This window comes from Zingiber officinale, chromosome 2A (genome assembly GCF_018446385.1).
Source record: "Zingiber officinale cultivar Zhangliang chromosome 2A, Zo_v1.1, whole genome shotgun sequence".
NCBI classification, from domain to species: Eukaryota; Viridiplantae; Streptophyta; class Magnoliopsida; order Zingiberales; family Zingiberaceae; genus Zingiber; species Zingiber officinale.
Genome location: NC_055988.1, coordinates 24751111 through 24823199, shown reverse-complemented (window position 1 = coordinate 24823199; position 72089 = coordinate 24751111). Strand labels below are relative to the sequence as shown.

Below are 72089 nucleotides of genomic sequence, written 5' to 3'. Positions count from 1 at the left end.
AAGACTCTAAAGCAAGAGAGAGATTCTGTTATTTCTTTGACAAAATATGTCTAAGTTTTTATGGTGTAATCATCAACCAATAATAAGAAGTATAAGTTACCTCCAAAAGATGGTACACGCATGGGTTTACAAAGATCTGTGTGGGCAAGTTAATGGTGAATGTGATTCCCACCTAGATATAGATGGGAATGTCTCTTGATGTTACTTTCCAACCTGATATTCTTCACAGACTTCAATTATCCCATAACGTTTAGGAAGTCTTTGAACAATATTTTTTGCTTGCTAACTCCTTTAAGCTCTGAAAATTCAGGTGCCCAAATCTATGATGCCATAACTTGGAAATTTCTTCATTAGCAGTAAGATAACAAGTAGCATTTATAATAACAAGCTTGAGATGAAATAAATTGTTCGAGTCTAAATTGATCTTTGCCACATACTGATTTTCCTTCTTCATGTTGCAATACTTATTAGCAAAATGAATATCAAAACCTTTTCTTAATAAATGATCAACACTAAGTAGATTACTTTGTTAATTAGGAATCTAAAATACCTATTGGTGTGGGAAGCACCAGATGATCAAACTTGTGTTTTGATAATGACAAAGAGTTTAAAGTTAAGTTGTCTTGTTATCTAACAAGTGTGATTGAGCTTGCAAGAAAGTCCTAAGTGTTCTTAGGCAAAAGTCCTAGTGGATACAAGGCAGGTGGAAACCCTAAAGGGTGGTATCCCTAGGTTATGAAAAACCCTAGGGGGAAGTAACCTCAAGTCCTAGATGTGGTAACCCTAGGTGGAAAGTCTTTGCGGGTTAAGTATTTTGAGCAAAATCTTAGAGTCGGGGACTCTAGGTAAAAATCCTGGTGGTCGCGGACCAGGTGAAAGTTTGGATGAGTCGTGGAGTGGACGTCCAGTATGAAAACCTGAAGTTTCGGGTGCTGAGCAAAATTCCAGACGGTCTGGAGGACCGGTCTGACAAAAGGTAAACTCTCCTAAGAGGAGTAGGTGAGGACACACTCCTGAAGAGGGAATAGTAGGCGTCGGTTCGACCTAGGATTTCCAGAGGAAATCTGAAAGTCATAATCGGACAATCTAAAGGCTATCAAAAGTCATATATTGCTTTACTATTATTTGCTATTTGTCTAACTATGTTTTGTAGGAGACTAACACTTTCTACAGGGTTAGATTTGGCCATGATCGGTTGACCGAACACTCAAACAGAAAGATCAGATTTTCAGCGAGCTAATTAGGTTTGACTAAGGGATCGGTCAACCGAACCTAGAGTTCAATCGACCAAACAGTGGATAGGCATCGGTGTGGTCAAGACGAGATAATTGGACCAGATGAGCTGGGGATTGGTCTATCGAACGGTGAGATCGGTCGACTGAACGAAGACTCTTATCCGAGCAAAAGCATGTGGACGAGAAGTTGGGCAGGTTCAGAGGGTTCGGTCAACCGAACACCTGGATCGGTCGACCGTTCAGTTTCGTGTCAAAGACTGGTCCTGAGATCAATGGATCTAGATAAGGTCTGGCTCAACTATAAAAGGAGGGTTGACCGATAGTTTCAAACAACACTTAGAACACATTCAAAATGATCAATTGAGAACAAGTTGAGCCCTTTCACACACCCCTGACGACGACCAAGCCAGAAGATTGATTTCACCAAGTCATCGGTAATAAGTTGTATTTCAATATTTGTAAAGCTTCTTACTTGTACTTGTTTAATGTGAAGAATTTTTGGATCTATAGTGATTGCCCAACGTAAGTGATCAACGATCGCGGACTTTGGAGTAGGAGTCGCCACAAGCTTTGAACCAAGTAACCAAAAGTATTAGCGATCATTCTCTTGTTTCTTTCTATCTTCCACTGCATTTATTCTGTGTTTTCCGAAATGAGTGAAAAATCCACAAGTGTTATTCACCCCCCCCCCCCCCCCTCTAGCACATCATCGATTCTGCAATTGGTATCAGAGCTAGGTCACTTTGAATTGGTGAAACTACCAATCGAGCAGAGGGGATCCTTTTGAAAGTAAAATATATATAGTTTTTGTTTAAAAAATATTCTTATGCCTTTCATTTTTTCCCTAATTTATAATAATAATTTTTTATTATTATTATTTTTTCTCGAAATTAGTAAAATATTTTTTTATTTCTCTCCCGCACCACTAAGCCAAGACCTAGTATCAGGATAATTTTTTATTTTGTTGTGCAAGAGCTCTTTTAAATGTCTTACCAAGAAGACTACAGCACCACACGCACACCACTCTTATCTAGTGAGAACTTCATATACTGGAAAGATCAAATGAAGCACCAAATAAGGATCCAGGCGGAGATATGGACCATGATTTAGACCGAATTCATACTCCCCACCAAAGAAGGTTTGCACATTGCCTGTGACAAGTGGGATGCACAAACAAGGAGAAAGATCAAAGCCGATGCAAAAGCAACATGTACTCTCCTAAGCGAACTAACAAATAAAGAGCTTGGTCGAGTTGGAAAGTTCAACAACGCTAAGGAGCTTTGGGAAAAATTGATTGAGCTTCATGAGATTTTGTCAGAGTCAGAAGACCAAGTAAAACCTGAGTTTGAATATGAATATGAATCCCTATAGTCAACCTCTGAACCAGACTCAAAAGAATCGATCAGACTAATTTCATAGCACTAATGACTAAGGAAGAGATAGCTGAATCTGAGTCCGAATTTGAGATAGCAACAGTCAAGGGGGAGAATCCTATCATGGATCCAAAAGGTAAAATTGTAAATTTAGATTTTGAATATCACATAACTTGTTTTAAGTGTAGGGAGAGAGGTCACCACAGAAACCAGTGCCATACTCGTAAGATTCGGAAAGCACTTAGGAGGAAGAAGGTAACTCAATCGAACATGAAGGCCTTAAAAGCAACGTGGTCCGAATCCTCAGAAGATTCCGATGAAGAAGATGAGCAAACAAGCTCCCTGCCCTACCGATACAAGTTTACGTTGCCAAAACCAAGTCCGAGTCTAGAACTGGAGCCGAATCAGAAACATAGTCCGAAAGAAGCCGTGGATCTGTATCCGTTTCCAAAGAGCCTAACAACATTGTAAGTTCTCTGTTCGCTGGTACTCAAGTAGAAGAATTACATAACTTAATAAATTATCTAATGCGTAAACTAGCTAAATCCAATGTCCAGGTCAAATCACTTCAAAAGGAGGTAATAGCTCTTAAAGAGGTGACTAATACAACCTCCTTGACTGAATCAGTTCAGATTGGAACTTTAACTCAAGTCCAACAACTTGAGGAAGAAAATTCCAACTTGAAAAGTCAAGTCAAGGAACTTAAGGATATGTTGGAATGGTTCACCTTGAGTTCCAATAATCTTGATTTGATTCTTGGAAAACAAAGAGCTGTATACAATCGATCCAAACTTGGATATAAGGCTAAACATAAATTTAAGTCTTATCTATCACTTGTTAATCGAACACATAGAAGAACAGTTCAAGCATGGGTCTCCAAGTCTAACCTGATTAATCAAGTTGGACTTAATCAATATTGGATCCCCAAAAGTCAAATCCATTACCTTGATAGACCCTATCAAGGCTATGATCTAGGGGAAGCTAATAAAAAAACCATATTCATTAGATAAATTTGTGTGATGTTTGCTTTACTATTATTTATTATTCGTGCTTAGATTAGGATAGTAAGGACTTAGGCTTGCTTTATACTTGATTCATTAGACCTAAGATTTTCATAAAGAAAATTAAATATTTAATTTTTTAAAAGGTTTTGTCTAGAAGTGGAAAGCCTAGTGCCTCATCATAGCCTAGTGTCTCGCCACAGCCTAGAAGCCGATTATTGAAATGAATATTTAATTAACTAACTGTTAAACCTTAGTTTAACTCAAATGTAGATCAATCCTAGATTTTAATATGAAGTAAAGATTAAATTAACCATCTCACAAAACTATTAAGATTCCCTAATTGACAATCTAGAAAAGGGTGAGATGGACTTATGTAAAAAAAATTAGTTAAACTCAATTTAATAACTCAAACTAAAAATCAAATTAAAATTTTTAATCAATTAATCAAACTAATTCAAACTTAATCACTTAATCAATTAACTTAAACTCAATTCAATTAAGTTAACTAAAATTAATTCATTTTAATTATTTTCAAAATATTAATTATTTTCAAATCATAATTAATTTCAAAAATATTTTTAAATTATAATTAATTTTTAAAATATTAATTATTTTCAAATCATTGTCAAGTCTTAAAACTATAATTAATTTTAAATCATAATTAATTTCAAAAATCTTAATTAATTTCAAAATTATAATTATTTTAAAAAATAATTAATTTTTAAAATCTTAATTATTTTTAAATGTTAATTAAATCTTCAAAATTATCCTCAAATGTTTAAAAATAATTAATCTTCAAACTCTAATTAATTTTTAAATTGGAACTTAAAATTCAAAATTCAATATTTTAAACCTAAATTTAAATTCAAACTAAAAATTTAAAATTTGATATTTTTGAAATTCAAATTTAAACTCAAACTTAAATATTCTTCAATATCATAAATATTTCTCAAAGTGATAGATAAAATTAACTTCAAAACTAACATAACATCATCTCATACAAACTCATAAGTTGAATATGCTTGATAACATAGAATGAGTGAGATGGAAAATTAGGAAACTAAATAATTACTTTTACTTTAAACTTGTGTTTTAACTTTCAACTCTCATGTTTGGACTCTAGGACCCTAAAACTTAAAGCATTCAATTTTTTTACATTAATTAAGGGGGAGTAAAAGGAAGTTCAAGATTTCTTAACTATTTTTCTTAAAGGGAGAGTGACATTAATTTTTCTTAAATGTTTTCTTGCAATAGTATTCCTCTTCGAGATTTCAAATCAAAGTATTTTTCAAAAAGGAAAGTTCAATTTTTTTTGGGCTTAACTATTTTTGAAATGAATGTCTAACTATTTTTGAAAAACAACTTTAAAATTTTATTTGAAAAAGGAAGTTCAAATATTTCTAGTTGGAAAATTAAGTTGTTGAAAAAATATTTTTAAATAAGTTTTTATGTACTTAACTAAGTGTTTTAAAAATCTTTTCAAAAAGCAAAGTACTTGATATAGTGTTTTTAACTTAACTAAGTATTTTTCAAAGAAATCATTCTCTTAGCTAAGTATTATTACAAGAAATTCTTTTCAAAACTTAAATTTAGCTAAGTTTTTTGTTAACTAAGTTTTATCAAATTCTTTTAAAAACTAAGTATTGAGGAAATTTTTTTTTTTAAAGAAAATCTTTTAAAAACTAAGTATCGAGCTAAATTTTTTTAAAGAAAATCTTTTTAAAGCTAAGTATTGAGCTAAGTTTTTTTTTTTGAAGAAAATCTTTTAAAAGCTAAGTATTGAGCTAAGTTTTTTTAAGAAAATCTTTTCAAAGTTAAGTATTGAGTTAAGTATTTTTCAAATACATCCTTTTCAAAGCTAGGTATTTAGCTATTTTGTTTAAAAGATAAATGATTTTTAAACCAAGTAAGTGCTACCCTTCAGAGAAAATTTTAAAAGATTAAAAAATTTGTACTCTTTTTCATATTTAAAGATTTTTTTTCTCTCTAACTTAGTACCTTTTTTATATATATGATAAAGGAGGAGAGAAAAGTTAAAGTTAAGAGTTAAACATAAAACATGAGCATAAGGAGTAGTTTTTTTAAAAATATATATGTCAAAATTGTTCTACTTTACTTATGCACATGCTTAAATCCCTGTTTATTATATTACAGTAAATATTGTTATACTTAACTTTAAATTGTGTTGCCATAATCAAAATAGGGGAGATTGTTGGTGCGGGAAGCAGATTGAACTTGTGTTTTGATAATGGCAAAGGATTCAAAGTTAAATTGTCTTGTTATCTAACAAATGTGATTGAGTTTGCAAGAAAGTCCTAAGTATTCTTAGGCAAAAGTCATAGTGGATACTAGGCAAGTGGAAACTCTAGGAGGAGGTCATCCTAGGTCCTAGGGGGTGGTAACCCTAGGTTATGAAAAACCCTAGGGGGAGGTAATCCTGGGACCTAAGGGGTGGTAACCCTAGTGGAAAATCTTGGCGGGTCGAGCACTTTGGGCGAAATCCTAGAGTCGGGGACACTAGGTGAAAATTCTGATAGTCGCGGACCAGGTGAAAGTTTGGACGGATCGTAGAGCAGACGTCCAGCATGAAGACCTAAAGTCTCAAGCATCGAGCAAAAGTCTAGATGGTCTGGAGGACCGGTCTGTCAAAAGGTAAACTCTCCTGAGACGAGTAGGTGAGGACACGTTTCCTAAAGAGGGAAAAGTAGGTGTAACGACCCCGCCTTCTACTGACTAAGCTGTGAGGCCGGGGGTTACAATCATCCATGCTAAACTATTCTGTGCGAAAAACTGAACATTAAGGTGCGGGAAGCTGAACTAATTAAAACTCTCTGCTATTTGCTATAAAATCTGAAATTTATATTTAAAGTACACTTCTGAAGTTGTACATGTGCTGAGAAGGGAACCTAAACTCCCTACTTGATCAAAAACTGAAATCAGACACTTCTAGTTGAAATCAGACTTTCCAATCAATCGGCTGATTGATTGGAGTGGTTTGATCAATCCACTGGTCGATCCAGCGTGCTACTGTGCACGGAAGTCCCGTCTGGATCGATCCAGTCTGGCCAATCGATCCAGAGATCGATTCAGAAGCTCTCTGTTCGCGAGAATTAAATTCCCGATCGATCGGCTGATCGATCCATGGCCGATCGATCGGCTGATCGATCCATGGCCGATCGATCAGCTGATCGATTCATCAGCTTTTTGTACGCGGCAGATCCCTTCCCAATCGATCGGCTGATCGATTGGAGACCCTCCAATCGATCGTAGCTCTAATTTCTGCGATTTTTGCTGCATTTCACTACAAATCCACATACAACCCAATTGTATCAACTTAAAAGCTTTACTAACTTACTAGACATGTCATTACCTTCATCCTTCCTAGTTATTTAACTAACATCAAGACAACTAGTGGTCCAAGCATGATATAGTGCACACGTTCATGATTCATGACACTTAACATCCTAAAAGTGCAGAAAAGTAACAAGATCAGAAATTCTAAGTCTTCAAATGGGCTAATTCCCCAAGGACCTTTATTCCAAGTTCCTTTCACACACATTTCTATCGCATTTCCCTCCAGCCTCCGCTATTCCATCTTCCCTTTACCTTTATCTGCAGCATAAGGAAAAAGGGAAACTATAAGCTTGGGAGCTTAGTAAGAACCATCTACCTCACAAAACATGCATTCGAGGAAATCATGCATTTAAAAGATGCTATTTGGAATACATGCTGAAAATGCTAAAACATGGCATACGGACAATTAAATCATGCTAAACAATTACTGAACAAAAAGCTACTCATTGTATCAACAAGCTAACTAAATCGATACATAAGCTAGGCTATGTGTTATAACAATAAGAAAACTAAACTGAAGCTGAGCTGTATTCGCATATCTGGTTTGTGAAATTTGAAAACTATTTTCATAAATAGATAAAAATACTAAACATGCTGCTGATGGTCCCGGCAACTGTACTTACTGTGCGCGCATCCCTAACTAGGCCCGAGGTAGCAAGTCCCGAATCTAGTAGGGTTACTAGGTTATTAAACCTAGGGACGACTATGAGAGCCCAACCCAAGGACAACTGAGAGTCCAGTATAGTGCCTCTGATAAAAATAAAATACTGTTTATAAACTGATTTATATTATCTTGCTTTTACTAGGTTATCTGAACCTAGAGCTAGGTTATCTGAACCTAGAGGCGACTGTGGGAGCCCACCCATTGGACCGTAGTCTCATATAAACTGAGGCAAGATTAAGCATGCTATTTAAATGCATCTATAGCATTTAACTAAGCTATTAGAATGCCTACTGTGGCATGTAACTGCACTAGTAATTCTATCGAACACTTGGTGTGCTCTAAATCTCCTTAACTGAATGATCATGCATAGGGCTGAACTAAAAACATAAAAATACACGATTAGCTACTTATACTGCAGGTGAGGGGTTACTTACATCCTGCGCTAAATTTTCTTACAATCCGATCATTAGGTTTCCGGAGAAGAAGATCGTTTCGCCGATCCTCTTATGTCTATGCTTCCTTCTCGCGGAGGGGAGCGTCCTCGTATCGGAATTGTCGTTGGAAGGTGCTCCTACGACCCTAGGGTGGAACCCTAGGTTTTCCTTGGGCTTGTGCGCCGAGAGGGTGCGGGAGAAGAGAGGGCGGCGTGTGAGGGTGAGGGAGAGGTGTCGTTCAAAAATAATAACTCCTCTCTTAAATTCTCTATTTATATTAAGTGGTAAATACACCCCAACTAGATTATCAATATAATTTCTCTCCTCTTCTTTCAGTACACCCCTGCTGGGGCCCCCTGGTTACTAAGTCACCCTATATGTCATAGATTCCATAGGTCGCGGGTTCAATTCCCGCTTAGACTATTTTACGTTTTTATTTAATTTTGCTACTTCTGCTACTTCAAAAATTCCATAAAAATATTCTAAAGTTCCAGAAAAATAATAGAATATTTCTAAAATTAATTTGAGAATTTTTAAGCGTTACAATCCCCCATACCTTATAAAAAATTCATCCTCAAACTTAAAATAACTCTGGGTACTTCTGTCTCATACTAGCTTCTGTCTCCCAAGTTATCTCTTCTGTTGTGTGATTTTGCCAAATAACTTTTACTAATGGTACCTCCTTATTCCGCAATTTCTTAACTGCTCGGTCTATTATCTGAATAGGCCGACTGTCATAGCTGAGGTCTTCGCGGACTTGTACCGACTAAGGCTCAATCACCTGGGTGGCATCTGAGATATGCTTCTTCAGCATAAAGACATGAAATACGTTATGGATAGCTGACATCTCCTGGGGTAGCTCTAGCTCATATGCTACCTTGCCAACTCTTCTAGTGATAAGGTATGGTCCCACATATCTAGGACTTAATTTACCCTTCTTCTCGAAACGCATTACTCCCTTCATGGGAGCCACTCGGAGAAATACTGTGTCTCCAACTGAAAACTCTAAGGGTCGACGCCGTGTATCAGCATAGCTTTTCTAGCGGCTCTGAGCTGTCTCTATCCTCTGGCGGATCTGCTATATAGCTGCTGTGGTATCTGCCACTAGATCTGTCTGAAGTTCTAGTTCTTTCTGTTCACCACTCTCATACCAGCAGATTGGAGATCTACACCTCCACCCATAGAGAGCCTCGTAGGGTGCCATGCCGATAGTGGCCTGATAGCTATTGTTGTATGCAAATTCTGCTAAACACAGATATTTGCACCAACTTCCCTTGAAGTCTAGGGCACACGCTCGGAGCATATCTTCGAGTACCTGATTTACTCGCTCCGTCTGACCATCTGTCTGAGGATGGAAAGCTGTGCTAAACTTTAACCTGGTGCCCAACGCTGACTGTACACACTCCCAGAAGTGTGATGTGAATCTACTGTCTCTGTCTGAAATGATGGTATGTGGGACTCCATGCAGTCTGACAATCTTCTTGAGATACAACTGAGCTAATTGTTCCATGGAGTAGGATATCCTGATGGCTAAGAAGTGGGCTGACTTAGTCAATCTGTCGACTATTACCCAGATGACATCAAAACCATTCGTGGTTCTGGGTAGTCCCACTATGAAATCCATAGAAATATCCTCCCACTTCCATTCTGGGATCTGAATAGGCTGCAGAACTCCTCCTGGTCTATGGTGTTCTGCCTTGACCCTTTGACAGGTCAGACAGGTACTGACATATCTAGCAATGTCCCTTTTCATCCCAGGCCACCAAAAACATCTCTTTAGGTCTTGGTACATCTTAGTGGAACCAGGATGCATCGCATAAGGAGTCCTGTGAGCCTCGTCTAGGATTTTCCTCCGTAGTTCCTCCTGATCTGGAACACATAGTCTGTCACCAAAATACACTACCCCACTATCAGATACTCTGAACTCTACACTTTCTGATTCTACTAACCTTTGCTTGATTTTCTGAATTTCAGGGTCCTGACCCTAAGCTGTCTGAATGTCATCAAGCAGGGTAGATGCTAATATCATAGTAGAGAGTTGCCCAACTATAAGCTCGAGATCGAAATCTGTAATCTCCTTTTGTAGGGGCGGTGACATGGCTGCTAGGGATAGTAAGGTAGCACTGGATTTCCTGCTAAGTGCATCTGCCACCTTATTGACTTTTCCTGGGTGGTAGAGGATGTCTATGTCGTAGTCTTTGACCAACTCGAGTCATCTGCACTGTCGCATATTCAGATCCTTCTGAGTGAAGAAGTACTTTAGACTCTGATGATCTGTATACACTCTGCACTGAGCTCCATACAAGTAATGTCTCCAAATTTTGAGGGCGAAGACAACTGCTGCAAGCTCAAGGTCATAAATAGGGTAGTTCCTCTCATAATCCTTGAGTTGTCTGGAAGCATAGGCGATCATCTTGCCATTTTGCATAAGTACTGCTCCTAGTCCCAATTTAGAGGCATCGCTGTAAATATCAAATCTGTCTGTGTTTTTTGGCAGAGTCAGGATGGGTGCACTGGTCTGTAACGACCCACCTTTCTACACTACTACTATTCTCTAAAGGTGGACGCTACTTGACTACTAACTCTACTTAACCGGTATGATTAAAAATCACATAGAAACTCTACCGAAAAATTTCGGCAGAGTCTCCCCTGTACCGGTGACCCCAAACTGGGATACATAACATGTATACTCAGCCACAAGCGGCTGGAACATATAATTTCACAACCATGCAGTATAATAGCACAATAAAAATATGAAACTACTCTAGCAATGGCAAACAACCATATCACTCCAACAATAGGAGGTATCAAACTACAAATGCGGAAATAAACTCAATTTCAATATAACATTAAAAGAGAACTAAAAGAAAAGTCTTGACAATTTTGCCAGCTAATTCTGGATCTCTCCATAGTCCACACATCACACACCGTCACATCACCTCCTTGTCGCCTTCTTCCTTATACTTTAGCTTTTTCCTTTATCTGCAGTAGGAGGAAAATAGTATCTATAAGCTAAAAGCTTAGTGAGCGCTATCCTACTCACAAAAACTCGATATGCATGTATATAAATAAAAACATGCTAAAACTGAATGCTAACATGTAAAGCTACTCATGCTCATAAATAGCCAAGAAATCAACTAACTGGAAAACTAACATGTATAACTCATGCTCATGAATAACAAAGAAATCATATCATGCTAACTGAAATACTGAACATGTATAGCTAATCATGCTCATAAATAGCAATAAAGGAATCATACTAACTGAAATACTAAACATGTATAGCTAGTCATGCTCACAAACCAATAAAACTATAAAAGAAGCATACTAAACATGTAAAACTACTAAACATGTAAAGCCACTAAACATGTAAAACTATTAAACATGTAGAGCCACTAAACATGTAAAACTACTAAACATGTAAAACTAAACATGTAAAACTACTAAACATGTAAAGCTACTAAACATGTAAGACTACTAAACATGTAAAGCCACTAAACATGTAAAACTACTAAACATGTAAAGCTAATCATAGAACTATCCTGTGTATCAATAGGAAACTGAAGTGATACATAAGTTGAACTAATTAATGCTAAACTGAGTCTAACTTGTATTCACATAACTAATTTGTGAAGTTTTGAAAACTATTTACATAATAGATCAAAATAGTAATCATGCTGCTGATGGGCCCGGCTGTGCGCGCATCCCTAACTAAACCCGGGATTGCAAGTTCCGAGTCTAGTAGGGTTTACTAGGTTATCTAAACCTAGGGACGACTGTGGGAGCCCAACCCAATGGATATCTAATCCAGTACAGTGCCACTGCTGAAAATAAAATACTGATTTCATAGCTAATTTTCTTACCTTGCTTTAACTAGGTTATCTGAACCTAGAGGCGACTGTGGGAGCCCACCCATTGGACCGTAGTCCCATATAAGCTGAAGCAAGACTAAATAAGTTATTTTAAATGCTTCTACTGCATTAACTGAGCTATTAAAATGCCTACTGTAGCATTATATTGAGCTAAGCATTTTATCAAGCACTTGGTGTGCACTAGAACACACCCTACGTACTAAAAATCTGTATACAAAGCTTAACATAAATCTGCATGCAAAGCCTAACAAAAATCTGCATATTAAGCCTATCAAAATCTGCATACTTTACTTATAAAAATCTGCATGCTATAAAAAATAGAACTGCTCATGTTATTCCAATAGCAAATAGGAAACTAGAACAACTTAAGCATGCTGTGAAAGTAAAACCAATTCAACTACTAGGCATGCAATAGAATCTAGAAAATAAAGGAATCGTTGCTGCATGGAATTAACAGAATATCATGCTTCATCAGGAAATACTAAACAGTAATGAAAACTAAAACTGCTTATGTTAAACTGATACTTTAAAATGGCAGGGCTGCTCATGCTACTAAATCAACAATAAGTACTAAATCTGAAATGCTACAAGGTGCTGTTCGTACTTGTAAAATGCTCAAGAAATAGATATTGAATTGCTAAAAAAAAGAATTAACTATGCATACTTTAAGCTTAAGCTGTTCATGTTCGTTGAGCATAGGGATCCAAGACTAAAAATGCTAAACATACTAAGGATCCAAATATGATTACCCATTTCATGCTTACTGGAAATAGCAAGGAACAAAACTAAAATCTGCATTTGCTTAAAAAGGAAACAAAACAATTCTGTTTGTTAAAGCAAGGAAGTCTAAAACTAGAAACTTGAACTCCAAGGAACATCTAACTAAAATGTTAGTCATACCAACATAATAAGAGTCTATTCATGCTTGTTAAACTAACAAACTTCTAAAACCATCTACTCAAAATAAAGGGATGTTTAGTGCTTATTAATATGCAAGGAAACTAAATCCGCAAGGCTAATTTTAAGGCTGTTCATGCTTACTAAATGTTAGGTTGTTCATATTCTTTGAATAAGGAAGGTTCTACACATGCATGTTGTTAATAAGAAACTATTCAACACATAATTGCAATTGAACCTCCTTAACTAGACTTAATGGAATTCGATTTCCATAGAGCAACCAAAATCTCTATAGCAAACTACTACAGTAAAGAAGGAGAATCAAAATCTCAAAACTGCTCTTAAGCCTCAACAAGTTTTAACAGGATACCTAGGTTTCACATGCACAGATTTTAGGATTTACTTAGGGTAATAAAATCCTTTAAAGAAAACTTGCTACTATAGATGAAGACCACTTCATGCTCACAGCAGTAACCAAGAATCTAAGAATCGTATGCCTCAACAAAAAGGGTAAACATGACCTGGAATCAAAAGCTCCTTAAAACATGTTGTTCTAAGCTCTAAACACACTTCAACAGGTTAGCAACAAAGCAATCAAAAATCTTAAATCTATCCACTTCCCTTCAAGCTTCCAATTCCTAAAAACATGCTTCAGCCATCACTTCCCACATCTTGTGCCACGGCAAGAAAACAATAAAAGAATGCAAAGCCTCGGCAACAACATGAATGCCATAAAATACAATCCGAAAACACGGAATCAACTTAAAACTCGGAACAACTCCTACTGCAGGTAAGAAGCAACTCACCTTCGGTTCTTGGACTTACAACCGAGCAAGATAGCCTCTAGGGCTTCGGAGAAACTCACGATCTCGGCCTCTTCCTCGCGTCTTCGAGTTCTCCTTGTCGAGAGGATCGAGAGGGCGAAGAAATCTCTTGGAATCGAGCCTTGGTCGGCCGCCGGAGACGCCCTCAAGCTCGCTGCGTTTTTCGCCCGAGAGAAAACGCCGTCGCCGAGAGAAAGGGGAGGAAGAATTTAGGTTTTGTGATTAATCCCTAAGTTCTTCCTTTTAATACCCTAAAGTTTCTGTTAACTAGTACTACTTAAATATATTTTGTTCCTTTCTAAATTGACAAAGTCTGCTGGCGTAGTTGGTTCGTTGGAAAAGAAACATTCCCGAAGGTCTCGGGTTCGAATCCCTTAGCCGCGCACCTTTTTTTCCAATTTATTTTAAATATTCCAACTTATGCTTAAATATATTTGTTCTCCTATCTAGTTAACAAATCGAGCACAGCTCGGTTGGTCGGGCCGAGTTCTGCTCGGGCCGAGGAGCTCGGTTCGAAACCCAGCTTCTTCAACTTATTTTCCTTCTTATTATTCTCCATTACCATGTTCTACATCATATACATTTCATCTCATTTATTATTAACAAAACGTTTCTAGACCAGTTGGTTGGCTAAGTCCGGATTCGGGTCCGGGGTCTTGGGTTCAAAACCCGGCTTCAACATTTTTTTGTCACAACTTCTTTCTTTTGGTAAAAATACCAAACGACCTCCAAAAATTCCATAAAAATACTCTAAAAATTTCTAAAAATCTCTAGAATTTTTCTAAAGCATTTCTAAATTTTAATAAGGTCTTTTAGGACTCGAAATAGGGAAAATTGGGTCGTTACATGGTCAATCTTCTTTTGAGCTCGGTGAAGCTATTCTCACAGTCCTCTATCCACTGAAAATTTCTGTTCTTTCTGGTGAGAGCTGTCAATGGGGAGGCTATCCTGGAGAAATCCTCTACAAATTTTCTGTAATAACCTGCTAGTCCCAGAAAGCTTCTGATTTCATTGGCGTTCTTAGGTCTTTTCCAGTTACTCACAGCTTCTATCTTACTAGGGTCTACCATGATACCATCCTTGGAGATGATGTGACCCAGAAAGGATATCTGATCGAGCCAGAATTCACATTTCATGAACTTAGCGTATAGCTGGTTCTGTTGAAGGGTCTGCAGTACTATCTTCAAGTGCTCTGCGTGTTCTTCCTAAGTTTCAAAATAGATAAGAATATCATCGATGGACATGATAACAAACTTATCTAAGTATTCTCTGAATACTCTGTTCATGAGGTTCATGAAAGTAGCTGGAGCATTTGTCACGCCAAAGGGCATGACTACGAACTCATAATGTCTGTATCTGGTCCTGAAAGCTGTCTTGAGTATATCACCCTCTTTAACTCTCACTTGGTGATATCCCGATCTGAGGTCTATTTTAGAGAACACTGCTGCTCCCTTTAGTTGATCAAACAAGTCATTTATCCTGGGAAGAGGATACCTGTTCTTAATCGTGACTTGGTTTAGTGCTCGGTAATCTATACATAGGCGCATGCTCCCGTCCTTCTTCTTCACGAACAATACAGGCGCTCCCCATGGTGAGTGACTAGAGCGTATGAAGCCCTTGTCAAGCAGCTCCTGTAGTTGCTCCTGAAGTTCCTTCAGTTCTACTGGAGTCATGTGGTAGGGTGCTTTGGAGATGGGGTTCGTACCGGGGACGAATTCTATCTCAAATTCAATCTCCCTGTCTGGTGCTAGGCCTGGTAACTCCTCAGGGAAGACTACTGGGTAGTCACGTACAACTCTGACCTCCTCTAGCTTTTGGTCCTTGTCCTGACTGGTATTGACTACATGTGCTAAGAATTCCGTACATCCTGAATCAAGTAGTTTCTGTGTTTTCAGAGCTGAGAGAAACTTCTTGGCTTTTCTCTTTGGTTCTCCGATGTACCCAAACTGCACTCCTACTTTGGGTTGGAATACAACTCTCTGTTTACGGCACTCTATGGAGGCGTCGTACTTGATCAGAAAGTCCATTCCCAAGATGATATCGTAGTCAGTCATATCTAGCACTATCAGATCGCCAAAAAGTTCTCTGTCCGCTATAATAACTGGCACTGCTCGGAGCTAGTGCGTAGATGCCATGATTTCTCCTGAAGGTAGTGTCGTCAGAAACTGACCACTGAGTACCTCTGGAGATATTGCTAGCTTATCGGCGAATGTCCTGGATATATAAGAATGGGTTGCCCCAGTATCGAATAAGACAGTTGCACTTTGCTGTAAAATACTTTTCTGACCTGTAACAACTGTCGAGGCATTCACTACGTCCTCTCTGGTGAGTGAGTAGATCCTCACGTTCGTCGTGGCTGAGGGGGCTTCTAGTCTGCCTTGGATGATGTGTGGACCATCTAAAGCAGCCTGCATCTGGTGCAACTGGGCTGGTTTGTCTCCGTACTGAATCGGCTGTGGTGGGGGAAAACTGGTCTTGTTCGGGCATTGCTTAGCCATATGCCCTTCCTGGCCACATTCGAAACATCCTCGTGTGCCCTTGCGACAAAATCCGGGGTGGAATTTCCCACAAGTAGAACACTTGGGATAGCTAGGCTATTTACTAGCTGGTCCTCCTTTTGGGTAACTCCCTGGTTTACGTTTATTATTGGAGTTCTCTTTCCAGTTAGAGCTGTGGCCCTGGTGTTTCTGAGTACCTGAGCCTCCTTGGCCTTTGGACTCTGAAAAGGCTTGCTTCTGCTGCTTGATGCTGTTATGGTAATGCTCGGTGATCAGAGCACTACTTACCAGTTCTTCAGTAGTTTGCGGCCTATGAACGCCGCTAGCCACATTCATTGCTATTTCCGGCCTTAGCATTTTGAGCATCAACCGGACTCGTTCTCTTTCAGTGCTAACTAGTTCAGGGCATAGACGGGCCAGTCTGTTGAATTTCTTCACGACCTCCCCAACTGAAAGGTTGCCCTGGAGAAATTCAGTGAACTCGTCGTAGTGGCGGTTCATGACCCGCATGTGAAAGAACTCCTCAAAGAATTCTCTCTCGAAGTCTGTCCATGTCATCTGGTTCACTGGGCACTTCACTTTAATTTTCTCCCACCACATACGTGCGTCTCCTGCCAGGCAGAAAGAGGCGCATTTCACCTTCTCGTGTTCTGGCCAGTCCAGAAGCTCCATCGTACTCTCCAATGTTTTGAACCAGGCTTGGGCATCCCATGGTTCACTGGTGCTTGAGAAGTTCTCTGGCTTGATCTTCTGCCATTGGATCAGATAGGCTTCTCTTCTTGCCCCTGCTGCTGGGGCTACTGGTGCTGCAGGTTGGACTGGTGGAACCTCTATCACTACTAGGTTGCTAAGTTAGGTTCTGGAGTGACAGTGGGAGTGTTATACTGATTAGCCCTTAGGGTGGCTATCTCCTGTTGCTGTTCAGCTAGTTGCTGCTGTAACTGAGCCACTAACTCTGTAAGGTCTGGAGGAGGCACTGAGCTGGGGCTTAGTAGCTAGTGCCTTTCTAGCTGGACATCCTCGTACCATTTTCTAGAGAATAAAAGACATACATAACTAATACAATCATAGGTACATAACTACTATTATCATGTTAGATGTTATTATATATAAACAAGCTTTAGTCATCTATAAACATGAAAGCAAAGCATAAATAAAATGAGAGGTATTCTTACTTGGAAGCTGTAGGTTCAATACTGATGTGTGTGTGAGGAAGTATGAAACTTGCTCTGATACCACTCTGTAACAACCTCGCCTTCTACTGACTAAGCTGTGAGGCCGGGGGTTACAATCATCCATGCTAAACTATTCTGTGCGGAAAACTGAACATTAAGGTGCGGGAAGCTGAACTAATTAAAACTCTCTGCTATTTGCTATAAAATCTGAAATTTATATTTCGAGTACACTTCTGAAGTTGTACATGTGTTGAGAAGGGAACCTAAACTCCCTACTTGATCAAAAACTGAAATCAGACACTTCTAGTTGAAATCAGACTTTCCAACCGATCGGCTGATCGATTGGAGTGGTTTGATCTATCCACTGGTCGATCCAGTGTGCTACTCTCCACGGAAGTCCCGTCTGGATCGATCGGTTGATCGATCCAATTTGTCCAATCAATCCAGAGATCGATTCAGAAGCTCTCTGTTCGTGGGAATTAAATTCCCGATCGATCGACTGATCGATCCATGACCGATAGATCAGCTGATCGATTCATCAACTTTTTGTACGCGACAGATCCCTTCCCAATCGATCGGCTGATCGATCGGAGCTCTGATTTCTACGATTTCTGCTGCATTTCACTACAAATCCACATACAACCCAATTGTATCAACTTAAAAGCTTTTACTAACTTACTAGACATGTCATTACCTTCATCCTTCCTAGTTATTTAACTAACATCAAGACAACTAGTGGTCCAAGCATGATATAGTGCGCACGTGCCCCCGCGGGCTGGATCAACCAGTTAAGGCGTGGCATCCTTGCACAATGAGTTGTAGGGTCGAAGGTCCACGGACGCGCACTGGATGAATAATCTGGGCCGGCTGTGTTAAATTCCGGAGACACCACGCTTTAACCGGGCCAACATTCACTGCTGATTTACTTCCTCCTAGGATTCCTGTGGGGCCAGGCCTAGGGGGCCGCTGGGCGGAGAGACCCGCCTTTTTGCACAATGATATAGTGCACACGTTCATGATTCATGACACTTAACATCCTAAAAGTGCAGAAAAATAACAAGATCAGAAATTCTAAGTCTTCAAATGGGCTAATTCCCCAAGGACCTTTATTCCAAGTTCCTTACACACACATCTCTATCGCATTGCCCTCTAGCCTCCGCTATTCCATCTTCCCTTTACCTTTATCTGCAGCATAAGGAAAAAGGGAAACTATAAGCTTGGGAGCTTAGTAAGAACCATCTACCTCACAAAACATGCATTCGAGGAAATCATGCATTTAAAAGATGCTATTTCGAATACATGCTGAAAATGCTAAAACATGGCATACAGACAATTAAATCATGCTAAACAATTACTAAACAAAAAGCTACTCATTGTATCAACAAGCTAACTAAATCGATACATAAGCTAGGCTATGTGTTATAACAATAAGAAAACTAAATTGAATCTGAGCTGTATTCACATATCTGGTTTGTGAAGTTTGAAAATTATTTTCATAAATAGATAAAAATACTAAACATGCTGCTGATGGGCCCGGCAACTGTACTTGCTGTGCGCGCATCCCTAACTAGGCTCGATGTAGCAAGTCCCGAATCTAGTAGGGTTACTAGGTTATCTAAACCTAGGGACGACTATGAGAGACCAACCCAAGGACAATTGAGAGTCCAGTACAGTGCCTCTGATAAAAGTAAAATACTGTTTATAAACTGATTTATCTTATCTTACTTTTACTAGGTTATCTGAACCTAGAGCTAGGTTATTTGAACCTAGAGGCGACTGTGGGAATCCACCCATTGGACCGTAGTCTCATATAAACTGAGGCAAGATTAAGCATGCTATTTAAATGCGTCAATGGCATTTAACTAAGCTATTAGAATGCCTACTGTGGCATTTAACTGCACTAGTAATTCTATCGAACACTTGGTGTGCTCTAAATCTCCTTAATTGAATGATCATGCATAGGGCTGAACTAAAAACATAAAAATACACGATTAGCTACTTATACTGCAGGTGAGGGGCTACTTACATCCTGCGCTAAATTTTCTTACAATCCGATCGCTAGGTTTCCGGAGAAGAAGATCGTTTCGGCGATCCTCTTATGTCTACGCTTCCTTCTCGCGGAGGGGAGCGTCCTCGTATCGGAGTTGTCGCCGGAAGGTGCTCCTACGACCCTAGGGTGGAACCCTAGGTTTTCCTTGGGCTTGTGCACCGAGAGGGTGCGGGAGAAGAGAGGGCGGCGTGTGAGGGTGAGGGAGAGGTGTCGTTCAAAAATAATAACTCCTCTCTTAAATTCCCTATTTATATTAAGTGTTAAATATGCCCCAACTAGATTATAAATATAATTTCTCTCCTCTTCTTTCAGCACACCCCTGCTGGGGCCCCCTGGTTACTAAGTCACCCTATATGTCATAGAGTCCATAGGTCGCGGGTTCAATCCCCGCTTAGGCTATTTGTTTTTATTTAATTTTGCTATTTCAAAAATTCCATAAAAATATTCTAAAAATCCTGAAAAATAATAGAATATTTCTAAAATTAATTTGAAAATTTTTGGGTGTTACAGTAGGTGTCGGTTCAACCTAGGATTTCCATAGAAAATTCGAAAGTTAGAACCGGACAGTCCGAATGTTGTCAAAAGTCATATATTACTTTACTATTATTGGAGACTAACACTTTTTGCAGGGTTAGATTTGGCCATGATCGGTCGACTGAACGTCCGGATCGGTCGACCGAACACTCAAACAGAAGGATCAGATTTCTAGCGAGCTGATCAGGTTCGACCAAGGGATTAATAGACCGAACCTGGGGTTCAGTCGACCGAACAGTGGATAGGCATCGGCATGGTCAAGCCGAGTTGATCAGATCAGATGAGCTAGGGATTGGTCGATCGAATGAAGAGATCGGTCGACCGAACAAAGATTCTATCCGAGTAGAAGCATGTGGATGAGAAGCCAGACAGGTTTAGAGGGTTCGGTCAACCGAACCTGGATCGGTAGATCGATCAACTTTGATTCAAAGACTGATCCCGAGATTAGTGGATCTGGATCAGGTTTGGCTTAGCTATAAAAGGAGGGTCGACCAGCAGCTTTGAACAACACTTAGAACACATTTAAAATGATCAATTGAGAACAAGTTGAGCCCTTGCGCACACCCCCGACGACGACCAAGCCAAAAGATTGATTTCTCCAAGTCATCGGTAACAAGTTGTATTTCAATATTTGTAAAGCTTCTTACTTGTACTTATTCTATGTAAAGAATTTTCAGATCTATAGTGATTACCCAATGTAAGCGATCAACGATTGCGGACCTTGGAGTAGGAGTCACCACAGGCTCCAAACCAAGTAACCAAAAGTGTTAGCGATTGTTCTCTTGTTTCTTTCTATCTTCTACTGCGTTTATTCTGTGTTTTTCGAAATGAGTGAAAAAGCCACGAGTGCTATTCCCCCCCCCCCCCCCCCCCTTTAGCACGTCATCAATCCTACAATACCTCAGGCATTTTATAAATTTTTCCAAACTTTATTTTGAAAGAGATTTCTCTTACTCCTTCAATTTTGTAGGACTTAGCATCTTTAATAGTTACCTGCCCATGGTTAGCTTCTGCTAGGGATGAAAGTAAGCTTTTATTACCAGTCATATGTCGACTTGCATCACTATCCAAGTACCAAATATTTTCAATATTTCCATTATTAGCAATCAGTAAAGTTTTAAAATTTTGAGGTTCATTTTCATGTACTAAGCCAGTTTCACGTTTTTTCTTCGGATATTTTTCCCAACAATTATTTACTTTATGTCCTATCTTATAACAATAATGACATTCAATATAAGGTTTTGTACCTTTGTAATTTCCACGTTCTCCTCCTCTTTGAAAATTGTAATAAAATTGTTTCTCCTCTTTTTGAGACTCTTCGTTCCCTTTTTCTCGTGACTGTTGGTAAGAAAATCTTCCACCTCTTCTTTGTTTTTGACCTCCTCCACGTCCATGATAAGAGGCACGACCTCCCATGGATGTGAATTGGGATTTCAAAGCTTGATTTGAAGAAGAAATAAGAGGACTTCGTTAAAGGATTCTAACCTCATGAGCTTCCAATCTTCTTTGCAAACTTTCCAAGGACATTAATGAAAGATCTTGTGATTCTTCAATAGTGACTACTACATGATCAAATTTTCTTGATAGGCTTCGCAAGATTTTCTTCACCGCCCTTTGGGTCTTCATGATTTCTCCATTTGAGCCATTAGATTCACAATAGAACCAATTTGTGTGAAGTACTGTAAAACTTTTTCATTATCTTTCATCTCTAACTTTTCAAAATATGCTCGTAGAAACTGTAAGCGAACCTTTTTCACTTGGTCTTGGCTGGAATACGTTGTTTGTAGAATCTCCCATTCTCTTTGAGCACTCGATAATTTTGAAATTTAAGGCTTGATAAATTTGAAAAAGACTTTTTCTATCCTTTTGCTTCTTTCTCTTCAAAATATTTCTTTGTGGTTCGGTTAATTGATCCTCCTCCTCTAGTACTCCTTCTTCAATAACACTCTATAAGTCTTGTGATTGAAGACATAACTTCATGAGAGTGCTACAATAATCAAAATTTTCAGCATGGAATCGAGGTACAAGAGAAATGAGATTGTTGCCATATCTTTGATACTAGATTGAAGGAAGAAGTAGAAGGTCAAGTAACTAAAGCAAGGAATTTATGGAAAAAAGAGAAGATTATGAAGCAAATAGCATTTCTTTGTATTGGACTTCTTGTTGGTACAACACATTATCACAAACTTAACACTTCATCCATATTTACACATTTTTGGATGACATGAAGATCAACAAGACATTAACAACATTAAATGCATTAACTAATAAGATTCATGAATCCATGAATAGGTACTTGAGAAAAAAATTGAACTTTGCTTCTTGTACAAGTAGAAGAGACACTTGAAATCAATTTGTAATTTGATTCATGAATTTGGTTTAACCCAACAAAGACTAGTTGTAAGTACCTCGTGGAGGTTTTGATGTGATCGATTAAGTCAAATTAGGTCCTGTTGTTATTTTAATGCCCTGTATCTGAGTGTGCAGGAAATTAGGAGCACAAGAAGTCAAGCGAAAGACGTAACTAGCGAGAAGGACGACACATAAAAGAGTCGACAAGCTCAGTGTGTTCGAGGGATGAGGTGCTGCGGAAGAGTATGCTGGCGGATGAGAAGGAAGCGCGCAGCATTTCCGAGGAACGAGAAGCTGGAGCGGAATGTTACTCGAGAAGGCCAAAAAATGAGTTCAGGTGAGCTCTATTCCGGATGGCCGAAATCACCCAAGCGAGCGGAGCTAAAATGGGAGAAACCGGACAATCAACAAGCTATTGACTATCTAGCCCGGACCCCTAGGGGCAGCCAGGGCTCCCCGAGCTCGCACCTTGGTCAAGCGGGTTCAACCCGGTCCAAGCGCCCGGACCACAAAGTTTATCTTTTGTCGAGCTGTCACGATCCGTTGCATCGTAGATAAAATTTTATCTACCCCAGGCACCCAGAACCCTTCCAGGCACCTAAATCAGCACTATAAATATAGCCCTGATTTTAGTAGTTGGAGAACAATACTTGTAAACAATTTCTCTTTCTGGTGTACTACTGTGTGAGCTGTCAATGTTGTAAGAGGCTACTTTGCTCAAAGGAGATCTTCATAGTGGGCTTCATTTTCCTTGGATTAGCAATCTCCTGATTGCAAACCAAGTAAATATTTTCTTGCCTCTTTTGTTTAATTAATTAGCTTCTTAATTCTTTTTGTACAAGTGTTTGTGTTAATTGAGCTATAAGATCGAGAAAGGTTTGAGTTTGCATTTTCAGGGCTATTCACCCCCCTTTAGCCGACCATCAAGGGACCAACAATTTGTATTAGTGCAAGGATGCTTCAGAAAGACTAACCATCGATCGAAGCAAAGAAATTAATGGTCGGACCAAGCCTCATCCCGCCAAAATTCGAGGGAGAATTCACGCACTGGAAACGCCGAATGGAGGTATTCCTAAAAACCAACTTTGAAATTCTTTTAATAATTAAGTACAATTTTTTAGTTCCCAAAGATCAGTAAGGCATGGAGAAAGAAGAGTACCTCTGGATGAAGAAGGAGCAAAGCGATTTCGTAGCCAACAGTAGAGCGGAATATCACTTATTAAGTGTATTACTGCCTCAAGAAGTAAATCGCATCGGAAGTTATACATCAGCAAAAGACCTCTAGGAGAAGTTCTTGGAACTCCACGAAGTGAAACTTGTAAAACGGGACATTCTTCGAAACAAGCTAACGAACATCCATCTAGAAAAGGTGAGAAGGTCGCCAAACTACACGTAAAGATCAAGGAGTTGATCACCGGACTAGTCAACCTTAGCGAAACAGTAACCAACCAAGACTCGGTATATTACGCACTCAACGCTTTTACCCGGACTCCAGAATGGACCTCGATAATCGACGCCTACTACATCTCAAAGAACCTGGAGGTAAGTACCCTAGAACTCTTCTCAACTTTAGAATTACATAAAATCAGATGTAGAGGTACAACAAAAGAGTCAAGCCAGAATCTGACACTAAAAGCCGCCAAGAAGGACGAACTCGAGTCAGACTCAGATTTGGAAGGAGATGAAGAAGCTTATATGGTAAGGAAATTTAGAAAATTTTTAAGATCTAAAAAATTTAAAGAAATATAGAACAAAAAAAATTCAAGAAATAGAAGAAAGGTTTGATGTTACCAGTGTTAAAAAGAAGGACACATAAAGGATGACTGCCCGGAACTCAAAAAGGAAAAAAGACAAGAGACCCAAGCAAAACAAGCACAAGAATCTCAAAACCATTGGGATGAAAGCTCATTATCCGAGTTAGAAATAGAAGCATATGCTGGACTAGCACTAATGTCTAGCCACAAAGAACAAAATACCTCAGAAGCCAGCATTGATGAAGGGGGAGCTACTTCAGATGAATACAGCGAAGCAGGGGGAGAATCAAACTTCAAATCTGATATGGTAAGTGAGGTATGCCTCTTACCACCTGATCAATTGTATTTCAGCATTAAATCAATGGCAAAATCAATGTGCAAATTTAAAACTAAAAAGGAATTTTTTTTTTTAAAAAAAAATTTAGAATTAAAAAGAATCTTGGCAAAATCTTGCTTAATAGAGGCTCTTCAAAATTTAAAAATTGAAAATTCTAATTTAAAGGAATAAATAGAAAATTTAAACAATTCTGCATACTCAAATTTTAGATATTTTTATGCCGTAAATTGGTATTATAGATTTCACAAGGGTCAAATTAGAAAAGTAACAAAAACATACATTCCTAGAAAATACTTGATCAATCCAATAGGAAGGAACCTATATTGAGTTCCAAAGTCATACATAGTTTAATTTGTGCATATTTCTAATTTTAATTTGATTTAATATTTACCTTTTTAATTGCCTATTGTACTAAAATAATTTTTTTTCATACAATTTATGTTCAAAATTAATTAGTTATTAATTTTTTCGAAAAATAGGATTTTATTTCCTATATGTAAAAAAAATTCCAAAATTTATTTTCCATTGTATTATTTTTTATGATTTATTTTCAAATATTAGAGTTTTTAATTTAAAAATATTTCACAAAGTTATTTTTATAAAATTTATTTTTTTTATAAAAATTTATAATATTATCTGTCTATAAAAATATTTTTAAATATTTTGACTAATATTTAATTTTCTATGAATTATTTATCCAAATACTAATTTTTAATATTAAAAATTCTCAAGCACTTAATCTTTGAAAATTTAATTTTTCTACACAAATACTTAGTCTACTACATTCCAAAAAAATTTATCAAGATTTTTCAAACCTCAAATCTATTTTTAAGCATTTTTAATAAAAATTCATTTTTTTATAGTAAACAATTTATTATTGCTTAAAATTGATTTTATTTTTTTATAAAAATTTTATTACTATGTTGGATATGCCTTCTTAATACTTATAAAAATTCTCAGAATTTTTCAACAATAAAAATATTATTTTTCACATTATTTTTTAAAAAATTACTTTTTAATCACAAAAATTAGAATTTTGATAATAAACTTCAAAATATTTTCCAAGTCTTAATCACTATTTTTTTTCATTCCTTAGACTTTAATTTTAGTTTATTTTAGCAAACCCCCTATTTTTAATGTGATCAAAGGGGAAGAGTTTAAAATTAAGTTTAAGCGGGTGGTACATTTTGCATGTTTTAAAACTTGCATAGTAATTTAATTTGATTTCTTATTTTACCCTAACTTAACTTGGGTTGATGCACATCAAAAAGGGAGAGTAATCCCATGAAGGTTTTGATGTAATCAACTAAGTCAAGTTAGGTCCTGTTGTTACTTTGATACCCTGTGTCTGAGTGTGTAGGAACTTAGGAGCACAAGATGTCGAGCTAAAGACGTAGCTAGCGAGAAAGACGACATGAGAGAGAGTCGACAAGCTCGGTGCGTCCGAGGGACAAGGCGTTGCGGAAGAGTTCGCTGACAGAAGAGAAGGAAGCGCACGACGTTTTCGAGGGACGAGAAACCGGAGCGGAAGGTTGCTCGAGAAAGCTGAAAAATAGATTCGGGTGAGCCCTATTCCGGATGGCCGAAATCACCCAAGCGAGCGGAGCTGGAACGGCAGAAACCAGACAATCAATAGGTTGTTGACTGTCCATCTTGGTCCGAGCGCTCGGACCCCTGGGGCAGCTAGGGCGCCCTGAGCTCACGCCCTGATCGAGTGGGTTCATCCCGACCCGGGCATCCGGACCTGGTCCAGGCGCCCGAACCTGGTCCAGGCGCCTGAACCACAAAGTTTATCTTTTGTCGAGCTATCGTGATCCGTTGCGTCGTGGATAAAATTTTATCCACCCCAGACACCTGGAACTCTTCCAGGCGCACAGATCAGTGCTATAAATACAGCTCTGTTTTCAGTAGTTGAAGAACACCATTTGTAAATAATTTCTCTTTCTGGTCTACTACTGTGTGAGTTATCAACGTTGTAAGAGGCTACTCCACCCAAATAAGATGTTCATAGTGAGTTTCATTTATCTTGAATTAGCAATCCTCTAATTACAAATTAAGTAAATCTTTTCTTACCTCTTTTATTTAAGTAATTAGCTTCTTAATTTTTTTTACAAGTGTTTGGGTTAATCGAGCAATAAAATCAAGAAAAAAATTGAGTTTATATTTTAAGGACTATTTAACCTCTTTTAATCGGCCATCAAACGACCAACACTAGCAACCCTCCTCCTTCCATTCCTTTTGTTGTCTTCCAGCCAGCCAACAACAACTCTAATCCTTCTTTCCTCCAACAAGAGCAGTCTTTGTTTCACTTTTCTTGTCATCAGAGCTAGCCGATCGTTTGAAAAGAGGATACAACTATCGTTCTCTCATTGTAGTTAAGCCAAATTAATTAACTATTACTTCCAAACGACATTGCATAATAAAATTAATGACGACTTTCTTAAAAATTATTTGACACTTTTATTGAACAATTAAAGATATAAATATAAATTTATAGACACCAATAATCAAATATATATATATATATATAGGGATGCAAACAAATAAGATATAACAGAATAATATAAAAATATTAATATTTAAATTCAAACTTAAATTTGAATTATTTAACCCCTAATTTGAGCATATTTAAATAAAAACTATATAAAAATAATAAGAATTCCATTGCTCGCAAGCGACTTGAGAACCAGCAAACAAAATATTATAGGTCCAAATTCAACTAAAAAAATTATCAATATCAAATTTGATAATTTGAATACTAATAAAATATTTTTCAAACCGATTCAAAAACTCACGAACAGACTTGGTTCATTTGCCCTTCTAATTTAAGCCCCTAATTCTAATTTCGGGATCCGTCCTGACATCATTCCAATAACAACAAAAACTTATATCCCACTATACATGAACTGATGAACAGAAGAAACTTAGACTACTTTGGATATGAACAAGCGATCTAGCTAGCAAAATGTTCCATGCACCTTCCTTTCTGGAGAATTCAAACATCTCGGTTCTGATAAATGCTCGTTTAAGAGTTACTTTGCTGAGAGTACCGAACATATTGCAGCCGTAGCAGATCAACAAGCTCCTCTTCGAGGTCTTCGAGTTCACCACCTTCTCGCAACTTGGGGTAGAGAGAAGCAACACCAGTGACCACAGCATCGACGATCTTATGCTGGTTGAGGCTTGCAGCAAAACGAATAAGCTCGATTGATGGCACTTGGAGTGAACTTATGCATGGTACAAGTGCTTTAAAACTCTCTTCTTCAACTTCTTCCAAGCACCAGAATTGAGCAAGTGAACAAAGCTCTACGTATGCCTTCAGCTCCTCGAGCTGCAACTCTGGGTCCAAATGGTTCCAGATACAGTCGGGATTAAGACTCGGCAGGTCTCCCGAATAAAACCAACGAACTAATTTGGTTAATGCTTTCCAGCCAACAGGAACCTTGATAATTTTAGAGTAACTGCATACATGAAAGAGCCACGCCAGATTCAAGAGTATGGCATGAATAATCACGCAAGAGGCATAAAACGGTACGATAAGTTGTTAAGAATCCACATAAATTGTCCAGGAAGCAACCTTTAGGTTCTTTGATTATACAAAAGTTGACAATGAGCATATAAGGGTGCAATAGCTCTACAAACAAACAAACAAAAAATCACAGCAAGCATATCAGAGATTAACTGAATAGAAATGTAAACTTATTTTGTTATCCAAAATCGTATACAAGAGAAAATATATATATATATATATATACACATAAGCAGAAGCATCTCAGTTAACATACTCCAGTAAGTCATAATTAAGCAGATAGAAATTCATAGAAAATATATTATTCTTGGAAAAGTGGAAAATCAATGCATATATAACACAAAGTGACTGAGGAATCTATGCCAAATGAAAATCACTTAGTTCATGAGCCATCTGTCTGAATTTTAGATATTGACACAAGATTTCAATGCTTAGTTTAAATCCAAAAGAATTAATGAGCTCTAACCTAGTATAATTGAGTTACCTGTCGTGCATCCCTGAGCGGAAGAGAGCCTGTAGATAATCACAAGAGATTGACAATATGATTTTGTGAGTATGCAGATGTGGAATTGAAGATTGGCATGTGCTACAATTCCAAGCAACGCCCTCCGTTGGCTTTGCTTCAAGAATAATGTCTCTGTAAAACACCGTACATTATAACAGTTTCTTAAACTAAAAAAAGAAGAATAAATAACCAAACTCCCACCCAACTGCACAAAGCACTCACTAAATGCATTTTTCTTTGTAGTCCTTCAGCAAGTGTTAAGGGCAAAAAAACAAAGGGTATGTTTGGTTTGTGCGTTTTCTATTTTTATTTTCTGGAAAATGCGCGTTTCCGAAAAATGGTGTTTGGTTTGCATTTTCCATGTCCATGTTCTAAAAAAATAGATAGCATTTTATGAAAAAATAGAAAATGTCAAAAAGTCATTTTCTATTTTCTAGAAAACATGTATTTTTCAGAAAATGAAAATGAAAATCGCACAAACTAAACACACCCTAAATATTTTCGGTAGGATACATATGTAAGTTACTAAAGTTCTACTTGGCTCATCTGTTTGAGCCTTTAGTTTCCCTTTTATCACTACAGAAAAGGTAGAAAAGGTAGATGGCAATGACAAGGGCATGATCAATGGAAAGATACTCACGAAAACTTATCTCCTGTTGTTTCAAGTGCTTCAGATAAATTGTAGCTGGGGAATCGAGCACCCCACTTTGGAAGCTTTCGGCTAAGCATGTCATACAGGGACTCCAAGCTACAGCATTTCGCAAGCACTTTCAGATGTTTTGTGAGGTTATCATCCACTTGTATCAATCCTGTATACACATATTCCAAAAGTTTTAGAAGAGAACCACTATCTACGCGATCTGAAATTTGAATCTCATGCCTCAATTTTTCATGATGATGTTCGCCTGTTTGATCTATGCATTCATTATCCTCTGCATTCTTCAAAATAGATTTGGAAAGCAAGAACGGACACCTAGCCAAAATAATAGGAGCATGGACTAGCAAAGACTGACCACTTGAAAGTTTTAAATTAGTATCCGCTAATTCATTCTCATCAATTGCTTTTGCCATTTTTTTTCCAAGCTTGCTTGGTAAGCCATAGAAACCAGAGAAGCTCAATATGTATGCAGCATACCATTTAATAGCAGAGCCAAAACTGTGACTCAAGATGCACTGTAGGCCTCTAATCAAATCATAAGCATTACAGTTCTCACACACATGACAGGAACCAAACTCCCCTAAAGCTACTTTATGGTTCTTACATGCAATGTTGCTAGATCTTATCAGCTGAGAAAGTGCCAGAAGGCTATAAAGCAATATAACTTCTTCACCTTCCAAATCTTCCACATTACTCCAACAGCATTCTCTGCCATAATAACGATTTTGCAGATGAAATGCATTGCTTGACCTGCTAATACGAAGATTACTATTTAAGCATATCTTGATGATAGAAGACAGTGAGGTTACACCATCTCTGTTAACAATAATCAAATGATATTTTGGTAAAGTTGAATAGCATGCCAAACTTATGAGGTTAGTAATAGTATGAAGACTGTCAGAAACTAAAGAGATATCCCCAACTGCATTTAGTTTCAGTGAAGCCAATACGTATTCCAAAGAGGCATATCCAAAAGGTCTTAAAGTTTCTGAAAGATGATATCTTGCCTGAGAGGCAATGTACTTGCAGGGTGAAAAGACCATCAGCATAACCGCCCTTGATACAGGTTCAAGCTCATTCATATAGGAAGACAACGACCCATATCCCTTCTGCATTAAGACTCTAGCAACTGAGCTGCAAACCAATGCTAGCAATGAATGACTGAATATTAAGCATTTCAAAAATTAACTAAAATATTTGGCTATAAGTGGTGGCACACTGATGATGACAGGAATCCATCTTCAAAAACTTACCAAGCACAAGAAATGAGAAAATCAAGATAGCAAAGTGCTCCACTAGTTTTCGAAAGAAAGCTTTCTTCACAGTGGACAGCAAGATTCCCAAGGATGTCCCATACAAAGGGTCTTGTATCAGCACTATTATCATATATTATAGCTACTAGCTCGTCAGATGATAATGCCACTTTGGCTTGTTGAATCACTATGAAATCACCGAGAAGGACATCGAGGAGTACCCTGTCGATCTCATGTTTCCAGAAAAATGAATGATGTTTACCAGCCCAACGAGTTAATAGGGCAGCACGACATGACTCCAAGACAAGAGGCAACTGATTAGTTGGAACTTTTTTAGAACATGAAGATTTCCATCCGCTTATTGAACCAATTATTCCTTGAACAAGAGGCTCTGAGAATGAGTCGGTTAGTAGATAGCATGTATCTTCAGATCTCTGTTGAGAAGATAGAAAACACTTCAGATCCAAGAGTCTGAAAAAATAAAACGAAAAAGAAAAAGAAAAAGAAAAAGAAAATCGAAGATGAAACAGAAGAGTACACTTAAATACTGGCATAGCTTTAAGGCCTCAATTCTAACTCCCACAGGATGGGAATTTCCCATGTTTTCTACAAGTAAAGAAAGAAATTCCTTGATCTCAAGAATCTTCAGTGCCCCATGTCCACAGAGAGCTGGAAAAAGAAAAATCAGTGCATCTGCAGCAAACAATTATCTAGAAACACAAAGACATAGGAAAATTACCATGTTAAGAATACCTAGTGCAGAAAATAATTTGAGAGCACCAATAACTACTGAAGTTTCAGAGTCTGCACAGTGATGTTGAAGACTAGTCATCAGTTTAGTATTGCTCCAAACTGGATATCTGGATAGAGGCCATTTCCTAAGAATAGACTCTAGAAGACATGCCATTGCGAGGAAGTACTCAATTGGTTGGGTTCCGGCAACATAATTTTGCAGTGCACAAACAACTTTGCCAATTGAATCAGCTTTGTCCAAAGTATTCCAAACTTCCTCAAGAACTTTGCCCCTCGTATGTCCTAGACTTGTAATTATGCGGTTTAATACAGCCGCAGACGAGATTGCCAAAGAAAATTGAGAAGATGACAACAAGTGTGACATAGAAACAGTAATATCAATAATAGGATATTGGTGGATGGTATTCCCTAAGATAATGACTAATTTCTGGGTCACACCTACTGCCAAATTTAATATTCTCATGTTGTCAGATTGAAGAATTCCACCCAAAGCAACCACTGTATCCAAAATAGGATCCTGCCATTAATGACAGATACCCAAACCATTAAATGGAATACATAGTAGACAAAACATTTCAATTAAATAAAACTAGTAATCCAAGCCCAGCAATGCTACATTTTACATGCTCAAATGATTTTAATTGGAAAACTAGTAAAATTTATTACGGTGATAAAGTGCTATAAAATATAAACAAAACCTTCAAATCCTCGGTGATTACAATGTCGACCAAGGTTTAAAATGTGATTCCATTCCAGAGTTTCGACCTCTGAGGTATGTGTCTGGTCAATACTCAACACACTTTAACACACTTCAAAGTTATCTAAGATTGTATTTTAATACTATAATCTTCTTTATCTCTAATTATAAATTTCAGGGCAATTATAAACTCAATTAGATTAAAGCTTTAGAGCATCAAATTACAAAAATGTAACAAGAGGAATGAAAATATCTTCCTAATAACTACGGCGAGTATAAAGAAAGTTGCATAAGAGTTTTAGAGCAACAAATTTCAAAAATGTAGCCAGAGTAAATGAAAATATCTTCTTAATAACAACGGCAATTATAAAATCAATTGGATTAAAATTGTAGAGCAACAAATTACATAAATGTAACAAGAGATGAAAATATATTCCTAACAATAAAATGAGTGTTGTGTATCGAATGGGACTATTGGTTCTGGTAGCATCGTATTGAAATCAATTTAATAATTAGCCATGTTGAAATAGGCAACAAAGTGACATTTTTCCATATCAAGAAAGTATTGACATGGATAAGCAACCGAAACGACATACCGACCAATACCAGTTGTCACTAGAAACCTTGGCAAGTGAAAGAGGAAGCGGGAGGTGGAAAAAGAAATTTAGGGAATCTCAACCCGAGAGGAGAGGAAAGAGAAAAATTTAAGCTGAAGATTGTGAAAAATAATGATTCAGATTTATTATTTTTTACTATTGTGGTACAACAACTTTTTTACAATATTAATACCCTTTTTGATACAAATCCCCTTTTTAACATTTCCACATTTTATAATAATCATTTTTTTATCTTATTACACTAATTTAGGTTTAAACATGGTCTAGACCTAGATTAGGCTTGCGTAGGCAAATCAATCAACAAACCATGTGTTGAAGCAAGATAAGAAATAAGAAAAAAAATCTGATCAAACATGTGCAGTGTAAGAATGATCCTGGTAGGGAGTGGAGCACCGAGTAAGTAAATGATATGATGGTTAGCAAAAGGCAAAAAAATTACTCATGCACAACCCAGATTTTTGAAGGTGGCGGGTGCAGAGGAAGCCTTAACAAACAGGAATCATCTTTTACTTACTCTTACTACCCCCACTATTTGTTAAGTAGCACCATCTTGAGACAATAAGTTGCTTTGCATCAAACATTCTAGGTCCAGTTGACCAAAACCAGCACTGCATTGAGAACTTAAACCTTGCTACTAGGTTTGTTTCTATTGCATGTATTAACCAGTGATCACTATCTTCCTTATCGCATGATTGCAATGACACATTGCGTTTCAATTAGTTCTGTTTCCTGAATATTTACCAGAAAAGTTTATAATGAGTTTACCTCTTTAACAACAAAATTTTATAAATAAGATAGTAAAATTTTCAAATTTAACTCATTCTATAGAATGTAGTCGTCCACTTTTGTTGCATAGGAAACAATTGAGTTTATTTTTTCAGTTATAGATTTTGCTAACTTGGTACCATTGTCTATCATGTTATCAAGATTTTACAAATTTTTAATAGCTAGCTCTCTTTTTTTTTTAAAAAAAAAAAAGAGTTATGATTAGATTCATTGATGACTGAAATTTTAGGCTAAATATAGCAAACAACTGAAAATGATGGTGCCTCTCAAATGAATTAATCCAGAAATAGATTATTGATGATGTACCCACTGTCACAAACCATTGTGATGTCAATAAAATAAAATAGTGCAGCACCAGAAAATGTGTTAAAAATGAAAACACTATTACAGCAGAAATGCTAACAACCAAACAACTGAGATAGAGAATGTGAACACCTGTATAAGAGGATGCTGCAACAAACTATATGATGTACAATCGAGAAATGCAGCCATTGTTTTAAGAGCATGTGTCTGTGTGTCAGCATCCTTGGATTGCCATCTCAAGACTTTTCTGTCAGAAACTCTGACACGACAAAGCAAATAAAAACTCCATAACATTAGAAACAGATTTCAATAGACCACTATATCTCAGGAAGTGAGAGATAAAATAACAACACTGTACAAGTGGTATTAGTGAAAAAAAGTATAATGCATACAATATGAGAACACATGTTCGCATATATAATAAAAAGTCTAGCAAATTCATTCAGCCATAAGTTTTCAAATCTTTTTTTTATTTGCATCCAATCCAGGATATAAAACCTGAAGGGAAAAAAAAAAACAAGAAATCGAGTTTGCTCTATACAAATAGGAAATAGTTTAACAAAGATTCATGAAAACAAATAGCAATATATTGTTGTTCATGAATAAGTTTTCAGGATACCAGTGTATAAATCATCAACACAAACAAAGAGGAGATCTGCCTCATATTTTGAATCATTTTAAATAGAAATACAATAAACAAATAACTAATCCCTTTCAAGCATAACTGAGCTCACAAGGTTGTGACATGTGGCACAAAAAGGCCTTATCAAAATTCCAATATAATGCTAAGATGCAGCGTTGTGCTGACCTATGAAGCGGATAAATGAATGAAATCTTCTCTCACACACACAAACATATCCTTCACATAGAACGATGTAATGTGTTACCATGCAATGATAAGCTACCATCTGTGATCACTACAATCCTATTGAGCATTCCAACGGAAAAAGATTCTGAATGTTTTTGTTTCTCAATTGAGCTCTATGGCAAAGAGAACAAGTATTTTCCATTATATATATATAGTCTAATAGTGAGTATATTATTTTTGGAGCATTGTATTAACTAGATCAAAGATAAACAAATTAAAGACTCTTAACATTGTCCTTGTCAGGAGATGGGAATTGTATGTATGCATTAAATTATCACTGATACAGGGGAGATGTCGGATTTTCGTCTGGCAGGGATTCCTCTAAGGCGTGACAGTTTATTTGATATCAGAGCCAAATTTTTACGAGGTTTACGATTTTTATTTTTCTGTGATTTGGAATTTCGTATTTTATGTTCTCGTTGTGATTTTCCAAATTATGGGATCAGGCAGTGACAGAATATCTCCAAGCTATAGGATGTAAGTTACTTCACTATTGTATTACAACCTTATAGTCTTATATTGTCGTTGGTATCAGGTATGAAGCGTGGAGAGACAGCCCCTAGTTACCGACGTGGTCCGGGGCGACCACGAAAACAACCTATCGAGTCAGCGGGACCTGAGCAGGTTGATCAGGAGGTGGATTCTTCTAAGGATCCTACGAATATTGAGATTGGTAACCATGATCAGACCCATCAGACTCCCATGAGAGTTCAGGGTATTCGGTCTCAGGAGATTCCTCCTTTATTACCACCAGTAGTCCCTGCTCCTGCCACTACTCCTTGGGTGAGACATAGAGCTCGTATTCTGCTATTGGCTCGGTCGGTAAAGGACCGATTTACTTTGTTCCATGGAGTTCCCGACCCTAATGTTGCTTGTTCTTGGTTGGGAAATATAGAGGACATTTTTGAGTATATGTCATGCACCGAGGAAGAAAATGCCGAATTATCTGTGTATCACTTGCGAGACCAGGCGATTACTTGGTGGAAGATGCAGAAAGCGCTTTTTGGGGATCAGAGTATCACCTGGACATTATTCAGAGGAGCATTTGAGAGACAGTATTTTCCAGCTCCTTTTCGTATGGCCCGTCGACAGGAGTTCTTAAATCTTAAGTAGGATGATTGATCAGTGATGGAGTACGATGCAGAATTTAACAGGTTAGCGGAGTATTGTCCTTATCTTGTTGCTCAGGACAACGATCGGTTAGATCAGTTCACCCAGGGCCTTGTAGCTTATATCCGTGTCAGGATGTCAGGTTTTACTCCTAGCACTTACCGAGAGGCATTAGATCGAGCTTTGGTTATTGAGATGACACAACAGTAGATTTCCTAGGAACGGGAAAAAGATAAACAAAAGGCTTAGGGTATAACTTCAAATCAGAAGCAACAAAATCATGGCATGGATCCCAGGCTACTTCGGAGGAGTCTTATCGGGTACCGAAGACAAGACGATCATCAGCTGGTTCTTCTGGGCCCCCTCAGAAAGATCTTTCTACTAGACTTAGATGTTATAGGTGTGGTGTTGATGGTCACACTAAACCAAATTGTCCATTGGGCCAAGATGTATGCTATTACTTAAGCTTCCGGGTCATATGAGTCGTGATTGGACACTGAAGGCATAGATGGAGATGGCCAAGAGTACTGCACAGGGAAGTCGTACTACTCAGACTCGACAGTCGAAAGGATCACAAAGGACACAGAGTGCTTCATATCAACAGCGTATACCACCTCCTCAGGCACAGGTATATCACATCCAGATTCAGGAGCACTCAGCAGTACCAGTTACTATATAGTATTCCACCGATGTTTCTTCGCATCAGATATATCCGGCACAGCAGAATTTTACGTCGCCACCTAGTTCTTGTTCGGTGATCCAGCCTCAGCAGTTTGCTACCGCTTCACAATTTCAGACCAATACTGGAGTACCGCCATCGTGCCCGGAGGTAGGACGAGTTTATGTTGTTACACGTGAGGAGGCACAGCGGGCTGAGGGATCGGTCTTTCGGGGTATGATTACTGTTTATTCATTTCCTGCTGAATTATTGATAGATACTGGTAGTTCTCATTCATTCATTTCTCGAGTATTTCTAGGTAAGATTTGTAGATTGCCGATTCGTCGGATGCATGGATTAGCGATATTTTTACCCTCAGGAAAGATACTAAATATCAGTCAGGAGATTAAAGAATGCCCATTGGAATTCGAGAGTCAGACACTTATGGTGGACTTATAGGTTATGGATATGCTAGAATTTGACATTATTTTAGGTATGGATTGGTTGGTCAAGTATTATGCCACCATCGACTGCAGCGCGAGAGTAGTTACATTTAGACCTCCGGATCAACCATCTTGGGTATTTATGGGTACCAAAGATGATGGGATTTCTATTATCTCAGCACTGCAAGCTTGAAGATTATTGTTCCAAGGTTGGCAGGGGTATTTGTTATCTATGATTAAGGTTGATCAAGATCATACTTCACAGCCTTCGGACATTTCGATAGTTCGAGAATACCCTGATGTATTTCCAAATGAATTACCTGGCCTGCCCCCAAAAAGGCAAATGGAGTTCACGATTGAGTTGATTCCGAGGGCAGCACCAGTATCAAAGGCTCTGTAACGCATGACACCTAAAGAATTAGAGAAGCTGAAGGTGCAGTTACAAGAGTTGCTGGATAGAGGGTTTATCTATCCCAATGTTTCGCCATGGGGAGCCCCAGTACTCTTTGTGAAGAAGGATGGATCGATGAGGTTATGTATTGACTATCGGCAGTTAAATGCAGTAATTATTAAGAACAAATATCTCCTACCATATATAGAGGATCTATTTGATCAGCTCAAGGATACTTGTGTATATTCAAAAATCGACTTACGCTCTTGCTATCATCAGCTCAGTCTCAGAGATTCAGATATACAGAAGACAACATTTCGTACTCGATATGGTCATTATAAGTTTTTTGGTAATGTCATTTGGGCTTACCAATGCTCTAGTAGTTTTCATGGATCTGATGAATAGGATATTCCTCGAGTTCCTGGATCTGTTTGCCATTGTATTCATCGATGATATTTTGATATATCCTCGATCCAAAGAGGAACATGGACAACATCTTCCTATAGTTTTGGAGACGCTTCGACGAGAACATCTCGATACAAAGTTCAGCAAAGGTGTGTTTTGGTTATCTTCTGTGGGTTTTTTGGGACACGTTTCTAGCAATGGCATATCTATGGACCCATAAAAGTTAGAGGTGATTACCAGCTGGGAGCAGCCAAAGTCTGTACAGGAGATTCGTAACTTCCTCGGTCTAGCTGGTTATTACCGAAGGTTTGTTGAGGGTTTCTCTAGCATAGCTCTCTACCTTTGACTCGGCTGACCAGAAAAGGGGTGAAGTTTGCTTGGACAGAGTCTTGCGAGATGAGTTTTCAAGAACTCAAGCGAAGACTCATTACCACACCTATATTAGTACTTCCTTCTGGGGATGATGGCGTTGTACTTTTTACAAATGCATCATTACAGGGGTTAGGTGCAGTGCTCATGTAGCATAGGCGAGTCATTTCATATGCCTCTCGTCAGTTGAAGGAGCATGAGAAGAATTACCCAGAGCATGATTTGAAGTTAGCAGCTATTATATTTGCACTGAAAATCTGGAGACATCATTTATACAGGATTACCTTCGAGATATTCACATATCATAAGAGTCTTAATTATTTATCTATTCAGAAAGAATTGAACTTAAGACAGAGGAGATGGATGGAATTCTTAAAGGACTATGATTGTATAATCAACTACCATCCAGGGAAAGCCAATGTGGTAGCTGATGCTTTAGGTAGGAAATCCCTAAGAGTTCAGGCTAGTCATCGAGTGTTAGTTACAGAACTGGTACAGAAGTTTTCTGAATTGGGATTAGTAGAGCAGAGTCAGACTGAGCGGGGTATTCCGGTAACTATGGTTGCTCAGTCACCTATTGTCGAGCGGATTAGAGAAGCTCAGGCTATTGATCAACATCTACAGTTTTTATGTAGTAGAATTATCCCAGAATAGCAGACAGGGTTTTCTTGTGATGGAAATGGAATTTTGTATTTCCAGGGAAGATTGTGTGTCCCTGAATCATCTTCCGTGAGGGAAGACCTACTTCAGGAGGCACACCGGTCCAGATTTGCGATTCATCCTGGTGGTACTCGCATGTATAGGGATCTGAGACGTTCATATTGGTGGTCTGGCATGAAGAAAGACATTGCGGATTTCGTTGCACGATATCTTGTATGTCAGCAAGTGAAGGTTGAACATCAAAGGCCAGCCAGATTGCTCCAGAAGATACAGATACCGGAATAAAATTGGGAGCATATCACGATGGATTTTGTTGTGAGACTGCCCAGGACACGGCGAGCATATGACTCTGTCCAAGCAAACTTTACCCCTTTTCGGGTCAGCCGAGTCAAAGGCAGAGCTATACTAAAGAAACCCTCAATAAACCTCTGGTAATAACCAGCTAGACAGAGGAACCTACGAATCTCCTTTACAAACTTTGGCTGCTCCCAGCTGGTAATCGCCTCTATTTTTTGTGGGTCCACGGATATACCACTGTTGGAAACAATGTGTCCCAAAAAACCCACAGAAGATAACCAAAAGGTACATTTGTTGAACTTCGCATAGAGATGTTCTTGCCGAAACGTCTCCAAAACTATACGAAGATGTTGTCCATGTTCCTCTTTGGATCGAGAATATATCAAAATATCATTGATGCATACAATGACAAACTGATCCAAGAACTCGAGGAATATCCTATTTATCAAATCCATGAAAACCGCTGGAGTATTGGTAAGCACAAATGACATTACCAAAAACTCATAATGACCATATCGAGTACGAAATATTGTCTTTTGTATATCTGAATCTCTCACACTGAACTGATAATAGCCAGAGCGTAAGTCGATTTTTGAATATACACAAGTATCCTTGAGCTGGTCAAATAAATCCTCTATACGCGGTAGGGGATATTCGTTCATAATAGTTACTGCATTCAACTGCCGATAGCCAATACATAACCTCATCGATCCATCCTTCTTCACAAAGAGTACTGGGCTCCCCATGGAGAAACACTGGACGGATAAACCCTCTATCCAACAGCTCTTGTAACTGCACCTTCAACTCCTCTAATTCTTTAGGTGTCATGCGATACTGAGCCTTTGATACCGGTGCTGTCCTCGGAATCAACTCAATCGTGAACTCCACTTGCCTTTTTGGGGGCAAGCCAGATAATTCATCTGGAAATACATCAGGGTATTCTCGAACTATCGGAATGTCCGAAGGCTGTGAAGTATGATTCTGATCAACCTTAATCATAGATAACAAACACCCCTGACAACCTTGGAACAATAATCTTCGAGCTTGCAGTGCTGAGATAATAGAAATCTCATCATCTTTGGTACCCATAAATACCCAAGATGATTGACCCGGAGGTCTAAATGTAACTACTCTCACGCTGCAGTCAACGGTGGCATAATACTTAGCCAACGAATCCATACCTAAAATAATGTCAAATTCTAGCATATCCAAAACCTGTAAGTTCACCATAAGTGTCGGACTCTCGAATTCCAATGGGCATTCTTTAATCTCTTGACTGATATTTAATATCTCTCCAGAGGGTAAAGATATCGCTAATCCATGCATTCGACGAACAGGCAATCTACAAATCTTACCTACAAATATCCGAGAAATGAAAGAATGGGAACTACCAGTATCTATCAATAATTCAGCAGAAAATGAATAAACAGTAATCATACCCCGAAAGACCGATCCCTCGGCCCGCTGTGCCTCCTCACGTGTAACAGCATAAACTCGTCCTACCTCCAGGCACGATAGTGGTACTCCAGTACTGGTCTGAAATTGTGAAGCGGTAGCAAACTGCTGAGGCTGGATCACCGAACAAGAACTAGGTGGCGCCGTAAAATTCTACTGTGCCAGATATATCTGATGCGAAGAAACATCGGTGGAATACTATATAGTAATTGGTACTGCTGAGTGCTCCTGAATCTGGATGTGATATACCTGTGCCTGAGGAGGTGGTATACGCTGCTGATATGAAGCACTCTGTGTCCTTTGTGATCCTTTCGACTGTCGAGTCTGAGTAGTACGACTTCCCTGTGCAGTACTCTTGGCCATCTCCATCTGTGCCTTCAGTGTCCAATCACGACTCATATGACCCGGAAGCTTAAGTAATAGCATACATCTTGGCCCAATGGACAATTTGGTTTAGTGTGACCATCAACACCACACCTATAATATCTAAGTCTAGTAGAAAGATCTTTCTGAGGGGGCCCAGAAGAACCAGCTGATGATCGTCTTGTCTTCGGTATCCGATAAGACTCCTCCGAAGTAGCCTGGGATCCATGCCATTTATTTTGCCTTTTATTGCCATGATTTGGTTGCTTCTGATTTGAAGTTATACCCTAAGCCTTTTGTTTATCTTTTTCCCGTTCCTAGGAAATCTACTGTTGTGTCATCTCAATAACCAAAGCTCGATCTAATGCCTCTCGGTAAGTGCTAGGAGTAAAACCTGACATCCTGACACGGATATAAGCTACAAGGCCCTGGGTGAACTGATCTAACCGATCGTTGTCCTGAGCAACAAGATAAGGACAATACTCCGCTAACCTGTTAAATTCTGCATCGTACTCCATCACTAATCAATCATCCTACTTAAGATTTAAGAACTCCTGTCGACGGGCCATACGAAAAGGAGCTGGAAAATACTGTCTCTCAAATGCTCCTCTGAATAATGTCCAGGTGATACTCTGATCCCCAAAAAGCGCTTTCTGCATCTTCCACCAAGTAATCGCCTGGTCTCGCAAGTGATACACAGATAATTCGGCATTTTCTTCCTCGGTGCATGACATATACTCAAAAATGTCCTCTATATTTCCCAACCAAGAACAAGCAACATTAGGGTCGGGAACTCCATGGAACAAAGTAAATCGGTCCTTTACCGACCGAGCCAATAGCAGAATACGAGCTCTATCTCTCACCCAAGGAGTAGTGGCAGGAGCAGGGACTACTGGTGGTAATATAGGAGGAATCTCCTGAGACTGAATACCCTGATCTCTCATGGGAGTCTGATGCGTCTGACCATGGTTACCAATCTCAATATTCGTAGGATCCTTAGAAGAATCCACCTCCTGATCAACCTGCTGAGGTCCCGCTGACTCGATAGGTTGTTTTCGTGGTCCCCCTGGACCACGTCGGTAACTAGGGGTTGTCTCTCCACGCTTCATACCTGATACCAACGACAATATAAAACTACAAGAGTGTAATACAATAGTGAAGTAACTTACATCCTATAGCTTGGAGATATCCTGCCGCTGCTTGGTCCCACAATATGGAAAATCACAACGAGAACATAAAATACGAAATTCCAAATCACATAAAAATAAAACTCGTAAACCTCATAAAACCTCGTAAAAACTTGGCTCTGATACCAAATAAATTGTCACGCCCCAGAGGAGTCCTGTCAGACGAAAATCCGGCAACATCTCCCTTGTATCAGTGATAATCTAAAGCATACATGCATATCCATCAGCCCACACGGCTAGAATAAAAATGATAACAACCACGCAGTTAATATACTCAGCCTACCCGGCTGGACAAAAATGATAACAAGGCTTACACAACCACCAGATCACAATAGCAACCATCACATATCAAACTCCAAAAACACAGACAAATTCATACAACACCGAAACCACCGAATACTAAATGCAAGAAAAGCGGAAATAAAACCAATGAAAGACCTCAGATATGTCGTGAAACGGAAATATAACCGATAAAAGTCCTCAGATATGATGTGGGACCGGCAGACAGCATACTCCAAGCAACTCCATATTAACTACCTGCTATCTGAAATCATAATGGTATAAACGGGGTAATGAGTATAGGTATTCAGCGGGTATTAGACAGATTAAAGCATGATTTATATAACCATATAGAAATCAAAGTGTACAGTCTCCAAAAGGAAATAAGAAATAAATCATGTTGTCCTAATATGATACAACTAACTATATCTGATACAACATCTATATAAGATCATACCTGAAACAATAAATGTACATACCCAATCAAAATCAATACCATGATACAATGACCAGTAAACTCATCAGCAATAGATCTACTCGTAACACCTATGCAATAAATATATATACGACCGCATATACATGTAAAATAAATAACGTGTATGAAATATAGCAACCAAATGCAACAATCATAGCTCAAACAAATGCAACATCTCACAATCACATGCCACTAATATCTACTAGCATGTATGCAAATAAATCTCCACAGATGCACCACGCATCATATACAAAAATGTGCATGCATGCCATATGGTCACCCCCGCCACCTCTCCAGACACCATGACCCCTATATGGCCGAGAGGCTTGGGTCTGTGACAACCGTACTAGTCTCCAGTACATGTTCCACCATAAAGTGGTCGAGACGGACAGTTCGCTAAGTAGTTATCTAACTACATAGCTAAGGGTCCCGACCACTCACATCTCTAACCCCCTGACTACTATGCTCTCAAAATTCACTACTCCTAAGTGGTCGAAGCTAACAGAGTATAAACACTGAGCGGTTGAGTGAGTGCGACAGGACTAGCTCCACTCCTAGCTACCACTCTCCAACAGTGGTCGAATGGGCAGCTATAAATGACTGATGACTCTTTCCCAACACAAGGGAGATAATAGTTATCAGGATGCAATTAATGATGAGCATGATGTGAATAATCACCATATAGACACTATCATCACTCATGCAACAACCAAAACGCCTCCGATACCCAAACCAAAGGTATATGCATACACACAATGCAAATGAATAATCAACTATGTGACTCCCACAACATATACCAATCATGTATATACTCAACAAAAATATGCATATACAGCATGCTAACTGAATACACCAGATAACAAAAATATGCATATATAGCATGCTAACTGAATACACCAGATATCCCTATGATACAAACACTACATGTGTATATGCCACAGAGTTCAGATAACAAGAGTATAGACTATATCGAATTAAATTGGATTACATCAAAGATCAAGCAGAAGTGTAATTATAAATGTGACACGGGACCTTGATCGACGACGTGCCACGTGACGTGGGTGGTTCTGTTAGATATGAGACATATTGAGGTGGGTATTTCTTTCTTGCTTCTTATCTAGTTCTTTGAACTTAAAGCATGGCTATATTTGGATGCTTAGGTTGCTTTACCTTAAATCTATAAGTTTGCTATTTTCCTGCTTGTCACTTCTGCTTGATCTTTGATGTAATCCAATTTAATTCGATATAGTCTCTACTCTTGTTATCTGAACTCTGTAGCATATACACATGTAGAGTTTGTATCATAGGGATGTCTGGTATATTCAGTTAGCATGCTGTATATGTATATTTTTGTTGAGTATATACATGATTGGTATATGTTGTGGGAGTCACATAATTGATTATCCATTTGCATTGTGTGTATGCATATACCTTTGGTTTGGGTATCGGAGGCATTTTGGTTGTTGCATGAGTGATGATAGTGTCTATATGGTGATTATTCACATCATGCTCATCATTCATTGCATCCTGATAACTATTATCTCCCTTGTGGTGGGAAAGAGTCATCAGTCATTTATAGCTTCCCATTCGACCACTGTTGGAGAGTGGTAGCTAGGAGTGGAGCTAGTCCTGTCGCACTCACTCAACCGCTCAGTGTTTATACTCTGTTAGCTTCGACCACTTAGGAGTAGTGAATTTTGAGAGCATAGTAGTCAGGGGGCTAGAGATGTGAGTGGTCGGGACCCTTAGCTATGTAGTTAGATAACTACTTAGCGAACCGTCCGTCTCAGCCACTTTATGGTGGTGCATATACTGGAGACTAGTACGGTTGTCACAGACCCAAGCCTCTCGGCCATATAGGGGTCGTGGTGTCTGGAGAGGTGGCGAGGTGACCATATGGCATGCATGCGCATTTTTGCATATGATGCGCGGTGCATCTGTGGAGATTTATTTGCATACATGCTAGTAGATATTAGTGGCATGTGATTATGAGATGTTGCATTTGTTTGAGATATGATTGTTGCATTTGGTTGTTATATTTCATACATGTCATTTATTTTACATGTGTATGCGGTCGTATATATATTTATTGCACAGGTGTTACGAGTAGATCTATTGCTGACCCGGTGAGTTTACTGGTCATTGTATCGTGGTATTGATTTTGATTGGGTATGTACATTTATTGTGTCAGGTATGATCTTATACAGATGTTGTATCAGATATGGTTAGTTGTATCATATTAGGACAGTATGATCTATTTCTTATTTCCTTTTGGAGGCTATACACTTTGATTTCTATATTGTTATATAAACCATGCTTTAATCTGTCTAATACCCGCTGAATACCTATACTCATTACCCCGTTTATACCATTATGATTTCAGATAGCAGGTAGCTGATATGGAGTTGCTTAGAGTATGTTGTCGGTCGGTCCCACATCATATCTAAGGACTTTTATCAGTTTTATTTCCGTTTCACGACATATGGTCTTTTATTGGTTTTATTTCCGCTTTTCTTGCATTTAGTATTCGGAGGTTTCGGTGTTGTATGAATTTGTCTGTGTTTTTGGAGTTTGATATGTGATGGTTGCTATTGTGATCTGGTGGTTGTGTAAGCCTTGTTATTATTTTTGTCCAGTCGGGTAGGCTGAGTAAATTATGGTTGTTATCATTTTTGTTGCAGCCATGTGGGCTGATGGTTATATGGATATGTATGTATGCTTTAGATTGTCACTGATACAAGGGAGATGCTACCAGATTTTCGTCTGGCAGGGACTCCTCTAGGGCGTGACAATATATATATAGTTTAATAGTGAGTATATTATTTTTGGAGCATTGTATTAACTAGATCAAAGATAAACAAATTAAAGACTCAAGATTGTCCTTGTCAGGAGATGGGAATTATAGGGTCAAAACACAAATTAGTTTGGAATTATTTGGTATCAGATAGTCAAAGCCTTACCAGAATTATGAAAGTCACATGACTTAACTAGTCTTAGCAAGGAATCAGTCTTAGAGCATCCACATTAGCTTCCTTATCCAAAATGCATAATTTAGGGTAAAAAAGTTATTTTATTAAATTTGGATATCCACTTTTCACTACTCCATATATCAATTTTCCTATTTTTTTCTCTCCTCTATCATGTTTAGGGAATGGAATCAATTCCCTAAATTTAGAGAAGCACTATTCATAAATGCAAAATTTTAAAAATGGATAGAGTAGCTAATGCAAAAATTTGTTAGCTATCCTATCTAAAATTTAAGATAAAATCTTTGGATAGGATAACTGATGTAGATGCTCTTATAAAGCAACAAATGTCATAGTTTAAAAAAGTGATCTACCCATAAGCATTATTTTAGTGCAAAGTGCAAACACATGCCTACTCAATTGTATATTAATTTAATCTTAAATTGGCTAAACTAAATTAGTTAACTAGTTAGCTTGGCTTGATATTTTGAGGAATATGTACGAAGAAAATTAATATCGTTCATTATTAATGGAGTGTTACCTATAATAAAATTGACAAAATGAGGAGGAAAGAGATTCCTTACTGGAAATGCTATGGTGCATTGGTTCAAAACAACATGAAGTCACACTTGGATAAAGCTAGATGAGATCTAAAAACAAAACCTTTGAGAGTAAATCTTAACCAAGAAAGTGAGTAGCAACACAAACTACCAAATCTCTCTTCCTATTGTTATATGATGTGGTAGGTTAAACAATTTTTATGGTGTTAATAAATAAATTATAAAACATGGATAACATTAATGTTAAATATTTTCTAAAACCTTGCATAGGCATCTTGTTGGGATTCAGACTGACTCAAAGCCTAGGCTCTGCATAGGGCATGCACTAGACCAACAATGGCCTAAAGTGTTGCAGAAACTAGCTGCTAGCATAGGGAGTGTGAGACATGGTAGCCAACTATGCCAAGCCCCATACGTGTGTTTAAGGTTGTATGTGACCTAGGAATGCATTGTATGACAAGTTTTCATCTAGGGCCAGCACCATGAGCTGAATGGCACATCGAAATCTGTTAAGAGGCTATTGGAAACTAAAGAGCTTTTGCAGAAAGATTTTCTTCTCTAGAGAGAATTATTGATGTCAGAGGAACATGTTATATGAGCTGGTTTTTTTTTAAACCAGTATTAAGAGAGGAGTCTAGGAAGTGTTGACAGCTTTTATACAAGAAGTAGGCGAAGGTTTCTCTAGGTTCTTTGCACTTTTAACAAGCTAGCATTCTGGTAAGACTTATGTTTAATCATGTTATATCGCTCATGTTCCTTTTCTTTTGTGTTCATTGGATTTAATCACATTGTGTTCTATCCTTGGTAACACTGCCACACAAGGTATTTGATGTATTACTTATACCATAAAAAACATTTTGTTGTGTGGCTTCATGGTGCGGGTGATTTATGCATTAAAGGTACATCAATGTCAATTTAAGGATGACCCAAAGTGGAAGATTACAGCACCTTCCTCTGGGTAGATCCTACTTGTGGTATCTAGATAATGTTGATTCCAACCATGATAGTTAAGATGATGATATGGAACTTAAGATCTTACAACCCAAACAGACCTCAGCAATCTAGAGTTTAAGTAGGATCTGAATTAGGCTAGAATCTTGTGAACCTGTGATTCAATCCTATATTTCCTCATGGTTGCTACATAGGACCTCAATCCCAATAGCCTTGACCAGATGGAATAACTTCACTTTCTACTAAAACTACATAATATTCTTCAAGTCATATCATTTAAGAAAAAGTTTCAATTGTATGAGATTATTTAGCTCCAAACTAAAAGGAGACAAATTTAACTTGTTCCATTGTCATCCATCATATATTATTCATCCAACCTAGATAAATGCAGCTAGTTACCCTCAAATTTTCAAACTAGTCCATACTCTTGCTGATATTCACACTGCAGTACAAGCTAAAATCTTTATTTCCCATTAAAAAAAAAAAGCAAACACAGACTTTTCACAACCATGTTTTTTAGGGAATATATGTCATTGAAAATTGTAGGAAATTTTCTAAAAGAAATAATTCTGAGGGGAAGAAACTTCTAGATGCAAAAGGTTGAAAGAATAACGAAGGACAGACAACCCTTAACACTCAGATTAAATATACTCTTTCCGAAGGAATAATAAATGAGGAACTCAAGTAAGCCCTAAAATAAAATGGCCTATAAGGCAAAAAGCTTTTTTTGTATTAAAAAAAAAAGGGAAAATCAAATTGATCAAAGAACCAATTCCCATACTATGAGAACCACCAACCGCCAAGGTTATCCGACTTCAAAATTAAGTCTACTTGCACGGAAAGGCGTGTTGACCAACGGAAAATGATTACTATCACTTGATTCACGAACACAAACAGAGACAAAGGAAAGAACATGATTGGGAAATTGCATAGCAACAAAGGATGATTAAGAAATTAGAAGACCAAGTACCTCATGCCGAGGGAGAGCGCATCGTGGAGGCGCCGGCGAACAGTAAGTAGATGATCGCTGATCTCCGGCTTCTTCCCCTTCCCACCTTTCGAAGGACCACCCATCTCAACAACCGCCCTCACCACCGGAGGCGAAAAGAGAAAAGGGCTAAACAGCAATTTACAAAGAGTTAATTAATTAAAATTAAGATTATTTTGAATTAAAATATTTATTTTATTTTATTTTAATTACTCCAATTTTCTCTTTTTGTAAAAAGGCAACCTTGCACAAATAATTAAATTATAATATATATAAACTAAATTAAAATTTTAAATTTGAATAAATTAAGTATTTTTAGAAACAATTTAAAAACATTCTCTTTGACGACTAATTGAATCATGAAAAATTACTAAACAAATCATAATAATAAATTAAGTTTGCCATTTTTGTATAATAATAGCAATTTTTCTTAATAAAATAATTTTCAATTAAGAAGAATATGATTACCGAAGTTAAATATGTCATGTAAATTATAGAATAAAGTTAAAATAATTTAAAATTTTAGGTATAAATTCAAATGTGTAATTCCATAAGAGTTTATCTACATATTAAAAAACAAGCTTAACGATATTTGAATATTAAAGTTCATAAATAAAACTCATGAATAATTTATAGATAATTTTCAATTTAAATTTTATTTTAAAATATAATAATATAATAAATTTTGTAATTTATAGTGTGTGAAAAAATAAAATAAATAAATAAAAACTTCATGTATTAGCAAAGCATAATCACATTATTAATTGAACTAGAGAAAAATAATAATAATAATTCAATACACGATATAGAATTTCTCCAACGGATATTGGGATGAAAATTAAATACTCGATAGATGTGAAGATAAATATAAAGATGGATTTAATAAATGAGGATGAATATGAAATCTCACCCAAATTCTATCATTATCCATTGTCATATCGTAAATTAAAACTTATAAACATCAAATCTTATAGTTCCCAAGTTAGATTAAAATAGTTTCCTCAAGACTAGTGGTTAGTCATCCGTAATTTACTTCCTCCGCGTGAACGGATTGGTGGAGGCGCTGGAGCGAGTGCAGACACCTTTTGCTAACTTAAGTTAGATTAAAATAATAATAGCTAAAATGGGCAATAAAAAATTTACATAAATCATAAGAACAGTAGAAAATGAACAAACTTAACACACTCGATCTTAGTTAATTCCCTTGGCAAAACCAAACTTAGAGATTATTATTCTCTCATTGTCATTTTCCTTGCTAGAACAAACATCAATCGAGGAGGGTTAAAAGATGGAAAAGAATAGGCAAAAGGAATAATCATCATATTATATCACATTATGAATGATACATGAGAAAACAAACAATGGGGATGAAAAAAACAACACAGTTCTGTAATTCTGTTCGATGAATTCAACCTAACCCCAAGTTAAGAAACAACAAATTATCTCAGTTTCCTACCGCAGACGCCTTGTATGTCTCGATACCTCCAAAGTTGCCGCTCTTCTATTCAAATTATGTGATGACTGTAACTAACACTTGGACAAATATCGCCGGCAATCTAGTTTTTGTCAATGACAATCACTGTGAACTATAGCCGCTCGGATGCAATTTCTGCCACCTCCAAGAAATTGAAAGGCTCTCCTCAAGTTTGGTGTAGTGTGCCGTCCAATTCAGCTCACGATTGATTTTAGATGGATCACTATACACTTCGGCATAGTCACCTGGCCTGCGCTCGAGGTAATCAACTTTGATGTTCACCCCGGTGGCTTTTTTGCAGGCCTCAACAAATTCTTTGACAGACCTACCTGCAAGTAACTGAGAACACTTAGCTATCCGTTGTGCGGGAGTTCACGAAGAGAGGGAGGAAGAGAGAGCAACCTAACCTTTTCCGGTACCAACATTGTATATGCCGACTTTGTTAGGCATCGCCTTGTCAAGAGCTTTTACATGAGCATCCACGAGATCAGTAACATCAATATAGTCTCTGATACAAGTTCCATCACTGGTTGTGTAGTCTGTTCCTTTAACCTATAAAAAAGCTCACAAGTTGATTGTATTTGAATAAGATTTCCCAAACACCGGGTCTAAAAGTGAGCTTTCCTTAATGGGTGACAAATTATATATGCGTATAACGATATTAAGTTAACTGAAGATACCTTTAATCCGGGTATGATGCCTAAAGCTGCATCAAAGCAAGCACCAGAAATCCGTCCATGTTCCCTGAGTTCAGGTCTAGGGGCTTCACCTAATCTTCCTTCTGGATCAGATCCAATGACATTGAAATATCTGTCGATGTGAAGAAACAAGTTAATCTCAAGCTCACAGATGTTTTCACAGTGCAAATTGTTATAATCATTAACAGACCTCAATATCATGACTGCCATGTCCGATTTCTTTGAAAAATCTAGGATAATGTCCTCTGCCATTTTCTTAGCCTTCCCATATGGGTTGATAGGATTCTGCAGGTATCGTATGAATTGTCAATACAAAATCAACAGATCATCGTAATTTATCAAGCGAAAAAAGACAATGTCCATCAGCCAGCTTAAATCTGGATTTCAATTATATCATATGTTAACTCTTTTCCTGACCTGAGGAGTTAGCTCTGTAATTGGCATCTTCTCGGGTTCTCCATAAGTAGCACAAGTACTCGAGTAAATAAGAGTTTTAACGCCATGTGCTGCCATAGCTTCAAGAATCACCAAAGTATTTGCAGTGATATTATGATAGTACCTATTTTGGAAATGTTAAATCATATAAACAAAGTAAGAGTGAGATAGTAAAACTCTGTGGTTAGAGCCACCATATCTCAGCATAATTGAAAAAGAAAATGTTTTCTAAGGAGTTTTTTCTCGAATAGTGCAAATATAAATGCTCATGATTTCTTTAGTCAAGGATCATTGTGAAAAATGAATACATCCCTACGAGCAAATTCATTAGTTGTATAAACAGTTTCATACTTTCCCACAGGTTTCAAAACCCAAGTCATGTTACACATTATGAGAAGGATAAATAACATACCTAAGCGGTTCAAGTGTGCTTTCACCAACATAAGCTACAGCCGCAAAATGCATAACAGCATCAAAAGCATTTTCAGCGAAGATCCGATTAACCTAACATTTTTTGTCAAGGAACAAACTAAAACCGCTGTTAGAACAAAACTAACGATGCATAGATTTGATCAGTATTTGGAATGATTCCTCTATTTCAAGCAATAGCTATACTTATCATCGTAGGCTCTAATTTTTCCATGTTTCAGTTATGCTCTATCTTTTAAGCATTCTACTACCATTTATTTATTTTATTGTTTCTACTTGCTAGAACTTTTCTACCAAAAAAATTGTAACAGGAGAAAACATTGACATTTCTTAAGATTATATCATTCTATTTTGATAAAAAACAAAGAAAAGAATATCATTCGTATTGCCTTATATTGATCATTGTGATTTGTCTTTTACTTTAGCTTCGCTACATTAGTAGGTATCCAAAGTGTGAGATATCTTGATTCGCTGGCATGTAACATCCTGAAGATCATCATCAGATTGCCACACAAATCAATTTTGAGTGCTTTGCAGCTCAAGACCAACGAATGAATAAGCTAAACCAACAAAAGCAAGAAATAACATGAACATGCTTTTCAAGGCAAATCCAAGGCAACCAAAATCAAAACAATCACAGAACATGTTGGAGCAGAAGCTAGTGATCTACCCATGGATATGTGCAACAATACAAGCTCAGTGGCAGAGAAGGTGCTCGTGAACAATGATTTCATGCTCACAGGATCTTGTCACTGCCATATCAGCATCCAACTTATAAGGTGGACTCAGAAGATGAATATATTGGGCTTAAAAACTCGTTGTCAGACAATATACCCTTCAAAAACATGAATTTCACTAGCAAGTAGAAATTTCCTATTTATGGCAACAAATTTGACCATCAAAGATTTCTTGAATTGCATACCTAAAAAAAACTTGTACAGCAGAACTGGAAAGACTTTGGACAATTTGAACATACCTAAGTGGAACCAAGTGAAATTGGTAATTTCAAACTAAAGTGGCAGTTCTTAAAGGTCTATGCACAAAACTATCTATAGAGTCAGAAAAGCAAATGGTTTCTCACTTTCTCAATATTTGAATAATTTAACTACATATACTCAGGATCACATTGGCTGTCAACTATGGCACGGATCGGACCCAAACTGCACCATCAACAGAAGAACAAATGAAAAGCTTGAAATTTTTAAAATTATTTTGAGTCATCTAGAGAAACTTTTTATCTGGGATAGATAAAAATAAAGCACATCAATCTGCTGCAACCTATCAACAAGAAACAACCCTTGGAGATGATAGTACCCTCTAAGAGTACTTCAGCATATGCACATCAAAGAACAAGACAAAATCCATGTGTTAAGCAAATATTCAATAATTCTAAAATGTTACTGAAGTGAGAAGATGCACAAGTGTGTCCATATCAAAGATTAATAAATATGGATGATCATGATGAAGGCTTAGATGATACCTACCAAGGTGAAGGACAATATCTTTGTCCATCAGAGGGGGTGAAAGAACAATACTCATATTATTTCGAAGGATTTAACAACACTAAAGCAAAAGGAATCTCAATGCAACCATCTCTTGAAAACATGGAGTATCATATAAGACTAAATTTTATAATTCAGTCATTGATAGTAGGAGTCGTTCCAAAATAATATCCAAGGAAATTGTAAGAGTACTTGGATTATCAATGTAGAATCATCCAACAATATTGGTTGGATCAAAGACAGAGAGTATTTTCCCTTTGTAGTAGGTGCTATTTGAGGAGGAGAAAAGGATATAGCATAATTGGATACCCATGCGAGGAGACATAAAGCAAAAGATGGATGAAATTGATCTCAAATACTAAGAAGTCGGTGATAAGTGGCATCAAGCCAAACTCTGGCAAAGGCGGCAAACTCGAACGAGTTCATCCAAAGTGGAAGGGAATAATGAGGCATGAACTTAATCAACCACCCATTATCTTATTTCAATCAATACTCATCATGCGTAACATTATAGCTTTATTTCTTTGCCCTTTTCAATTATGTTCATTTCTTATTGCTAGATGTTCCTCATCTACAAAATGGTAATAGGGTATAGGATATTTTTCCCTAGGTTTTATCTTGTTCTATTTTGAAATTGTAGAATTTGAAATATATCAAAAAATCACCAAAAAGTAAACTGTAAACAAAAGAAATTCACAGGATCAGGATACAGCTCTTGCATCTCCTAAATCTGCATAAATAAATTGAAGTTTTCCGGGCTCTGGAAATAGTTGCTGGAGAACCTTAATAGCTCCAAGGTTTCCTCTGGAGAGGTTATCCTATAAAAATAAACCAGAAAGATTAATTATAGTGAAGATGATTTTGATTAGTGGAAATAAAGGATAATACCATTCAACCCTGTTTTTTCTCAGGAAAGCCATATTACCACTATTGTAACACGGTATGAGTCCTTTAAGAGTCGAAGTGCAGCATGGGAACCAATATAGCCGGCGCCACCAGTCACTAAGACATGAGTCACTCCAGGTTCATGCTGTGAAAACTGCAATGATAATATATATTCTGATTCACGATGGACACGAAATCAAGAAGAAGGTAATTTGCAAACTAATAAAATCAACAAATAAGAATCTAAAGAGGGGCATATAAGGTTAATTGTAGTGAGTTGTTGCACTGTCCACAAGTATAATGAGAAAAGGTTTCTCAAATCTACAGATGTGCCATGTTTATAATTCCTCATGTACAAGCCAGATTGAAGAAAATTTGATCATTTTATACAACATAAAACATAATTGACATGGTTGATCTTTTTGAACTTCTAGTTGGAATGTGATCAAAGCCTACCACACTAGTGGCCATGAAACCCGGTGATTGCTTCAGAATCAGTATGCAGAAGGCTGTCAGTATAACAGCCATAATCAGTTTCCCAATAATATGAGGCTTGCGTCTCGTATCTGGGTAATCCATTCCTGCAAATGTAAATAAAGATAAAGCACTATTCACACACATTCATATAACACACACATATATACTCTATACTTTTCAAGGTAAGAGAAAGATAAGTGCAGACATAATCATTTACAGAACTACAGATCACGATTAGCTTGATAAATAAAAAATTGAACATTATGATAAAATCATAATCTCCAATGAATTTTACTTCATAACACAATATAAAGCCATAACAATATGACACACTATAGAGTTCTTTTTTTAAAAAAAATTAATAAGAAGAAGAAGAAAAGGAGGCATGACCATGAAACCAATGAAGAAAACATTAGATCTCCAATTAGTAATAGAACCTGCAAGCGGCCAAGGTCTGACAGCTCTAGGCTGATTTCTGTTCCTGTTGCTAGGTAGCATGGGAGAAGTTTCCTTCATAGTAAAACACAAGGGTTTCCTGTTCCTGTACCTCAACGAACGCAACCTCCAACTGCCGACCAGATCAAGGCAACTGTAGCAGAGGCAAACACAAAGTTCAATAAACAGACCCAAATTCATCTCGATAAGAAGACCAACAGAAAAATTCTTCTCGATGGAAATAGGGCGAACTAAGAAATCCAACCTAATCATTCTCGATGGAAACAAAACTATCTCCTTTAATTAGATAGTGCATTTGAAAGAACAACGAGAGAAACAAAAACAAGAATTTTTTTTTTTTCAAAATTCGACGGATAAGGGATAAGAGTACCCTCAGATCCACAAGAAGAGCTTAAAATTAACTGAAATCCATCTGCCATGGAAAGGCGAACAAAGCCAACACCAAATCAAATTGCCGCCTTTAAACATGCCGGAAACCCACAGAAAAGAAAACATGGTACCCAAAGAACCACAGAAAAAAAAAATAGATCATCAACAGCCAATTGCCAAAAAACACACGAAACACTAGCGAGAGCGATAAACGCGGCATAAGGCCCCAAATGGCAACCAAGGAAGCAAAAAAATCAACAGCCATCTTGAGAAGAAACCCGTCGAGGAACAAGAAGGGGATCAAAATCGAACCTTGGCGAGTATAGCGGTCCCTAGCAGCGAAAGATCAGGGGAGAGGAGGAAGAGGCGAGCAAAGAGAGGAGAAAAAGGTGAGGTTTTTTTATAGAGAGTGGATGAAGTTCGGGCCGAGTCCGAGTGGACTCGTCAATTCATTACTTCTGTTTGGAGAGAGACAGGAGAGGAGAGGAAACAAACAAATAGAGAGAGAGATAGAAAATGTTTATTGTGGTAGGTAGTTGGCCAATTATTCTAAAAAAGTCTATGTTTTTTCATTTGTTTTTTTTATCAAAGTCCTCTTTTTATTGTTTTTGATAAACTAAGTAAATTTTCTAAATTGGACTCTAGATTTTGTTTTTGTGTGTTTTTTTCCGCCGGGTGTTTTGCACTTTGTTTTTGCCCAAAGTTGTAAAAACATCGTCCGAACCTCGTCGAATGTCTCTCCGATACAATTGCAACCTTAGAAATAGAGTTGTAAACGAGCTCAGGTTTACGATGTTGAAATATATTTAATAAAATAATTGAGTCAAGTGAAATGGAATCTAAAATGAACTAAAATATTAAAATAGTGGTTCAAGCTTATTTGATTTTTTTTTATATAAACTTAAGTTTTATTTGTTTAGATATTATCAAATTTTTAATTTAAATTTATTTAAATATTTAAAATTTTTATATTTTAAAATTTATTTGATTGATTGTTGTGCTTGATAATATAAATTTCTTTGTTTATTTATTATGTGGATAAGAGTTTTGTTAATGAATATGATTCACAATATCTATTCATAATTCATTAATTTTAATGAGTTGTCCATATAAGGGGCGCCTAATTGACTAGAGGGTATGGATGGCAATGGGGTGGAGAGGTAGAGGGTTTGTCATCCACATCCCCACTCTTATTTCCAGTTCTATCTAATCGAGAAATCCTCATTGTTAGTGCAATTTTCTTGTGTCAAGGTTGATCAGATTAACTAAGCTTAAGTTGGCTCGAGCATAAGTCTTGATGTTTGAGTTTTTATGTTTAATAATATGTAGAGATTGATGGTTAAAGTTTGACCAGAAGTTAAGTCAAAGTTACTTGACTGGGAAGTCTTAATTGGATGTTAGGCAAGGACAAGTTCAATGGGAACATTGGCAGAAGATGAAAATCCAAGTAGGCCGTAAAGGACTGGACACTTAGTATGAAAAATCCTGATGAATAAAACTATAAACTGATCCCGTGATTTATCTCTCTTCACATAACTTAGGGATTGTTAGGGACATCTATGTTAAGATAATTACCTTTTACTATAATAAATATTAATGAGTTAAATATAAATATGTTTAAGGTTGTTCAGATTTATTCAAATTTATTCATTACTTAACTTGTGAGTATTAAATAAATATAAATAAATTCTTATCAAATTGAATTTCGAACTTCTCACAAATATGTAATTCATTTACGACCTTACTTAGAAATCCATCAAAATAGAAAGCGTTAATTTTTTTTTATTATTATTTGTTTCCATTTAGATAAATTTGTGTATAAATGATGACTCCAGCTAATCCTGGGTAACCAACCTATCCTCATAAAATTTTTTCACTGACTATCAGGATAAATAGAAAAACACTTACGACATACAATTCAAAATTTTAACCTCCTTTGATTGCACATACCAAGGTAGATGAACTTATGTAAATAGACTATAGAAGTAATTTTTAATCTCAAAATAAATAATAATTTTGGACTCTCCTAACCCTCATTAATGTCAATCTAAATTTTTAGATACATCTAGTAATTTTTTTTATGTACAATTGATTGAAATGTTATTATAACATTTAATAATTATACGAAAAGGAATAACAACAATATTTTGGTGGAACATAATTATAATTTAATTTAAGACTAAATAACTTTTAACTCCCTATATTTTCTATGTAGCATTTTATCCCGGTCTTTAATAAATAAAATTTAACTCCCTTTAATCAAAAGTTAGATGTGAAAAAAATGTATAAAAGATAATTATGTCATTGTCTTTTTTAGCATTTTTTGATAATAACCTCAAGAGAAAAAAAATATATTGAATTGACTATTATATTTTTGATAAAAATTCTTACAAAATTCATATATGCACTAACATAAACAATAGAAAAGAAGTAATTCTGAAAGAAATAATCTGCCAAAAACTCATTTCACTACCCTCACAAATTCAAAAAAGAATCAGAATTTTAAATTGATGAACTAAAAATCAAAAGAAGATTGAACAAAATTATCATTAAAAATCTCCTACTCCTCATCAAATGTGGCATGTAATAAAATAGAGGCGAAGTGTTAGTATGACAAAATTGTACCAATAAAATATAAGAAGGAAGTTTATAAGTTATTATGGCTATAAGGTTAGTGCTTAAATATTTTAATATACCATATAAACCCAAAACCACTGACATCTAATAGATGCCAACTACTATTTGCATGTAGAAAAATGGTGGATGTGGGTTCTTCCGATGGATAGATGATGTGGTGAGTTGCCACGTCATCTTGTCAGACCATCAGATGGATAGGCTAGAGCTCTTTATAGACGTGGGATTATTTGAACGGATAACCATGATAGCGACACGAATATCTACCATTAAAACACAATAGTGATGAATACCCGAGGCAACGCCTCGACCTCCTTTAGTGAATTAAATGTAGTCGTCCGATGTAGAGCTTGAAAAGATGCCAACTCACCATCACCGTCAAATCCAAAGGGCATTAGTAGTGGTACCATCGCACGCCTTTGCAATTAATGCAGTAAGGAGGTCTCGTAGCCTGAGGTGTATGCTTTCCATCCATTAATACAATGATACGATGCGCCAATCATCAAGCTTGATGCACTATCTTGCGTATCATATCCATTTAATGTAGGGCTCTCTCTCCTCGACGACCAAGACTCATCCAATTATCCCAATAAAATGTCAACATTTTAGCGCAACGGGATAAAAGTGTTGGTGCAGGTTACACTAATAATCAGATTTTGATGTATGACAAATATGTTAAAGTTAGATGTGTTGTGTATCTAATCTTTTTACCAAGTGTGCAGGACTTAATGGATCTAGAGGACAGGAACACTATGCTGAAGTCTAGCTAGGTTGATAACTGGCACGAAGTCCAAATTGGTTGAGATCTGACAAAAAGAAGTCCAGTTAGATTGATAGTTATTATGAAGTCCAGATCAATTGATATCTAGTAGAAGGAAGTTCAAATTGATTGAAATTTGACAGGAAGTCCTTGTGGGTCAAAGGATCTAAAGTCTGCAATTGATAAGTGGAGGTAAACAATTGGAGGAGAGATCCAGTGAGGACACGTTCCCGGTTGAGGAAATAGTAGGCGTCGGTCTAACTTAGGTTTTGGGAAACCTAAGCTAAGACCTTGATTAGAACCTGGTTTTAAGAAGACAAGATCTAATTAATACTACTACCTTATTGTGCTAACTTTATTTTGCATTATAAACATATTATAGTTGTCTAGACTATTTTTTTTTTATAGGAAAGACAAGGATAAAAAAGGGTTGTCTGGGCACTCAGAAGGGATCAGGGTGTCTGGAGTTGATCCGGGCTCCCAAACTAGTTTTGCCTAGGCAAGTGCCTGGCTAGACACCCAAGTGATCCCAGTGTCCGGAGGTGCTCCAGGTGCCCAGATCAACAAAACTCATCCAGAAGCTGAGTTGGAGCACGTCAACTGACCGAACCCATGTCAATAGTCTAATCGCTCGGAGGGGGTTAAGACGCTCGGAGGGGGTTAGAGCGTCCGGAGATGGATAAACTGTTGGTTAATCCTAGAAAAATGTACCGGTTCCACTGTACAAAATTTTTTGTACAAGTGTCGAACCTTTCCTTAAATAACCTATTGTGTTCTTTAGAAGTTAAATTAGGAATCGCAGACAGAACTTAACATCATTGATTCCAAATTTAACTTATCTGTTCTTAATGGTTTAGATTTGAATCGCAAGCGGAACTTAACACTATTGATTCAAATCCACCTATGTTATTAATTCCATTAAATATTAATTTCCAAAATTGGCTTCCAGGACTGCATGACGAGGCACATGGCCTTCTTGGATATGGGAGCAACCACCACCGCCTAGTCAAAGCCTTTTAAGGAAAGCTAATATTTAATTTCCTTAAATAACTCTAGGTTAACCAAAAAGAACAATCGAATCACAAATTCGAAAAAGAAGAAACACAACCTCGAAAAACTTATTCGAAAAACTAGATCTAATTGCCTCTTGTATTTAGAATTCTTACAAAGAAAATAACTAGTATGATGCGGAAGAAAATTACTAGTTATACCTTCTCTTTGTAAGCTAATGACCTCGAGATCTTCTGCCATATTCCTCGCCTTGCCTTGGACGTCGTGTGGGCGACGATCCTCCAAGATGAACACCACCCAAAAGAGCTTCTCCTCCTTGTAATATTTGACCACCACCACCACAATAGAAAAAAGAGCAAAGGGAGAAGAGAGGGAGAGAGGGGTAGGCCACCAAGAGAGTCTCCAAGCCAAAGAATAAGAGTTGTGTCTCATGAAGCCCCCTCACCCCTTCTTTTATATTACTTGCCCAAGGCAAATAAGAAAAAACTTTTTACAAAAAAATAAAATCATCCAAGAGTTTTTTCCTTTTCCCTTTTAATTTTTCCTTTTCTTTCCTCTTGATTGAATCAATCACCAAAACAATGGTTGTGATCAATCCTATTTGGTTTAGGATTGAGTTTGGCCGGCCCCTTGCTTGGGCACCAAGAAAGGTGGCCGGCCACCATATTTAGGAAAGAAAAAATAATTTTTTTATAAAATTTTACAAGAAGAAAAAACTCTTATAAAATTTTACAAGCTCTCTTTCCTAGAGTTAAAAAAGAAAAGTTTTAAAAAATTAAAACCATGTTTTAAAATTTAAAACTTCTCTTATAAAATTTCTTTTTTTAACATGATGATAGAAAATTTTAATTTTAAAACTTATCTTCCTCCTTTTTTTCTTAAACCATGAGGATGGTTAAAAAAGAAAGTTTTAAAACTTTTAAAACTCTCTATTAAAACATGTGGCCAAATTCAAATAAGAAAAGTTTTTAAAATTAAAATCTCTCTTTTAAAACTTATAGTTTTCTACAAAGAGAAGATTTTAAAAATTCAAAAACAATCCTCCTTGTTTGAATATTGTGGCCGGCCCCTACTAGCTTGGTCACCAAGCAATAGGGTCGACCCTTTAAGAGGAGATGTGGCCGGCCATTGCTTGGTCACCAAGCAATGGACCGACCCCCTTCTTGGACACCAAGATGGACCTTTCTTTAGATGAACTTGAGACTCTAATGAGGCTACGACAGGGACCTAGAGGAGAAATTGGTTTTGGCCTTTCGATGAGCTTGAGTATCCCGTGTTCGCCTTGAACATACAACTCAAGTTTATCGATAATAACTCATTCCACTAGAGAGTTATTATCGCACTACCACACCAATCTCAAATTACATTATGGGCTCCTTCTTTTTATGAGTGTGTTAGTCTCCCTGTGTTTAAGATTATGAATGTCCACTAATTAAGTAAGTTACTGACAACTCAATTAATATCTAGCTCCAAGAGTAGTACCACTCAACTTCATTGTCATGTCGGACTAAGTCCACCTGCAGGGTTTAATATGACAATCCTTATGAGCTCCTCTTGGGGGCATTCTCAACCTAGATAACTAGGACACAGATTCCTTCTATAATCAACAACACACACTATAAGTAATATCATTTCCCAACTTATCGAGCATATTGATTTATTGAGCTAAACCTCACCCTTTGATAAGTCAAAGAAATAAATATTAAATATATGTGTTTGTTATTATATTAGGATTAAGAGCACACACTTCCATAATAACTAAGGTCTAGTTCTTTTACTAAGTCAATACAAAAAGAACTTACCTAAATGGTCATACTCAATACACTTAAAATGTATCAGTGTAATTTATTAGTCAAGATAAACTAATATTTAATTACATTACGACTATTCTGATGGTTTGTTCCTTTCCATCTTAGTCGTGAGCAACTTGTTTATAATTTATAGAGAACCGACAACATGATCTTCTGAGTGTGACACCACACTCTATGTTGTTTACTATATAAATTAATTGAATAATTACATTTAACAATAAATGCAGATATTGACCAATGTGATTCTTTTATTTCAAAAATAAATGTTTACAAAAGCTAGGCTTTTAGTATACACTCCAACAATCTCCCACTTATACTAAAAGACTAAGCTGCCATATCTGTTGCCATACATCTGATTCTCATCCTCTCCATATGCCGATCAAAAGCTTTCGCCGAAAGGGCCTTTGTGAAAGGATCTGCCAGGTTATATGCTGATGCAATCTTGGCGACAATAACTTCTCCTCGCTTGACGATGTCTCGTATCAGGTGGTATTTGCGCTCTATATGTTTACTTGCCTTATGGGCTCGTGGTTCCTTCGAGTTTACAACTGCACCGCTATTATCACAATAAATTGTGATGATCTTGGGCAAACCAGGAATCACATCTAAGTCCATTAGAAAGTTCCTGAGCCATACAGCTTCTTTGGCTGCCTCAGAGGCTGCCACATACTCAGCTTCCATAGTTGAGTCTGAGACGCATTTCTGCTTAACACTCCTCCATGCAATGTCTCCACCTCCTAGAGTAAACACATAGCCTGACGTAGACTTACTATTGTCCCTATCTGATTGGAAATTCGAATCTGTGTAACCCACAGGGAGCAAATCATCTGCTTGGTAAACTAGCATATAGTCTCTAGTCCTTCTCAGGTACTTTAATATATGCTTTACCGTAGTCCAATGTCCTTGTCCAGGGTTACTCTGATATCTGTTAACCATGCCCACGACAAAATAGATATCAGGTCTCATACACAGCATTGCATACATAAGGCTTTCTACAGCCGAGGCATAAGGAACTGCCTTCATGTCCTCTATCTCCTCTGATGTCTTCGGAGACATCTCTTTAGATAAGGCTACTCCATGCCTAAAAGGTAAGAAATCTTTCTTGGAGTTTTGCATGCTAAAACGAGTAAGGATTGTATCTATATATAAGTTTGGGATAGACACAACATTCTTTTCTTGCGATCCCTTATAACTTTGATCCCAAGAATGTGTGCACATTCTCCTAAGTCCTTCATATTAATTTGTTTGGATAACCATACCCTTACGTCCGATAATACCTTGACATTGTTGTCAATTAACAAAATATCATCTACGTATAGTACAAGAAATACCACCACGTTTCCGTTACACTTTTTGTATACACAAGACTCATCCGGACACTGAATAAATCCATATGACTGGATTACTTCATTAAACCAGATGCTCCAAGATCTTGAAGCTTGCTTCAGTCCATAAATGGACTGATTGAGCTTACATACTAGATGCTCTTTGCCAATGAATCCCTCAGGTTGCTTCATATGGATGTTTTTTCCAAGACTTCCATTAAGGAAAGCTGTCTTGACATCCATTTGCCAAATCTCATAATCCATATGAGCGACAATGGATAAGAGTATCCGGATAGACTTAAGCATGACTACCGGTGAAAAGTCTCCTCATAATCGATTCCCTCTTTCTGAGTATAACCTTTCGCAACAAGCCTTGCTTTGAAGGTTTCTACCTTCCCATCTATCTCTCTTTTCATTTTGTAGATCCACTTGCATCCAATGGCTTTTACACCATCAGGTGGTTCTACAAGCTCCCATACCTTATTAGAATACAGATTCTATTTCGGAATTCATTGCCTTTTGCCAAGATACTGCATCTATATCTTGGAGTGCTTCGTCATATGTTTGGGGATCAGGTTCATGTTTACCTGGGATCAAGTCCGAAGACTCTCCCAAAAACATGAATCTCTCAAGTTGCTTCACAACCCTCCCACTACAACGAGGCACTGTCTCTGACTGTGTATCATGTGTGACTCATGTTGTAGTTTCTTGTGGTACTTCATCTTGTACTGTTGGTACTAAAGTAGACGTGTCCTCTCTAATTTCTTCTAGAACTATTTCACTCATGGGCTTATGGTTCATTACATAATCTTCTTCTAAAAATCGAGCATTGGTGCTAACAATGATCTTCTGATTTTTAGGATTATAAAACAAACCACCTTTTGTTCCCTTAGGATATCTCACAAACAGACAAACTGTTGTACGTGATTCCAACTTGTCAGTATCTCCCTTCAGCACATGTGCTGGACTACCCCATATCTGGATATGATTCAGACTAGGCTTACGCCCATTCTATAATTCTATGGGAGTAGAAGGAACTGTTTTAGAATGTACCATATTCAGAATGTACACTACTGTTTCTAAAGCATATCCCCAAAATGAATTTGGTAATTCTGAATAACTCATCATCGATTTAACCATTTCCATAAGAGTCTTATTCCTTCGTTCTGCCACACCATTCTGCTGGGGTGTACTAGGTGCAGACAATTGGGATTGAATCCCAACTTCTGATAAGTAATTCCTAAACTCTCCAAAGAGGTATTCGCCACCACGGTCAGACCGTAGTGTCTTGATACTTTTACCAAGACGTTTCTCCACATCATCCCTATATTCTTTGAACTTGCGGCGCATCAGGTAAATGTATCTGTATCTTGAATAATCATCTATAAAGGAGACGAAGTATTCATAACCACCTCTTGCCTGGATAGACATAGGACCACACAAATCAGAATGAACCAGTTCTAACGCATCTTTGGCTCTATACCCCTTGGCCTTAAAAGGTCTCTTAGTCATTTTACCTTCCAAGCAAGATTCACATGTTGGAAAGTTTTCCAACTCTAATGAACCCAAGAGTCCATAAGCTACAAGCCTTTGAATCCTACTTAAGTTAATATGTCCAAGCCTTAGATGCCAAAGATACGTGTGGTTCATTTCCGAAAGTTCTTTTCTCTTATTAGAGTTAGAAGATGTGTTATTAATTTTCATATTTTACTTTGTGGGAGAAATTGAATTTAAAGTGTATAAATTGCCAACTAATGCACCAGAACAGATAATCACCTTATTTCTCTTTATAATGACATTGTTACTAAAGGAAATTGAATATCCATCCAAATACAGTTTAGAAACTGAAATTAAATTCTTTCTAAAACTGGGTATATAAAGATAATTTCTTAAAATCAAATTTCTATTCCTATCAAATGATAAGTAGACGTCTCCCACTGCAATAGCCGCCACCTTAGTAGCATTGCCCATGTAGACAGTTATCTCTCCATCAAATAGTCGCTGGGTTTCCTGGAACCCCTGCAAAGAATTGCAGACATGATCAGTGGCTCCTGTATCTACACACCAGGTGCTGGTAGATAACACCGCTAAACATGTTTCAACTACTAGAGTATGAGATATACCTTTATTGTTCTGGTTCCTACGAGGACAACCCGCATTCCAATGTCTAGACTGCTTGCAGATGAAGCACTTGCCCTTCGGCTTCTTCATTCCAGCTTTCTGTCCTGTACCCTGAGGTTTATTCACCTTCTTTGCTGAAAAGACTTGTTTCTTCTTCTTCTTGTCTTTTGACTTAGAAGTAGAACCATTTTCAGCATAGTGAATTTGAGAACAGTGACGAAATATTCTTTCTGCTGCCTATAGTTCTGTCAGAAGTTCCGCCAACGTATACTCTCTTTTGTTCATGTTATAGTTTAGGCGGAACTGCTCAAACTTCTGGGTAGCATTTGGAGAATTATATCAACCTAGGTTTCCCCATCAATTTCTCCTCCAAGGACTTGTATTTCGTTCAGATAAGCCATTATTTTGAGGATATGATCCCTTACGGGTGTCCCCTCAGACATGGTGGCTGTCATTAGCTTTCTCATTGCCTCTTGCCTAGCAGTCCGACTCTTGTGCCCAAAGAGTTCTTTGATATTGTTCATTATATCATAAGTTGTTGGTAAATCTTGATGCTGATGTTGCAATACATTTGACATTGATGCCAAAATGTAACACCGCGTCATCTCATCAGCTTTTACCCATTTCTTATGATACTCAATCTCCTCTGGGGTAGAGTCACCGTCAGGTGCATCAGGGCAAGCCTCAGTCAGTACAAACTTATAGCTTTCAACGGTAAGAACAATGTCCAGGTTTCTTTTCCAATCAATATAGTTGGGACTAGTAAGTTTGTTCTTTTTTAGTATAATGGTTAGTGTGTCGATGTTGGTTGCTACTCGGAAAACCTAGAGGTTCCACTGTACAAAAATTTTGTACAAAGGTCTGAACTTTTTTCCTAGCTACCATGTGTTCTTTTAAATTAAATTTTGGATCGCCTGCGGAACTTAACACGTTTGATCCAAAACTTAATCTATTTGTTCTTTTAGGTTTTAACTTGGATCTCCTGCGGAACTTAACACGTTCGACCCAAGTCTCCTTAAGTTATTAATTCCATTAAATACTAATTTCCATAAAAGGTTCCCAGTACTGACGTGGCGAGGCACATGGCCTTCTTGGATATGGGAGCAACCACCACCGACTAGACAAAACCTTTAATAGAAAGCTAATATTTAATTTCCTAAAATAACTTTAGGTTAACCAAAGAGAACAATCAAATCACAAGGAAAAGAAAGAAAACAAAAGAACACAACATCGAAAAACATATTCGAAATACTAGATCATAAGCCTCTTGTATTTGGTATTATTTCCATAAATAACTAGCATGATGCGGAAATAAAATTACTAATTATACCTTGTAGAAAACCTCTTGATCTTCTACCGTATTCCTCTTCTAACCTCGGACGTGTGGGCAACGATCTACCAAGATGAGAAACCACCAACCACCTTCTTCTCCTCCAAGCAAGGTTCGGCCACAAAGGAAGAACTTTACCAAAGAAGAAAATCAAAATACTAACCAAGCTCCAAGAGATGCTAACTTTCTCTCCTTCTTCTTCTTCTTCTCCAAGTAGTATCCGGCCACCACAAGAACTCCAAGAGAGATGAAGTATTCGGCCACCACAAGAGGAAGAGAGGGAGAGGGTAATGGCTGGCCACAACACCAAGGAAAAAGGGAGAGAAAACAATAGAGGTTGTCTCTCATGAAGGCACCCCTACCCCTTCTTTTATATTCCTTGGCCTAGGCAAATTAGGAAATTTAATTACAATAAATTTTCCTTAATTTCCTTGACTTGATTTAATTGAGAGAAATAAAATAAAATTTCCCAAATCAATTTCAAGTGGTCGGCCACATCATTGGAAAACAAAGAGGACAAGTTTTAATCAACAATTAAAACTTCCTAATTTGTTTCCGGAAATTTTAAAAATAAAATTTCTCTTTAAAATCTCTTCATGGTTAATAAAAGGAAATATCTATAATTTTAATTTTATTAACATGTGAATAATTTTAAAAGAAAATAAAACATCTCTCCAATCTATAAATAAGGAAAGAGATCTAATCTCTTTCTTTAATCTTTGTAAATCTTTTACAAGAGAGATATTTTAATTCTAATTCTCTTTAAATTATATCTTCCACATTATAATAAAATTAAAATTAAATTTCTTTTTAATTTATTTTGGCCGCCCTACTAGCTTGGGTTCAAGCTAATTTATGCTTAGGCCGGCCCTAGCTTGGTTCCCAAGCTAGCTTGGCCGGCCCCTATTGGTGGGTATGAAGGTGGGTATAGGTGGGTATAGAACTCTATAAATAAGAGGCTACGATAGGGACCGAGAGGAGGAATTGGTTTTGGTCTCCGATAAAATTAAGCATCCGTGTTCGCCCGAACACACAACTTAATTTTATCAATGATAATTCATTCCACTAGAGAACTATCATTGAACTACCGCACCAATCCCAAATTACATTTTGGGCTCCTTCTTATTATGAGTGTGTTAGTCTCCCTGTTTAAGATATCGAATGTCCACTAATTAAGTGAGTTACTGACAACTCATTTAATTAATATCTAAGTCCAAGAGTAGTACCACTCAACCTTATTGTCATGTCGGACTAAGTCTACCTGCAGGGTTTAACATGACAATCTTTATGAGCTCCTCTTGAGGACATTATCAACCTAGTATCTCTAGGACACATTTTCCTTCTATAATCAACAACACACACTATAAGTAATACCATTTCCCAACTTATCGGGTTTATTGATTCAACGAACTAAATCTCACCCATTGATAAATTAAAGAAATAAATATCAAATATATGTGCTTGTTATTATATTAGGATTAAGAGCACACACTTCCATAATAACTGAGGTCTTTGTTCCTTTATAAAGTCAGTATAAAAGAAACGACCTCAAATGGTCCTACTCAATACACTCTGAGTGTACTAGTGTAATTATATAGTCAAGATAAACTAATACCTAATTACACTACGACCTTCTAATGGTTTGTTCCTTTTCCATTTTGGTCGTGAGCTACTGTTTATAATTTATAAGGTACTGATAACATCATCTTCTGTATGTGACACCACATACTATGTTATCTACAATATAAATTAAATGAACAACTACAAACAAATGTAGACAATTAGACCAAATGTGATTCTTTATTCATAATAAATGTTTACAAAGCTTAGGCTTTCAGTATACATTCCAACAATCTCCCACTTATACTAATGACTCGCCATATCTTCTACCATACATCCGATTCCCATTCCTCCACATGCCAATCGAAAGCTTTTAAGGGCCTTAGTGAAAGGATCGCCAGGTTATTCACTGATGCAATCTTGGTGATGACAACTTCTCCTCGCTCCACAATATCTTGACTTACGTTCTATATGTTTACTTGCCTTATGAGCTCGTGGTTCCTTCGAGTTTGCAATTGCACCACTATTATCACAATAAATTGTGATGATTTTGGGAAAACCAGGAATCACATCTAAGTCCATTAGAAAGCTCCTGAGCCATACCGCTTCTTTAGCGCCTCGAGGCTGTCACATATTCAGCTTCCATGGTTGAGTCCAAAACGCATTTCTGCTTAACACTCCTCCATGAAATGGCTCCACCTCCCAAAGTAAACATATAGCCTGATGTAGACTTACTATTATCCCTATCTGATTGGAAATCCGAATCGGTGTAACCCATAGGGAGCGGATCGTTTGCTTGGTAAACTAGCATATAATCTCTAGTCCTTCTCGGTACTTCAATATATGCTTTACGGCAGTCCAATTTCCTTGTCCAGATTACTCCGATATCTGCTAACCATGCCCACGGCAAAATAGATATCGTGTCTCGTACATAGCATTGCATACATTAGGCTTCCTACACCAAGCATAAGGAACCGCTTTCATGTCCTCTATCTCTTTTGATGTCTTTGGAGACATCTCTTTAGATAGAGCTACTCCATGTCTAAAAGGTAAGAAACCTTTCTTGGAATCCTGCATGCTAAAACGAGCAAGGATTGTATCTATATATGAAGCTTGGGATAGACACAACATTCTTTTCTTACGATCCCTTATAACTTTGATCCCAAGAATGTGTGCACATTCTCCTAAGTCCTTCATATCAAATTGTTTGGACAACCATACCCTTACGTCTGATAATACCTTGACATTGTTGCCAATTAACAAAATATCATCTACGTATAGTACAAGAAATACCACCACGTTTCTGTTACACTTCTTATATACACAAGACTCATCCGGACTTTGAATAAATCCATATGACTGGATTACTTCATTAAACCGGATGTTCCAAGATCTTGAAGCTTGCTTTAGTCCATAAATGGACCGATTGAGCTTGCACACTAGATGCTCTTTGCCTTTTTCAATGAACCCTTCTGGTTGCTTCATATGGATGTTCTCTTCAAGACTTCCATTAAGGAAAGCTGTCTTGACATCCATTTGCCAAATCTCATAATCCATATGAGCAGCAATGGATAAGAGTATCCGGATAGACTTAAGCATGGCTACCGGTGAAAAGGTCTCCTCATAATCGATTCTCTCTTTTTGAGTGTACCCTTTTGCAACAAGCCTAGCTTTGAAGGTTTCTACCTTCCCGTCTGTCCCTCTTTTCCTTTTGTAGATCCACTTGCATCCAACGGCTTTTACACCATCAGGTGGTTCTACAAGCTCCCAAACCTTATTAGAGTACATGGACTCTATTTCGAATTCATTGCCTTTGCCAAGATCTCGCATCTATATCTTGGAGTGTCTCGTCATATCATGTTCATCAGGATCAAGTCCAAGACTCTCCCAAAACATGAATCTTCAGTCGCCTCACAACCCTCCCACTACGACGAGGCATCGTGGTTGTGTATCATGTGTGACACGTGTTGCGTCTCTTGTGGTACTTCATCTTGTCTTGTTGGTACTGAAGTAGACATGTCCTCTCTAAGTTCTTCTAAAACAACTTTACTCTTGGGCTTGTGATCCATTATATAGTCTTCTTCTAAAAGCGGGCATTGGTGCTAACAATGACCTTCGTCTTTAGGACTATAAAATAAACCACCTTCGTTCCTTTGGGATATCCTACAAACACGCGAACTTCTGACGAGATTCTAACTTATCAAGATCTGGTTTCAAAGACATGTGCTGGACTACCCCAAATCCGAATATATCTTAGACCGGGTTTTCGCCCATTCCACAATTCTATGGGAGTAGAAGAAACTGATTTAGAAGGTACTAAGTTCGTAACGATACACTGCTGTTTCCAGAGCATATCCCCAAAACGAATTTGTAATTCGAATAACTCATCATCGATCTAACCATTTCCATAAGAGTCCTATTCCTTCGCTACACCATTACGTTGGGGTGTTCCGGTGCGCAATTGGGATTGAATCACCTCCGATAAGTAATTCCTAAACTCTCCTAAGAGGTATTCGCCACCACGATCGGATCGTAGTGTCTTGATACTTTACCTAATCGCTTCTCCACATCGACCTTGTATTCTTTGAACTTGTCAAAGCACTCGGACTGCGCATTAGGTAAATATATCCATATCTTGAATAATCGCTATGAAAGAGACAAAATATTCAAAACCTCCTCTTGCCCGGACATACATAGGACCACACAAATCGAGTGAACCAACTCTAACACTTCTTTGGCTCTATACCCCTTGGCCTCGAACGACCTCTTGGTCATTTTACCTTCTAAGTAAGATTCACAAGTTGGAAAATTTTCCAACTCTAATGAACTCAAAGTCCATCCGCTATAAGCCTCTGAATCCTACTTAAATTAATATGACCAAGTCTTAGATGCCAAAGATATGCTTGGTTCATTTCAAGGTTCTTTTCTCTTATTAGAATTAGAAGATGAGTTATAAATTTCCATGTTTTGCTTTGTGGAAGAAATTGATTTAAAATATACAAATTGCCAACTAATGCACGAGACAGATAATCACTTTATTTCTTTTAATAACTACATCGCATCGAAAGAAACCGAATATCCATCTATAAACAGTTTAGAAACTGAAATTAAATTCTTTCTAAAACGGGTACATAAAGACAATTTCTTAAAACCAAATTTTTATTTCTACTAAAAGACAAGTAGACGTCTCCCATCGCAATAACCGCCACCTTAGTAGCATTGCCCATGTACATATCTCTCCTTCAGATAGTTGTCGGGTTTCCGGAACCCCCGCAAGGAATTGCAGACATGATCGGTGGCTCCCATACACACCAGGTGTTGGTAGATAACACCGCTAAACATGTTTCAACAACCGAGCATGAGATATACCTTTGTTTTGGTTCCTACGAGGACATTCCGCCTTCCAATGTCCGCTTGCAGATGAAGCACTTGCCCTCTGGCTTCTTCACTCCAGCTTTAAATCCCGTACACTGAGATTTATTCACTTTCTTTCTTGAGCTTGTTTCTTCTTCTTCTTCCTTTCGGTTTAGAAGTAGAACCATTTTCAGAAAGTGAATTTGAGAATTGTGACGAATAATCCTTCCTGAAGTTCCATCAAGAGTTCCCCTAATGAATAAATCCTTTTATTCATATTATAGTTCAGTGAACTGCTCAAAACTTAGGTAGCGTTTGGAGGATCATATCGATCCGGGTTTCCCATCAATTTCTCCTCCAAGGATCCGTATCGTTCCGATAAGCCATCATCTTTAGGATATGATCCCTTACAGAGTACCCTCGCATGGTGGTCGCCATTATCTTTCTCATAGCTTCTTGTCTAGAAGCCCTATCCCGATGACCAAAGAGCTCCTTGAGATTGTTCATAATATCATAAGTCATTGGTAAATCTTGATGTCGATGTTGCAATACATTTGACATTGAAGCCAAATGTAACACCGCGTCATCATCCGCCTTTACCCATCTCTTATGATATTCAATCTCCTCTTGGGTAGATTCACCATGGGTGCATCAGACAAGGTTCACCAAGATAAATTTATAGCTTTCAAGAATGAACAATGTCCGTGTTCCTTTTCCAATCTATGTAATTAGGTCCAATAAGTCTATTTTGTTGAAGTATGATGGACAGTGGGTTGAAAGTCATCCTAAGAATCACAAATAACTTTTGGTCAGAACTCTAAATTTAGAATAATATTGATTCCTCAAACAATACTATTTTAAATTAACCAACACCTCATCACACCGTGAATTTTGTATGCCACGTTAGTGTGGACGTATACAAATTCAACATTTGTAAAAAGAAGGGTTTTAACCCATTAATTTTATTATCTTGTCAACCTAACTTTTTGACAAATAAAATTAATAGTTGGTATTATTTGGTCACACAAATAATAATAGTGACTCTGTTGGGGAGGATACTATTAGATGTGTCTAAGTGTATACCATTACTTGACACTAAGTCCATTAATAAGATTATGCCCCTTCCATTGGGGAAGATCACACGCTCTTAATTAATTTCCTATAGTCATCCAAAAATGGAAGTCTGTTCTAGTGATCCACAAACAAGCTCATCCGTTATGGAGGAAGGCACTTAGAGCCAACACGCAAGCTTGTTTGCATCACTTACAAACCAGTAATGGAGACCACGGGATTTATTTAAAAATCCCTCTCTCACTTAGTTATTTATAAATGAGGAATTTTAACTATGCTAGCCTACTAAACTTGTAAACTAACATGCACACACAGCACAATATAAAAGCAATAAATAGAAAATTTAATTTTCAACTATTATGGCTTTTATATCTAAATTGTCCTCCGTGTGTTGTCATCCCAAGCTGCTGCCATATTTGGATACCGCCAAGGGTCTAGCTGTCGCATCCATCTTGCTCCTAGTTTCGCTGCGCCTCTGGTCCTTAGAAGGTTCCACGCTTTGCA

At 37.4% G+C, this 72089-nt stretch overlaps 2 protein-coding genes across 2 annotated transcripts; both read right to left on the bottom strand.

Annotated features, from left to right (window-relative positions):
* Window positions 1-27071: 27071 nt before the first annotated feature.
* Window positions 27072-48008, bottom strand: LOC122040956 (BTB/POZ domain-containing protein At1g04390-like). The gene is made up of 8 exons (XM_042600447.1): window positions 47866-48008; window positions 33591-33717; window positions 31056-31572; window positions 30841-30971; window positions 30303-30736; window positions 29032-30183; window positions 28371-28523; window positions 27072-27818 (listed from the first exon to the last, which is right to left on the bottom strand). Exons 1-8 carry the CDS (start codon window positions 47967-47969, stop codon window positions 27383-27385), a joined length of 3054 nt encoding a protein of 1017 aa, XP_042456381.1. The 5' UTR covers window positions 47970-48008; the 3' UTR covers window positions 27072-27382.
* Window positions 48009-49182: 1174 nt separating this feature from the next.
* Window positions 49183-55076, bottom strand: LOC122040955 (probable UDP-arabinose 4-epimerase 2). The gene is made up of 11 exons (XM_042600446.1): window positions 54921-55076; window positions 54221-54372; window positions 53763-53887; window positions 53347-53460; window positions 53132-53239; window positions 50903-50994; window positions 50473-50614; window positions 50246-50340; window positions 50038-50167; window positions 49765-49909; window positions 49183-49686 (listed from the first exon to the last, which is right to left on the bottom strand). Exons 2-11 carry the CDS (start codon window positions 54297-54299, stop codon window positions 49460-49462), a joined length of 1257 nt encoding a protein of 418 aa, XP_042456380.1. The 5' UTR covers window positions 54300-54372; window positions 54921-55076; the 3' UTR covers window positions 49183-49459.
* Between the last annotated feature and the right edge of the window lie 17013 nt (window positions 55077-72089).

What these genes read in the sequence shown, in the direction of transcription:
- LOC122040956 (XM_042600447.1), bottom strand. Translation starts at nt 47,969, where the DNA reads ATGGGTGGTCCTTCGAAAGGTGGGAAGGGGAAGAAGCCGGAGATCAGC. An exon ending in TGCAGCATCCTCTTATACAG is followed by an intron (nt 31,573 to 33,590) that starts GTGTTCACATTC and finishes CATTAATGGCAG; the next exon opens with GATCCTATTTTGGATACAGT. An exon ending in CAAATTATTTTCTGCACTAG is followed by an intron (nt 30,972 to 31,055) that starts GTATTCTTAACA and finishes TTCTTTTTCCAG; the next exon opens with CTCTCTGTGGACATGGGGCA.
- LOC122040955 (XM_042600446.1), bottom strand. Translation starts at nt 54,299, where the DNA reads ATGAAGGAAACTTCTCCCATGCTACCTAGCAACAGGAACAGAAATCAG. An exon ending in GTTTCATGGCCACTAGTGTG is followed by an intron (nt 53,461 to 53,762) that starts GTAGGCTTTGAT and finishes TTATCATTGCAG; the next exon opens with TTTTCACAGCATGAACCTGG. An exon ending in GCATCATACCCGGATTAAAG is followed by an intron (nt 49,910 to 50,037) that starts GTATCTTCAGTT and finishes GCTTTTTTATAG; the next exon opens with GTTAAAGGAACAGACTACAC.